This window comes from Salvelinus sp. IW2-2015, linkage group LG16 (assembly GCF_002910315.2).
Source record: "Salvelinus sp. IW2-2015 linkage group LG16, ASM291031v2, whole genome shotgun sequence".
Taxonomy (NCBI): domain Eukaryota; kingdom Metazoa; phylum Chordata; class Actinopteri; order Salmoniformes; family Salmonidae; genus Salvelinus; species Salvelinus sp. IW2-2015.
Window position 1 is genome coordinate 16,068,708 of NC_036856.1, and position 60,948 is coordinate 16,129,655.

The 60,948-nt window shown below is 43.0% G+C and overlaps 2 protein-coding genes and 1 long non-coding RNA gene across 3 annotated transcripts; all 3 read right to left on the reverse strand.

Moving 5' to 3' along the window:
* Window positions 1-7,857: 7,857 nt before the first annotated feature.
* LOC111975312 (C2 calcium-dependent domain-containing protein 4C-like) lies at window positions 7,858-13,247 on the reverse strand. The gene is made up of 2 exons (XM_024003522.2): window positions 13,088-13,247; window positions 7,858-9,215 (listed from the first exon to the last, which is right to left on the reverse strand). Exon 2 carries the CDS (start codon window positions 9,167-9,169, stop codon window positions 7,943-7,945), a length of 1,227 nt encoding a protein of 408 aa, XP_023859290.1. The 5' UTR covers window positions 9,170-9,215; window positions 13,088-13,247; the 3' UTR covers window positions 7,858-7,942.
* A 27,980-nt stretch (window positions 13,248-41,227) lies between these two features.
* On the reverse strand, window positions 41,228-41,945 carry LOC111975680 (uncharacterized). The gene is made up of 3 exons (XR_002878863.2): window positions 41,870-41,945; window positions 41,590-41,624; window positions 41,228-41,314 (listed from the first exon to the last, which is right to left on the reverse strand). It is a non-coding gene; the product is annotated as an uncharacterized lncRNA (long non-coding RNA).
* Window positions 41,946-44,498: 2,553 nt separating this feature from the next.
* Window positions 44,499-60,393, reverse strand: LOC111975679 (ubiquitin-conjugating enzyme E2 R2). The gene is made up of 5 exons (XM_024004181.2): window positions 59,780-60,393; window positions 49,456-49,542; window positions 49,111-49,208; window positions 44,980-45,114; window positions 44,499-44,757 (listed from the first exon to the last, which is right to left on the reverse strand). Exons 1-5 carry the CDS (start codon window positions 59,963-59,965, stop codon window positions 44,535-44,537), a joined length of 729 nt encoding a protein of 242 aa, XP_023859949.1. The 5' UTR covers window positions 59,966-60,393; the 3' UTR covers window positions 44,499-44,534.
* Window positions 60,394-60,948: the final 555 nt, after the last annotated feature.

The following is a 60,948-nucleotide window of genomic DNA, read 5'->3' on the forward strand; positions in this document are numbered from 1 at the left end:
GGTTAAGTGGGCATTGTGTCAAGAAGCAGGTTGGGCTGTGTTTCGGAGGACGCACACCTCTCCCAAGTCTGTACGGGAGTTGCAGCGATGAGACAAACTGTAACTACCAATTGGACACCATGAAAATGGGGGGTAAAAAAATATATAAAAAGTCATGACATGCCAAATCTACAATAAATGTACATTTAATCAAGGCATTTCATACTCATACATACACTATATATTCAAAAGTGGACACCCCAAATGAGTGAATGTGGCTATTTCAGCCACACCCGTTGCTGACAGGTATATAAAATATACCACATAGCCATGCAATCTCCATAGACAAACATTGGCAGTAGAATAGCCTTACACCTTTACTGAAGAGCTCAGTGACTTTCAACTTCGCACCGTCATAGGATGCCACCTTTCCAACAAGTCAGTTCATCAAATTTCTGCCCGGCTAGAGCTGCCCTACTCAGCTGTAAGTGCTGTTATTGTGAAGTGGAAACATCTAGGAGAAACAATGGCTCAGCCACAAAGTAGGCGGCCACACAAGCTTACAGATTGGGACCGCCGAGTGCTGAAGCGCATGGCGCGTAAAAAAACGTTTTGTCCTCAGTTGCAACTAACTACAGAGTTCCAAACTGCCTCTGGAAACAAAGTCAGCACAAGAACTGTTCGTCGGGAGCTTCATGAAATGGGTTTTCATGGCCGAGCAGCCGCACACAAGCCTAAGATCACCATGCGCAATGCCAAGCGTCAGATGGAGTGGTGTAAAGTTCACCGCCATTGAACTCTGTAGCAGTGGAAACACGTTCTCTGGAGTGATGAATCACGCTTCATCATCTGGCAGTCTGACGGACAAATCTGGGTTTGGCGGATGCCAGGAGAACGCTACCTGCCCGAATGCATAGTGCCAACTGTAAGGTTTGGTGAAGGAGGAATAATGGTTTGCGGCTGTTCTTCATGGTTCCGGCTAGGCCCCTTAGTTCCAGTGAAGGGAAATCTTAACGCTGCAGCATACAATTACATTCTAGACAATTCTGTGCTTCCAACTTTGTGGCAACAGGGGGAAGGCCCCTATCTGTTTCAGCCTGACAATGCCCCCGTGGACAACGCAATGGTTTGTCGAGATCGATGTGGAAGAACTTGATTGGCCTGTACAGAGCCCTGACCTCAACCCCATCGAACACCTTTGGGATGAATTGGAACGCCGACTGCGAGCCAAGCCTAATCGCCCAACATCAGTGCCCGACCTCACTAATGATCTTGTGGCTGAATGGAAGCAAGTCCACGCGGCAATGTTCCAACATCTAGTGGAAATCCTTCCCAGAAGAGTGGAGGCTTTTATAGCAGCAAAGGGGGTACCAAATCCATATTAAAATGGAAATGAGATGTTCGACGAGCAGGCATCCACATACTTTTGGCAATGTAGTCCATATAAACACAGTTTGAGGAACAGTCAGGAAAACCCACAGGTGTCCCTTACGTCTTTTATACTGTGATGTCAATACTAAGCACCCACATCAACAATAACAACACTGTAGATAGAAACAAACCAGCATCCATCCTTTATCTAACACCGTGACAACAAAATTAAAGAATTTGGCATCAAGTATGAAGGATTTGCACTTGTTTCATTGTCTGAAAACCTGTCAAGACAGGAAGACTTGAGAAACAGAATAAGTAAAAAAAATCTCCTTTCCTCTACAGATATGTGATCACTGAAATAAATATTGATTCCCTTAATTATTTAATATTTCGCATAAGCATCGTCTTCTGAGTATAACTTACTTTAAAATGTTGATAGTCAAACCTTTTTTTTGAGTGTGTGTGTGTGTGTGTGTGTGTGTGTGTGTGTGTCAGTCATTCGATCTCAACCCAATTGAACACTTATGGGAGATTGAGACAGCATTTTTCACCATCAAAAAACCACCAAGTTATGGAATTTATTGTGGAAGAATGCCTTCGCATACCTCCAATAGAGTTCCAGGCACATTGAGCTTTTCTGGTGGCCCGTAGTGGCCCAATGCCCTGTTAAAACACTTTATCAAATCAAGTTTATTTTATATAGCCCTTCGTACATCAGCTAATATCTCGAAGTGCTGTACAGAAACCCAGCCTAAAACCCCAAACAGTAAGCAATGCAGGTGTAGAAGCACGGTGGCTAGGAAAAACTCCCTAGAAAGGCCGAAACCTAGAGAGGAACCAGGCTATGAGGGGTGGCCAGTCCTCTTCTGGCTGTGCCGGGTGGAGATTATAACAGAACATGGCCAAGATGTTCAAATGTTATAAATGACCAGCATGGTAAATAATAATCAGGAGTAAATGTAGTTGGCTTTTCTAGCCGATCATTATAGTATCTCTACCCGCTCCTGCGGTCTCTAGAGAGTTGAAAACAGCAGGTCTGGGACAGGTAGCACGTCCGGTGGACAGGTCAGGGTTCATAGCCGCAGGCAGAACAGTTGAAACTGGAAACAGCAGCAAGGCCAGGTGGACTGGGGACAGCAAGGAGTCATCATGCCCGGTAGTCCTGACGCATGGTCTAGGGCTCAGGTCCTCAGAGAGAGAAAGAAGGAGAGAATTAGAGAGAGCATACTTAAATTCACACAGGAACCGGATAAGACAGGAGAAGTACTCCAGATATAACCAACTGACCCTAGCCCCCCGACACATAAACTACTGCAGCATAATACTGGAGGCTGAGACAGGAGGGGTCAGGAGACACTGTGGCCCCATCCGATGATACCCCCGGACAGGGCCAAACAGGAAGGATATAACCCCCCCACTTTGGCCAAAGCAAGCCCCCGCACCACTAGAGGGATATCTTCAACCACAACTTACAATCCTGAGACAAGGCAGTACAGCCCACAAAGATCTCCGCCACAACACAACCCAAGGGGGGGGCCAACCCAGACAGGAAGATCACGTCAGTAACTCAACCCAGTCGAGTGACGCACCCCTCCTAGGGACAGCATGAAGAGCACCAGTAAGCCAGTGACTCAGCCTTGTAATAGGGTTAGAGGCAGAGAATCCCAGTGGAGAGAGGGGACGGCCAGGCAGAGGCAGCAAGGGCGGTTCGTGCTCCAGAGCCTTTCCGTTCACCTTCACACTCCTGGGCCAGACTACACTCAATCATAGATAGTAAAGACTTAAAGGTTGAGACCGAGTCTGCGTCTCTCACATGGGTAGGCAGACCATTCCATAAAAATGGGAGATCTATAGGAGAAAGCCCTGCCTCCAGCTGTTTGCTTAGAAATTCTAGGGACAATTAGCAGCCCTGCGTCTTGTGACCGTAGCGTACGTGTAGGTATGTACGGCAGGACCAACTCAGAAAGATAGGTAGGAGCAAGCCCATGTAACGCTTTATAGGTTAACAGTAAACACTTGAAATCAGCCCTTGCCTTAACAGGAGCCAGTGTAGGGAAGCTAGCATGGAGCAATATGATCAAATTTCTTGGTTCTAGTCAGGATTCTAGCAGCGCGTATTTAGCACTAACTGAAGTTTATTTAGTGCTTTATCCGGGTAGCCGGAAAGTAGAGCATTGCAGTAGTCTAACTAGAAGGAACAAAAGCATGGATACATTTTTCTGCATCATTTTTGGACAGAAAATTTCTGATTTTTGCAATGTTACGTAGATGGAAAAAAAGCTGTCCTTGAAACAGTCTTGATATTGTTCGTCAAAAGAGAGATCAGGGTCCAGAGTAACGTCGGGTCCTTCACAGTTTTATTTGAGACGACTTTACAACCATCAAGATAAATTGTCAGATTTAACAGAAGATCTCTTTGTTTCTTGGGACCTAGACACGCATCTCTGTTTTGTCCGAGTTTAAAAGTAGAAGGTTTTCAGCCATCCACTTCCTTATGTGCTGAACAGGCTTCTAGCGAGGGCAATTTTGGGGCTTCACCATGTTTCATTGAAATGTACAGCTGTGTGTCATCCGCATAGCAGTGAAAGTTAACATTATGTTTTCAAATGACATCCCCAAGAGGTTTATGATTGGTGTTTCCTTAGTTTTGGCAATTGCCTGTACATTATACATTTGCAGGTTTTCTGCACTCATAATAGGCATTAAGCTTCGCTTAATCAGAAGGGGAAACCCCACACATCATAGACTAAAGCACGTGTCAAACTCATTCTATGGAGGGCCCAGTGTCTGCGGGTTTTCGCTCCTCCATTGTACATTATTGATGAGTTAAGGTCACAAATTGTAAATAACGCCCCTCACCTGGATGTCTAGGTCTTAATTGAAAGGAAAAACCAAAAACACAGTCACTAGGTCCTCCGTGGAATGAGTTAGACACCTCTGGACTAGAGGACAGTGGGTATTGTTCCACTTTTAGAAATCAGATTAATTTGGACAAGGTGCTCAGATCTAAAAGTGCTGTATTCATTTCATACTATGTGACTGTGTGACATTGCCAATCAGAATCACCTGCACTTTTCTGGTGCATATATGTATTCATTATTTAGCTGACAGTAAGCCCCCTCACTGGCATCCCATTCCACGACACACATGGTCACCATTAGCCAGCCTCATTAGTAAGAGTGATATATGTTTTCAGTGTATTCAACCAGGATAATTAACCCTGTGGTTGGTATATAAGACAATCAGGAAGGAATTCTGGCCAAAGCTGTATGCTAAAGCATTTAAATCACTTGAAAGCATAGCCTAACTGGAAATAGCTAAATCATAACTGACGCCCAATGCCTGAAAACACAGTCATGATGATAAAGCTAATTGAATATGGTTGAATATCTTTTTTTCATTGCATATCTAGCCTGTTCAGTGAAATAGCTAGCAGCACAGATTTCATTTGTCTGGAGAATTGTTCCTAGTTCAAATGTACATTGGGCTGGTTTTATATATAGTACCAGTCAAACGTTTGGATACACCTACTCATTCAAGGGTTTTTCTTTATTTGTACTACTTTCTAAATTGTAGAATAATAAACTATGAAATAACACATATGGAATCATGTAGTAATCAAAAAAGTGTTAAATCAAAAAATATTTTATATTTGAGATTCTTCAAAGTAGCCACCCTTTGCCTTGATGACAGCTTTGCACATTCTTGGCATTCTCTCAACCAGCTTCATGAGGTAGTCATCTGGAATGCATTTCAATTAACAGGTGTGCCTTGTTAAAAGTTCTTTTTTTTCTTTCCTTCTTAATGCGTTTGAGCCAATCAGTTGTGTTGTGATAAGGTAGGGGTGGTATACAGAAGATAGCCCTATTTGTTAAAGACCAAGTCCATATTATGGCAAGAACAGCTAGAATAAGCAAAGAGAAACGCCAGTCCATCATTACTTTAAAACATGAAGGTCAGTCAATATGGAAAATTTCAAGAATATTAAAAGTTTCTTCAGGTGCAGTCGCAAAAACCATCAAGCAATATGATGAAACTGGCTCTCATGAGAAAGGAAGACCCAGAGTTACCTCTTCTGCAGAGCATAAGTTCATTAGAGTTACCAGCCTCAGAAATTGCAGCCCAAATAAATGCTTCACAGAGTTCAAGTAACAGACACATCTCAACATCAACTGTTCAGAGAAGACTGCGTGAATCAGGCCTTTATGGTCGAATTGCTGCAAAGAAACCACTACTAAAGGACACCAATAAGAAGTAGAGACTTGCTTGGGCCAAGAAACACGAGCAATGGACATTAGACCGGTGGAAATCTGTCCTTTGGTCTGATGAGTCCAAATTTTAGATTTTTGCTTCCAACCGCCTTGTCTTTGTGAGATACAGAGTAGGTGAACGGATGACCTCCGCATGTGTGGTTCCCACTGTGAAGCATGGAGGAAGATGTATTTATTTATTTTTATTTTTCTGTTATTTTACCAGGTAAGTTGACTGAGAACACATTCTCATTAACAGCAACGACCTGGGGAATAGTTACAGGGGAGAGGAGGGGGATGAATGAGCCAATAGTAAGCTAGGGATGATTAGGTGACCATGATGGTATGAGGGACAGCTTAGGAATTTAGCCAGGACACCGGGGTTAACACCCCTACTCTTATGATAAGTGCCATGGGATCTTTAATGACCACAGAGTCAAGACACCTGTTTAACGTCCCATCCGAAAGACGGTATGATGGTGTGGGGTTGCTTTGCTGGTGACACTGTCCGTGATTTATTTAGAATTCAAGGCACACTTAACCAGCATGGCTACCACAGCATTCTGCAGTGATATGCCATCATTTTTCTTTTTCCATAGGACAATGACCCAACACACCTCCAGGCTGTGTAAGGGCTATTTGACCAAGAAGGAGAGTGATGGAGTGCTGCATCAGAGGACCTGGCCTCCAAAATCTCCCGACCTCATGTGTTATTTCATAGTTTTGATGTCTTCACTATTATTTTACAATGTAGAAAATAGTAAAAATAAATAAAAACCCTTGAATGAGTAGGTGTCCAAATTTTGGACTGGTACTGTATATGAGAAACTAGAAAAGACAATCAATTTCAAAAATAGGCCTTGTTCAGCAGTCCCAAAAGTATACTACCCACTTTTTGACTTAATTGAATTTTCATCATAAATGCACTTACATTTTGACCCGGTCTACTAAAATGAAGTTTTATCAAATCTACTGACAATATTGATGTTTCTTAGTCATGCTGATGTAAGCCAAAAAAGGGGATTGGTTACAACTCAGTGAGCACACTCCCATGTACAGCAGGTATAGATAGCATAAACACCCACAAATAGATTATTTTATAGTATCATACAGATTTTTCACAATAACAAAATGATCACACATACAGCAACAAGAGTTATATAAAGTATAAGCTTGGAGAAAAGCAATGGTTTTGTGGAGAGCTCTTTTGTATAGTCGAGGTTTGAACATAACAGGAATGTAACCCACAAAAACACTGGCTACATACTGTAATCAGTCATGTCTGACATGGTTAGATGACTACATATCTCAACGACTGATCGGTGTGTTGACCCTTCAACCATCTTCAGAAACAACCTCTGTCTCCTACTTGAAATTGCAATCAGACCACATTTATTCTAATTCATTTTAAAGGACAGCAGAGCACATGCAGAGAATAGAAGACTATCCTTCATGTCAAATATTGTTGTGTTATTGTAAAAAAAAATTGCCTTTCTCAGTCTACTCACCTGGTGGCTTGTCTACACAGGGGGGCTGCCAATCATTCACTCTCCAGCAGAGAGCAGTTAACAAACAAACAATTAACAAACAAGTCATAATATTGTATCTTGATAACAAATTCACACATACACCATACTGAGTCAGATGTCTCACACAAATATCACATTTATGTATAAAATCAAGTTCAACCACTTGGTAAACGCTCTTTAAAATGACATGCATTCTCTCTCTCTCTCTCTCTCTATGGTTTGTGAGTGTTATGAAACTGAAGTACAAACTGCTAATGTATAACTGCATTTACATATTCATGCCAAGCGGATGAGAATGCATACGGGAATGTCTGATCTCTATCCTCCAGGTTTGGGACATTGTGGTCACATCACAGATTGGCCCTCCCTCCAGGTGGTACTGTAGATGGCAACAACAATCAGGATATAGTAGACCCACTGATACATAAAGGTGTTGTAGTGCTGAACTGAATAAACACTGAATCGTCTGAGGATGAGTCACATTAAGTTACAACTATGCAACATAAAACGTTGAGATCAAGAGAGTACAAAAAGTGAGTCAATCAAATGTGCGGGTGTCTTTTGACCTGTGCCATATTTGATTGTCCACCACATGATCTGGAGGTTGGGCTGTGCAGGGCTGCAGGCTCAGGGAACAGAAGGTTGAGGAGGTGACCATCTAAGAGACGAGCTGCTAGACCTTTCAGACAGTTCTCTGTGGGGCACCAAGGAAACATCAATCCCAATTATATCTCTTCCATGCATGCACTTTATCATTCATAGTCTCATTCAGTGTCAGTCAAAGTTCTGTTCTGTATCTCCAGAACAAATCTAGAGGTCATGGATCAGCTTCTCCAGAGGGATCTCTCTCTCCCCGAGCAGAAAGTCTCTCTTCAGGCTGGTGCCCTTATTCACCACCTTGATCTTCACTGCCAGGTTCTTCACCTGCACTGAGGTCACAGAGTCAAAGAAGAAGTCCTCATTGAACACAGGATTCCGGCTGTTCTTGATGATAGTGCTCCTCTGTTTCTGCAGCTTGCCAGGGTTCAGGTACAGCGACACGCAGCAGTTGATGCTCTTGATGTCGTACACCTTGTCATATAGCTCTTCGGCAGCCAGAACACGGATGCGCAGGCGGGCTGTGCCGGCATCGTAGTCGGCGCTTAGCCTCACCCTGCCGCCATTCTGCAGGTTAATGGTGTGCTCACGGTCCGACGGCCCACTGCCGTGGAGGGAAGGGGAGTGGAGACGCCGCGGCACGTTGGGACTGGGCTCGGCCGAGCTGCACTCGTCTGTGGATAAGGAGCTGTGGCGGGCAAACTTGCTCTTGGCCTTCACCACCTTGGCCTGCGTCTCATGTGTGAAGATCTTGAGCAGCGAGGCAGAGCGGGAGAGCAGCGGGGAGCTGAAGGGAGAGGACTCAGCCGAGGAACAGGTGTCACTCTCCCCTCCACTAAAGTAGCGGTACGGGTTGTGAGAGGCGGGGTTGAGGTGGTTGCCCTCGCTGACGCTGCTCTTCCCCTTCCGCTGGCAGTTGGGGGAGGTCAGAGGGCTGGTCTGGTCACAGTGGAACAGCGACTCCTTGCGGCGGGTGTGGGGGCTCTCCATCAGAGTGGCAAAACCATAGGAGGTCTGGGTCTTGGGGACGTAGGGCAGTGACATAGCAGTCTGAGACTGAGGGTCAGCATTGGTGTCCCCTGCCACCACATCATCAGCGGTCTCTATCTGGATGATGTGACGGTTTGCTGCCCTCAGCAGGTTCTTGGTGTCCCCAGCCAGCTTGACGACCAGACGAGGACTTTGAGGACTGCTGATTTTCTTACTGCCAATGGTCTGCTCAGAGGCCGAGAGCCAAAGGCCTTCCTTGGGCTTGACGACGTCCAGGGTCTCAGGCTCTGGGGGACAGGAGACCAGCTTGGGGGGAATAAAGAAGTCAGGGATCTTATCAGGGGTGAGAACATTGCTGTAGGCTGGAGTATTGCCCTCCTTGTCCCCATTCTCCCCCCTCCGGAGTACAGTGGTTTCTACCGACCCACGGATCTTGTCCAGAACCCACATGGTCCCACTGGGCTTCAGCAAGTGAGATACGGGGGTGTTTCTCTGTCTGCAGGCAAAAGCACAAACAAGGCAGCAGTTATTGGTGTGAAATATATTTATTAATACACTGAGAAAATCACATTGTAGCTGTTACTATATCTGTGCCAGAAATGGTTAACTGAATCTAAAAACTAGAAAAACAAATAAATGGACCCCAATGTGTCAAGTTTATATTTAATCAATAGGGACCGATGGGGTGTGATATATGGCCAGTAAACACCTGAGGTGCCTTATTGCTATTATAAAATGGTTAGCAACATAATTGGAGTAGTAAAAATAATTGTTTTGTAATACCTGTGGTATACCACGGCTTTCAACCAAATCAGCATTCAGGGTTCGAACCACCCAGTTTATAATTATTTAGGATAGAGATGTTGAATAAATAAATAATTTGTGCAGCCTAAATAAGAGGTACATAGGACATGACTGATTTACAAAGGCTAAGAAAACACTATTATTGTACATTTACTCATACAGTACATTCTATGTTGCAGTAAGTAACCTATACTATGCCAACATGTTGCACAGCAAATTACTCCTGTGGAATAATAAAGTCTACATTAGTCAAAATAACAAATGAAGCCTAGATTACGTTTATTTATCTTTTTTGTTAAGGTTTCATTTGGTTCTTTTAAAAATATGACGCCAAAATAAACACTTTAGCACATCACTGAGATCCACTTCAACAGCCATAGGAAATTCTATTATATTTCTTCTGTTAAATTCCTTAGTCAAAAAATCCTTAAGGATTAGTAATTTTCCCAATAAAATCCTATTTTGTGTCACCTCTATCAGAATCCTATTGCACTACTTTTTCCTATTGGGAATCAAAATCATTCCTATTGGATTTTGTGTCACCTCTATCTATCATTATCATATTGGAATCCTATTGGACAATTTTTTTCCTATTGGAAATCAAAAGTAATCCTATAGGTTTTTGATAAATCTTTTAGGATTTTGTCATCATAATCATAATCCTATTATAATTTTTTCTTAATTGAACCCATTAAATGATATAGTTTGTTGTAATTTGTTCCAGTACAATATAACATTAATTACAACAATTTCGTTGTTTGGAAACAACAATTCTATATTCATTTCGGTTTCATTCATCACCACAATATAGGAGCGATCCAAGGCTGCAAGTTCATTTTCAGTATGACCACCAGTACAGTTCACCTTTTTCAACAAAGTTCTACTGTGTTACAGTTCATATAAGAAAATCAGTCAATTGAAATAAATAAATTAGACCCTAATTCACATGATTGGGCAGGGGCGCAGCTATGGGTGGGCCTGGGAGGGCATAGGCCCACCCACTTGGGAGCCAGGCCCAGCATATCAGAATGAGTTTTCACCCACAAAAGGGCTTTATTACAGACAGAAATACACCTCAGTTTCATCAGCTGTCCGGGTGGCTGGTCTCAGACAATCCCGCAGGTGAAGAAGCCGGATGTGGAGGTCCTGGGCTGGCATGGTTACATGTGGTCTGCGATTGTGAGGTTGGTTGGACGTACTGCCAAATTCTCTAAAACGACGTTGGAGGTGGCTTATGGTAGAGAAATAAACAAATTCTCTGGCAGCCGCTCTGGTGCACATTCCTGCAGTCAGCATGCCAATTGGGAAAGGGAGATACCTAGTCAGTTGTCCAACAATGTATTCAACTGAAATGTGTCTACCGTATTTAACCCAACCCCTCTGAATCAGAGAGGTGCGGGGGCTGCCTTAATCGACATCCACGTCTTCGGTGCCCGAGGAACAGTGGGTTAACTGCCTTGCTCAGGGGCAGAACGAATGATTTTTACCTTGTTAGCTCGGGGATTCGATCCAGTGCTCTTGGCCCAACGCTCTAACCACTAGGCTACCTGCCGCCCCAATTGCACGTTCCCTCATCTGTGGCATTGTGTTGTGTGACAAAACTGCACATTTTAGAGTGGCCTTTTATTGTCCCCCAGCATAAGGTGCACCTGTGTAATGATCATGATATGCTCACTAACAGGTATCAAAACAAATTTGTGCCCAAAATTTGAGAGAAATAAGCTTTCTGTGTGTATGGAACATTTCTGGGATCTCTTATTTCAGCCCATGAAACATGGGACCAACACTTAACATGTTGCGCTTATATTTTTGTTCAGTATATATTTTCCTCTTAGAATGTACACCATCTTTACATAGCTAAATAAAACAATTAGTACAGTAACACAAAGATACGAGCATTTCTTTCATTTAATATATAATAGTCAGGGTTTCACTTGGGGAGCTCCCGAGTGGTGCAGCGGGACTCCCTCCCTCCCAGGGTTGTACCTTGCCTTCCCCACCTGCCCCTCCATCCCCCCAAGAGCCGCAACCCCCCGCTCCCTCCCCATCCTCCCTATTGCCCTCCTGGATGTATCTACCAGTGCGCAGCTAGTGAACTCTTGGCACACCTGAAATAGGTCATATTTTTTTAAACCAATACCTATGTCACATTATATCAAATTGTTAATCTAGCTCTATGCTGTTTGGCTGTAATGTCAAATAGCACACCTTTTTGACACAAATGTAAACAACCTTGCAAACAATCACAGTAGGTTTCATATCTATTGTTGTTGCAGTTAATGTGTGACGCAGATGCTTACTCCCTTGGAACTTGGGGAAACAAGTGCACGAGATAGCGGTTCCCCAATATAGGATCATCATCTCAAGTGGCAATATTGGCTGTTTATGAAGTTATTATAGTTCACGTGTCCACCTTCATAGGTAATTACATTTAAGTAATTTAGCAGAGCGACTAGGGCACATAAACAGATTTTTCACCTAGTCGGCTCGGGGATTCAAACCAGCGAGCCTTCGGTTACTGGCCCAACGATCTAACCACTAGGCTCCCGTCTTAATTGTCTAATACATTTGGAGGGTGGGTGCGCCATATGTTAAGCAGCCAAGTTAACAATAGTGTATAGCCAAGTTGAGGATAATTCCTGTAGAATGTAATGAAAATATCTATACAATTCCCATCAACAAAATGAATAGGATTCCAATACAAGGGTCCAATTAGAATCCAATAGAAAAATCCTATCAGATTTCGGAACCAGTGTTATTCGACTTCTATATGATTCTATCCTATATGATGTTATATACACGAATCTAATAGAAAATTCCTATCAATGTCCTGGAGTCTGGTGTAGCGGTCTAAACTCCGGACGACATTTCCCCCCTCAGCGACAGAGGTTTGAGCCCCGCATCGGCCGACTGTCTGTGCCCTTAATAACCACTTCGATATCAGTCTGCCTATCTGTCCTGTCAAAAAATATTACATTTAAATAACTCAGCTCTCCTTTAAAATATATATATTTTTTAAATATATCAGATTTTGAAACCAGTCCTATAGGATTATATCCTACACAATCATATAAAATCATATAGGGTAGGTTCCAAAATCTGTTTTTCCTTTTGGATTATAATATACATATATTTTTTAGGATAGGATCTTTTGACTAGGGTTGTTGAATTGTGTGGTCAGTTCATATTGATAAGAGATGGACGATACAGACAAAATGCTAGCCGGTCTAGTTTGTGATGAATTTGCACAATCTTGAATTGATAATAACTTTGCCTTTAAAGAGAATGAAGACGGATCTCCGTTGATTTTAGAAAAACTTGGTGTAGCCTACCATCGTAAGAACGTCAATTTATTATATAAGGAATCAATAATGTAGAAGTGTATATTAGCCTAGTATTAGCCTATCATAAAATAAAGTGCAACAAGTGCAAATAAGAAGTTCGCAGACTATACCGTTGGCGTAGCCTATGCTCTCCCGTGCCAGAATATATTTAATTACTCACCCTTGAGTGAGACAAATATACCATTTTAGATACCTGTTGAATTCAGTTTAATACACTTACTGAAGACGTGGAGGCTGCTTTTGTCGACTTGATTCTTCCGCAACAGGTGTTTTCTCCCGCCTCCTCTGGATCTCACACTGTTTGCAGAACTAGGCTGGCTGGCTGGCTGGCTGGCTGGCTGTGGCTGGCTGCTCTGCACCCCAGAGACCAGAGATGGACTTGCGCTTCTTGAGCGACTATGATGCATTTTATACACTCTCCCGGCGGCGATGTTGGGAGCCGACCAATAAGAGAAAACTATTATATCCTAGTCTAGAGAGCCAGTGACAACATTCTATTAGGCTGAACCGCGGCGCACTGGTCTATGGCCAGTGACGTGAACGGGCAAGTGCTGAGGAGTAGTTTTGTATGTAATAAAGCCCTTTTGTGGGGGTAAAACTAATTCTGATTGGCTGGGTCTACACCCTCCAAGGCCCACCAATGACTGCACCCCTGCCCAGTCATATGAAATCCATAGGTTAGGGCCTAATGCATTTATTTCAGTTGACTTATGTCCTTATATAAACTGTAACTCAGTAAAATAGTTGAAATTGTTGCATGTTGCATTTATATTTTTGTTCAATAGCTTGTACTAATTTCCAGCATCAGTCAAAACTACAGGCTTTGAAATAAAAAATATGACATACTGGTAAAAAATATATAGATTATAAGAGAGAATAAAGCAGAATAACATAAAATAGTTCACATGTGGTTACAATCCTACAATCCATTCTGCCACCTCTGGTCTCTTTGCCCTCCGATCCCTGTGGGAGGGCAGCTCCTGCTCTGCCCTGCTCAAAGCTCTTCTCTGTCCTGACACCCCAATTGTGGAACCACCTTCATCCTGAAACCAAGACAGTTCCTGCTCAACTTCCAAAAACCCTACATCTTCAAAGAGTATCTTAAATAATTCTAACCCTAACCCACCCACAGTGTTAAATGTAACTTTCTTAGTAATTATATGTGACCCACTGAAATAGTGTTAAACTAACACTTTTCAAAGTGTTGTTAAACTAACACCCCAAAAATGTTGGGTCCTTAACTCTGTGGGTGTTACATATTCTGATTTAAATTAAAACGTTATTACAGCTGATGTAAGTGTTAGGGAATTTACACCTGTAGTAACTCGTTTGGGGTGTTGTTTTAACACTGTAGGGTGTAAAGCCTTATTTCCATATTTATTTCCCAGGGTGCCTGTCAAGTTAATTTTGGAGGTACCACCCATGACTGTGTTTGCTAGTGACAGAGAGATGGTTGTTGCATTCAATAGTTTTCACTCATGTAGCCTATTATAAAAAGGTAATTATTTATTTTAACAATACATCACTTTTTTACAATATAATACTTTGACATCCTAGTTTTACCGTAACATGGTAAGTAGTCTGATACTTTTGCAATTTTTATTAGGATCCCCATTAGCTAATGCCGTAACACTAGCTAATCTTCCTGGGGTCCAGATCCTCCTGGTTTGTAGGCCACGTCAGCAAGTCATATTACACTGGCTTGCAAAGTGTTATATAGTACCTATTGGATTCGAGCCAGAGTTAGGATATCCACAAACTGGAACCTTTAATCACCTGCAATCCGCAGTTAGAATAACTGCCAAGGTTAGGAAGATTAATGAATGTGACTACCTAAACCATCTCAATAACGGGTGAAATATGTCCAACCACTTACAGATTGGATTAGTTCAGAAAAAATGTATGTTATTTATCTTTGTGTAGCACAAGATCAATGAATCAATCAATGTGCATGCAGAAACAGATATTAAAACAAACCATTCTAAAAAGCAACCTGCAACAAAGCATATTGGGAAATATGATAATGAGGCCCCTCCCAAATTAACTCAACACAGTGGAGTAACAACACCACCACCGAGGTTAACACTTAATTTATTCAACTGGTGGTGTCAATTTCAAGCCTACTGGTGTTAACCACATGAGAATCAACACTCAGATATAACACTCACAACACTTTTTACCTCAACACCGAGATTTGAGCACCCATTCCGCAGGTTTTTTTCCGACTGTTCGTGTAAACATTTTTTCTTGAGGCAAGTCGAATTTCGGTAGCTGAATTCTACACCTTTTCGTTGATTATTACTCAACAGTCCTACTCTTTGTAGTACGCCTAGTAGTCATTCAATGAGAGACTAGTTTTCATGCACATTTTTTTCTCTTGAGAAATACTGTACTGAACATCTTAGTTAGACGTAAAATGATGCAATCAAGACCTACTTGAAAAAAACGTGAAAATTAATTCCAGATTTCTTGATCTTAGATTGCTTCGGGCGATTTTGAGGAAGTGTATACTGGCTGTTGTTGTTGTTACGGTGTCTCAGAAGAGACAAACAGTCAAATTGTCACTTTTTTCTTGTTTTTCAAGCAAAGGTCTTTTAAAGGAGTTATCAAGGCACATACATTTGCGTCGCCTAGCCAAGTTCTGCTAGGAGCAAACCAAACCTAGTATACAGGTGCCTTTACTTGAATGTCCAGCAACCCAAAGGTTGCGTGTTCAAATCTCATCACTGACAACTTTAGCTATTTCGCAACTTTGCAACTAAATATTACGTTTTAGCTCATTTGCAACTACTTACCATGTTAGCTAACCCTTCCCTAACCTTAACCCCTAATCCTAGCCCAGCTAATGTTAGCCACAAAAACTGGAATTCATAACCTATCATAAGTATTGCAAATTCGTAACATTTTATATGAATTCCATTTTGTAACATCATACAAATTGTAATTTGTAACATATCATACAAAATGGATGATAGACATCTACAAAGTAATAGATAACATACGAAATGTAACATATTATACTAAATGGAGGGAGACAGATTTACATTTACAATGTTATGTCTACCCCTGAGTCCAGGTTGTTCAGAAAATGTTTGGTTTTACCTTTTCTATTGCATTTTTCACTTTGGCCAATCACTATAGTTCTCAGTTCTTTTCTGAAAAAGCAGGCCTCACAACTTTCAGAAGTGCCACTGTAGTCCATGAACTGTGTTGTGAAAACACAATGAACATGTAAATCGGCATCTCATTGATTCCCCCAAAATATAATTGGTGCTTCTATTCTTCATTACACGTTTGTGAGAGGTATAGCCAGACACACAGACAACGATGGAAAACTGCAGGCACCTCATTGCTCCTGGGGCAGACAATGCCCTTTTCTGTCAGACACCTAATAGAATTGGGAGCTGACACACAAACAGGATGCCCAAGAGTAAAAGAACACTTGGATTAGACTTTAATTAGAATTGTCAGTCTCTTTAACCATAACACACTTGACACTTTAACAGAGACACTGAAGAGACAGACAGAACTTAAGAAGGCTGTAGGAAAGTAAACTGGCTTTATGACATTCTTCAGTGATTGGCAAATACTGTATCAACCGTGACACTTCATGACTCAACCTGTTCTGAAGAGGTAAACAAAGGAGAGCTCAAGTATCGCATGACAAACAGCTATTGACTTTGTCAAATGCTGTTGAAGTGATATGGCTACAGGTTCACCTGCCTCACCTAAACCCTATTATTGTGGGAAGTTGCTATAGACCACCAATTGCTAACAGTCAATATCTGGATAATACACTATATATACAAATGTATGTGGACACCCCTTCAAATTAGTGGATTTTGCTATTTCATCCACACCGTTGCTGAGATGTGTATAAAATCAAGCACACAGCCATGCAATCTCCATAGACAAACATTGGCAGTAGAATGGCCTTACCGAAGCTCGGTGACGTTCAATGTGGCACCGTCATAGGATGCCATCTTTCCAACAAGTTAGTTCGTCAAATTTCTGCCCTGCAAGAGTTTCCCCGGTCAACTGAAAGTGCTGGTATTGTGAAGTGGAAATGTCTAGGAGCAATAAGGGCTCAGCCACAAAGTGGTAGGCCACACAAGCTCACAGAACGGGAACGGCGAGTGCTGAAGCGCATAAAAATAGTCTGTCCTCGGTTGCAACACTCACTACCGAGTTCCAAACTGCCTCTGGAAGCAAGGTCAGCACAAGAACTGTTTGTCGGGAGCTTCATGAAATGGGTTTTCATGGCCAAGCAGCCACAAACAAGCCTAAGATCACCATGCGCAATGCCAAGCATTGGCTGGAGTGGTGTAAAGCTTGCCGCCATTGGACTCTGGAGTGAGGAATCACGCTTTACGATCTGCCAGTCCGACGGACGAATCTGGGTTTGACGGCCCGAATGCATAGTGAAAATGATAGTCTGGGGCTGTTTTTCAGTGAAGGGAAATCTTATCGCTACAGCGTACAATGACATTCTAGACGATTCTGTGCTTCCAACTTTGTGGAAATAGTTTGGGGATGGCCCTTTCTTGTTAACCGTGCAAAAAGTGAGGTTCATACAGAAATGGTATTTCGAGATTGGTGTGAAAGAACTTGACTGGCCTGCACAGAGCACTGACCTCAAAACCTATTGAACTTTAAGATGAGTTGAAACGCTGACTGAGAACCAGGCCTAATTGCCCAACCTCACCAATGCTTTTGTGGCTGAATGGAAGCAAGTCCCCTCAGCAATATTCCAACATCTAGTGGAAAGCCTTCCCATAAGAGTGGAGACTGTTATAGCAGCAAAGGTGGGACCAAATCCATATTAAATCCCATGCTTTTGGAATGAGATGCTCGACGAGCAGGTGTCCACATACTTTTGGTCATGTAGTGTACGTGTGTAATGCTTGATGGTGTACGTGATATTAACAGAGAGGTATATTTTCTCGGTGACCAAAATATTGACTGGTTTTTAATCAAGCTGTCCACTCAAAAAAAGCTTCAAACTGAAACCAGTGCCTGCAATCTGGTTCAGGTAATTAGTCAACCAGCACAGGAAAGAAATCCATGTGTATTAATCACATGTTTACTAATGCGGAAGAAATCTGCTCTAAAGCAGTATCCACACCAATCGGATGTAGTGATCATAATATGATAGCCATATCTAGAAAAACCAAAGTTCTTAAGGCTGGGGCTAAAATTGTGTATAAGAGATCATACAAGAGGTTCTGTAGTGATTCCTATGTTGAAGATGTAAAGAATATTTGCTGGTCTGTTGTGGAGCAAACGGATGCCGTACTTGACACATTTATAAAATTGCTTCTTCCAGTTACTAATAAGCACGTACCCATTAAGACACTGACTGTAAAAACTGCTAATGGTATGGTTGAGAGGGACGAGGAAAAAGGAATGGAAAATAAGTCTGACTTCACAGCCGATTGGCAAACATAACGTAAATTGATAAATCATGTGACTAAACTATACAAAAAGAAGAAGAAACTGTATTATGAGACAAAGATAAATGATATACAGTACCAGTCAAAAGTTTTCCAACAGGACAATGACCCAAAACACACCACCGCCATTCTGTGTAAGGGCTATTTGACCAAGGAGAGTGATGGAGTGCTGCATCAGATGACCTGGCCTCCACAATCACCCGACCTCAACCCAATTGAGATGGTTTGGGATGAGTTGGACCGCAGAGTGAAGGAAAAGCAGCCAACAAGTGCTCAGCATAACTCCTTCAAGACAGTTGGAAAAGCATTTCTCATGAAGCTGGTTGAGAGAATGCCAAGAGTGTGCAAAGCTGTCATCAAGGCAAAGGGTGGCTACTTTGAAGAATCTCAAATATAAAATATTTTGATTTGTTTAACACTTTTTTTGGTTACTACATGTGTTATTTCATAGTTTTGATGTCTTCAGTATTATTCTACAATGTAGAAAATAGTAAACATTAAGAAAAACCCTTGAATGAGTGTGTCCAAACTTTTGACTGGTTGTTAATGGGATTTATGTTTAAATTAATGATTAGAATACTCCACCCTGAAACCATATAATTGTATGAAATTGATTAGAATCATGAAGTTATAATTAATGATGTGTGTAGTTTTAGTCAGTAAAACAATATGTCTCTACAGTATCTTAAACACAGACTGTCTGAGCAAAATTCGGTGCCGACCTTGGCTAGGTGCCACTGAGAAATTTGGTCTCACGGCCTCCCCAATCTTGGAGGAGGACGGGGAGTGCTTCTCACGGTCTCTGTAATCTATGTCGGCTGGGTAGGGAGACAGTATGTGCGCAGGATACCTACTGTTTATGTGGAAGTATACCTACTGTTTGTGTGGAAGTATGTGCGCCACTATAAAATGGATGTCTTTGTATTGTGGACTTCAGAACGTTCTCGTGAATAAACATTTGACTATTGTAGGCTGGGCCTCTGTCTGTTTCATTCAACCAGTATCTTACAAATTCTGGGTTGCAGACCGAGTAGTAATTGAATTGGGTTATGAACATTGAGAACATAATTCTCTTAACAATTTGGTCCTTCGAGAGCCGGATTCCAATACCTGTCCCTGCCGTCCGAAGGTACCACGCCAAAAACCGTGCACGGGCTGGTCATTGACCCGTAAATGAAAGACCTGTCCCCTGACATTGGGGTTCTATAGCAGGCCGGTATATATCTAAGGTCGGCAGAGACGGTGACGGAATCTAACCCACATTGCTTTTCCCAGTCTATGAGACGAAGGTCAGTAAATCTTTATTCACGAATTTGGGGGAATTATTTAAGAGATCTTTGAGTTGATGTTCTAAATACTTAGAATATATCAATAATAGGAGCTTGGTTATTCTAAACAGATTCACTAGGAGGCTTTTACTTTGTGTTTTAACCAAAAATCGATTGAGGGAACAGGTCCTCATTGACCTGAGTTACATGTGCACTACCATAAATAAAAATAGCTTAATAATTGAGGTCTGTGGAATGGCAGAAAGGTTATTAGCAAGGGATGTAAATAGGTGCTGTGAGATAGGACGGTGATTTTGTGCAAATAGGATAACTTCAATGGTTAATTATCATGTGGTAAATTAACCATAGATCCAATTTAAAAAACATACCTAAATAAAGTCCTAACTTGAAGAGGCGAGGACATAAAATAGGTTTGGTGAGATAGGACGGTAATTCTATGCGAACAAGATAACTCAAATGGTCAATTAACAAAAGTGAATTAGCCATAGATCCGATTCCAAAGACAATAACAATACTTAAAATAAAGTCCAAAAAATGGAGAAAGAAGGGAAACCTAATACAGCGGAGTGAGATACGAGATATTAACGTCAAAAGAACAAGGAACAACAGAAAAATAGGCTGCTGACTAGGGATTTACGACCCCTGAAAAATAGCTTGTAAACGGTGAGACCTAATGTCTGATCGAAAGACACCTCTATAGATAAAGTTTCAAGAAAGGAAAAGCACACATAGGTTAAGAGATAGCAAAATACACATAGAGTGTATGCCCACACATAGGGAGTAGTGACATACACATCAATAGTGAGACACATAGAATAAATGTTGTAGATCTGAATGTTTTTCCTCATAATCCTGGACTATCAGACCACCATTTTATTACGTTTGCAATCGCAACAAATAATCTGCTCAGACCCCAACCAAGGAGCATCAAAAGTCGTGCTATAAATTCTCAGACAACACAAAGATTCCTTGATGCCCTTCCAGACTCCCTCTGCCTACCCAAGGACGTCAGAGGACCAAAATCAGTTAACCACCTAACTGAGGAACTCAATTTAACCTTGCGCAATACCTTAGATGCAGTTGCACCCCTAAAACTAAAAATTTGTCATAAGAAACTAGCTCCCTGGTATACAGAAAATACCCGAGCTCTGAAGCAAGCTTCCAGAAAATTGGAACGGAAATGGCGCCACACCAAACTGGAAGTCTTCCGACTAGCTTGGAAAGACAGTAGCGTGCAGTATCGAAGAGCTGCTCGATCATCCTATTTTTCCAACTTAATTGAGGAAAATAAGAATAATCCAAAATTTATTTTGATACTGTCGCAAAGCTAACTAAAAAGCAGCATTCCCAAGTGAGGATGGCTTTCACTTCAGCAGTAATAAATTCATGAACTTCTTTGAGGAAAGATCATGATCATTATCAAATTAAATTAAATTTTATTTGTCACATACACATGGTTAGCAGATGTTATTGCGAGTGTAGCGAAATGCTTGTGCTTCTAGTTCCGACAATGCAGTAATAACCAACAAGTAATCTAACCTAACAATTCCACAACTACTACCATATACACACAGTGTAAAGGGATAAAGAATATGTACATAAAGATATATGAATGAGTGATGGTACAGAACGGCATAGGCAAGATGCAGTAGATGGTATAGAGTACAGTATATACATATGAGATGAGTAATGTAGGGTATATAAACATAAAGTGGCATAGTTTAAAGTGGCTAGTGATACATGTATTACATAAAGATGGCAAGATGCAGTAGATGATATAGAGTACAGTATATACATATACATATGAGATGAGTAATGTAGGGTATGTAAACATTATATAAGTGGCATTGTTTAAAATGGCTAGTGATAAATTTTTACATAATTTCCATCAATTCCCATTATTAAAGTGGCTGGAGTTGAGTCAGTATGTTGACAGCGGCCACTAAATGTTAGTGGTGGCTGTTTAACAGTCTGATGGCCTTGGAGTAGAAGCTGTTTTCAGTCTCTCGGTCCCTGCTTTGATGCACCTGTACTGACCTCGCCTTCTGGATGATAGCGGGGTGAACAGGCAGTGGCTCGGGTGGTTGTCCTTGATGATCTTTATGGCCTTCCTGTGACATCGGGTGGTGTAGGTGTCCTGGAGGGCAGGTAGTTTTCCCCCGGTGATGCGTTGTGCAGACCTACTACCCTCTGGAGAGCCTTACGGTTGTGGGCGGAGCAGTTGCCGTACCAGGCGGTGATACAGCCCGACAGGATGCTCTGATTGTGCATCTGTAGAAGTTTGTGAGTGCTTTTGGTGACAAGCTGAATTTCTTCAGCCTCCTGAGGTTGAAGAGGCGCTGCTGCGCTTCTTCACAACGCTGTCTGTGTGGGTGGACCAATTCAGTTTGTCCGTGATGTGTACACCGAGGAACTTTCCACCTTCTCCACTACTGTCCCGTCGATGTGGATTGGGGGTGCTCCCTCTGCTGTTTCCTGAAGTCCACAATCATCTCCTTTGTTTTGTTGACGTTGAGTGTGAGGTTATTTTCCTGACACCACACTCCGAGGGCCCTCACCTCCTCCCTGTAGGCCGTCTCGTCGTTGTTGGTAATCAAGCATACCACTGTAGTGTCGTCCGCAACTTGATGATTGAGTTGGAGGCGTGCATGGCCACGCAGTCGTGGGTGAACAGTGAGTACAGGAGAGGGCTCAGAACGCACCCTTGTGGGGCCCAGTGTTGAGGATCAGCGGGGTGGAAATGTTGTTACCTACCCTCACCACCTGGGGGCGGCCGTCAGGAAGTCCAGGACCCAGTTGCACAGGGCGGGGTCGAGACCCAGGGTCTCGAGCTTGATGACGAGTTTGGAGGTACTATGGTGTTAAATGCTGAGCTGTAGTCGATGAACAGCATTCTCACATAGGTATTCCTCTTGTCCAGATGGGTTAGGGCAGTGTGCAGTGTGGTTGCGTCGTCTGTGGACCTATTGGGTCGGTAAGCAAATTGGAGTGGGTCTAGGGTGTCAGGTAGGGTGGAGGTGATATGGTCCTTGACTAGTCTCTCAAAGCATTTCATGATGACGGAAGTGAGTGCTACGGGGCGGTAGTCGTTTAGCTCAGTTACCTTAGCTTTCTTGGGAACAGGAACAATGGTGGCCCTCTTGAAGCATGTGGGAACAGCAGACTGGGATAAGGATTGGTTGAATATGTCCATAAACACACACAGCCAGCTGGTCTGCGCATGCTCTGAGGCCGCGGCTGGAATGCCGTCTGGGCCTGCAGCCTTGCGAGGGTTAACACGTTTAAATGTTTTACTCACCTCGGCTGCAGTGAAGGAGACCCGCAGGTTTTGGTAGCGGGCCGTGTCAGTGGCACTGTATTGTCCTCAAAGCGGGCAAAAAAGTTGTTTAGCCTGTCTGGGAGCAAGACATCCTGGTCCGCGACGGGGCTGGTTTTCTTTTTGTAATCCGTGATTGACTGTAGACCCTGCCACATACTCTTTGTGTCTGAGCTGTTGAATTGCGACTCTACTTTGTCTCTATACTGGCACTTAGCTAGTTTGATTGCCTTGCGGAGGGAATAGCTACACTGTTTGTATTCGGTCATGTTTCCGGTCACCTTGCCCTGGTTAAAAGCAGTGGTTCGCGCTTTCAGTTTCACGCGAATTGCTGCCATCAATCCACGGTTTCTGGTTTGGGAATGTTTTAATCGTTGCTGTGGGTACGACATCGTCAATGCACTTTCTAATGATCTCGCTCACCGAATCAGCGAATTCGTCAATGTTGTTGTTGGAGCAATGCGGAACATATCCCAATCCACGTGATCGAAGCAGTCTTGAAGCGTGGAATCAGATTGGTCGGACCAGCGTTGAACAGACCTTAGCGCGGTAGCTTGCTGATTTAGTTTCTGTTTGTAGGCTGGAAGCAACAAATGGAGTCGTGGTCAGCTTTTCCGAAAGGAGGGCGGGGGAGGGCCTTATATGCGTCGCGGAAGTTAGTATAACAATGATTCAAGGTTTACCAGCCCTGGTAGCACAATCGATATGCTGATAGAATTTAGGGAGTTTTGTTTTCAGATTAGCTGTTAAAATCCCCAGCTACGATGAATGCAGCCTCAGGGTGTGTGGTTTCCAGTTTACATAGAAGCAAATTACGGACTCCTCTTTAAATCTGCGTATTCCTCCAAAGCTCAGCTGTCCTGAGTCTGCACAACTCTGCCAGGACCCTTTAGTTTCCAACTAACTACTGAAAGAGCTGCTTCCTGTGCTTGGCCCTCCTATGTTGAACATAATAAACGGCTCTCTATCCACCAGATGTGTACCAAACTCACTAAAAGTGGCAGTAATAAAGCCTCTCTTGAAAAAGCCAAACCTTGACCAGAAAATATTTTAAAACTAATCGGCCTATATCGAATCTTCCATTCCTCTCAAAAAAATGTGAAAAGCTGTCACTGCCTTCCTGAAGACAAACAATGTATACGAAATGCTTCAGTCTGGTTTTAGAGCCCATCATAGCACTGAGATTGCACTTGTGAAGGTGGTAAATGCCTTTAATGGCGTCAGACCGAGGCTCTGCATCTGTCCTCGTGCTCCTAGACCTTAGTGCTGCTTTGATACATCGATCACCACATTCTTTTGGAGAGATTAAAGAAAGCCAAGAAGTGGAGGAGCATGACCATTCTAACGGACAAGTTCTGGCCTGGTTTAGATCTTATCTGTCGGAAAGAATCAGTTTGTCTCTGTGAGGTTTGTCCTCTGACAAATCAACTGTACATTTCGGTGTTCCTCAAGGTTCCGTTTTAGGAAACTATTGTTTTCACTATATATTTTACCTCTTGGGGATGTCATTCGAAAACATAATGTTAACTTTCACTGCTATGCGGATGACACACAGCTGTACATTTCAATGAATGGTGAAGCCCCAAAATTGCCCTAGGTCCCAAGAAACAAAGAGATCTTCTGTTGAATCTGACAATTAATCTTGATGGTTGTAAGTCGTCTCAAATAAAACTGTGAAGGACCTCGGCGTTACTCTGGACCCGGATCTCTCTTTTGACGAACATATCAAGACTGTTTCAAGGACTGTTTTTTTTCCATCTACGTAATCAGAAACTTTGTCCAAAAATGATGCAGAAAAATGTATCCATGCTTTTGTTCCTTCTAGGATAGACTACTGCAATGCTCTACTTTCCGGCTACCCAGATAAAGCACTAAATAAACTTCAGTTAGTGCTAAATACGGCTGCTAGAATCCTGACTAGAACCAAAAAAAATTGATCATATTACTCCAGTGCTAGCCCTCCTACACTGGCTTCTTGTTAAGGCAAGGGCTGATTTCAAGGTTTTACTGCTAAAACTACAAAGCATTACATGGGCTTGCTCCTACCCATCTTTCCGATTTGGTCCTGCCGTACATACCTACACGTACGTTACGGTCACAAGACGCAGGCCTCCTAATTGTCCCTAGAATTTCTAAGCAAACAGCTGGAGGCAGGGCTTTCTCCTATAGATCTCCATTTTTATGGAATGGTCTGCCTACCCATGTGAGAGACGCAGACTCAGTCTCAACTTTTAAGTCTTTACTGAAGGCATCTGCTTCAGTGGGTCATATGATTGAGTGTAGTCTGGCCCAGGAGTGTGAAGGTGAACGGAAAGGCTCTGGAGCAACGAACCGCCCTTGCTGTCTCTGCCTGGCCGGTTCCTCTCTCTCCACTGGGATTCTCTGCCTCTAACCCTATTACAGGGGCTGAGTCACTGGCTTACTGGTGCTCTTTCATGCCGTCCCTAGGAGGGGTGCGTCTCTTGAGTGGGTTGAGTCACTGATGTGATCTTCCTGTCTGGGTTGGCGCCCCCCCTATACACGGCCATGTCTCAGGATGGTAAGTTGGTGGTTGAAGTTATCCCTCTAGTGGTGTGGGGGCTGTGCTTTGGCAAAGTGGGTGGGGTTATATCCTTCCTGTTTGGCCTTGTCCGGGGGTATCATCGGATGGGGCCACAGTGTCTCCTGACCCCTCCTGTCTCAGCCTCCAGTATTTATGCTGCAGTAGTTAATGTGTCGGGGGGCTAGGGTCAGTTTGTTATATGTGGAGTACTTCTCCTGTCTTATCCGGTGTCCTGTGTGAATTTAAGTATGCTCTCTCTAATTCTCTCTCTCTCCCTTTCTTTCTCTCTCTCGGAGGACCTGAGCCCTAGGACCATGCCTCAGGACTACCTGGCATGATGACTCCTTGCTGTCCCCAGTCCACCTGGCCATGCTGCTGCTCCAGTTTCAACTGTTCTGCCTGCAGCTAAGGAACCCTGACCAGTTCACCGGACGTGCTACCTGTCCCAGATCTGCTGTTTTCAACTCTCTAGAGACCGCACGAGTGGTAGAGATACTCTTAATGATCAGCTATGAAAAGCCAACTGACATTTACTCCTGAGGTGCTGACTTGCTGCACCCTCGACAACTACTGTGATTATTATTATTTGACCATGCTGGTCATTTATGAACATTTGAACATCTTGGCCATGTTCTGTTATAATCTCCACCCGGCACAGCCAGAAGAAGACTGGCCACCCCTCATAGCCTGGTCCCTCTCTAGGTTTCTTCCTAGGTTTTGGCCTTTCTAGGGAGTTTTTCGTGCTTCTACACCTGCATTGCTTGGGGTTTTAGGCTGGGTGTCTGTACAGCACTTTGAGATATCAGCTGATGTAAGAAGGGCTATATAAATACATTTGATTTGATTTGACTTAGGAGTAATTTAATCAGAATTTTAAAAGCACACACATAGAATAAGGAGATAGATATATTTATCAGTCAAAAGTCAAAAGGAACAACTAAGAATAAGTAGAACTTATAGTCGTATAAAGTGTGAGATCTAAATAATATATCAGGATTCATACAAATAATTATTGTAAAATTCTAGGGAAGATTTACGGGAGGAATTTATCAACATAGGTTCAGGATAATAACGGTAAAAAGCACATACACCTAGATTGTAAGAAGAAGCATAATAACAATAACAATAATAGTAATTGAATAAACATGAGTAGTAAATCCCCTAAGGGAATCTCGGAATTAACGGGAGATGAGAAATATATGCAGGGAAAAGATAAGAGGAACATCTATTTTGGCCCGAAATGCAGGAAAAAGTACGAATTTGGCGGACTTTAAATATAGAAAAACTGGAATCAATGATTAAACAAATAAATAGGGTTTGTGGGGACAACGTAGAGAAGCAATGGACAGAAGGGCTCGACACCGCTCGTATTTGGCTGACTGAAGCTGTAAAGGATGATAGGGAAAAAAACATTGGAGCAATTAACTTTTTGCTGAAAGACAAACTCAGCTCCATCCTTCATTGAATCAGATGGCTCATTCATCACAAAACCCTCTGATATTGCCAACTACTTTAATTACTTTTTTATTGGCAAGATCAGCAAATGTAGGCATGACATGTCAAGAATAAACTCAACCTTCATATCCATGCATAACTCACCATTATTAAAGACAAGCATTGTCATTTCGAAATACCGTCAAGTGAGTGTGGAAGAGGTAAAAAAATTGTCTATCAATAATGACAAACCACCTCGTACTGACAATTTGGATGGAAAATTACTGAGGATGGTAGTGGACCATATTGCCACTCCTATTTTCCATCTCTTCAACAATTTGCTAGAAACAGATGACATTCATATTCTGACAATCTCTGAAACTCCCTTAGATTATACCTTTGATGATACAGTGGTAGCAACACATGGTTATACGATCTACAGAAAATACAGAAATGCCAACGGTGGAGGTGTGGCTGTTAATATTCAGAACGGCATTCCTGTAAAGCCTAGAGAGGATCTCACGTTAAATACTGTTGAAGTAATATTGCCACAGGTTCATCTACCTAAGCCTATTCTGGTGGGAAGCTGCTATAGACCACCAAGTGCTAACAGTCAGTATCTGGATAACATGTGTGAAATGCTTGATAATGTACACTACCGATCAATAGTTTTAAAACAACTACACATTCAAGGGTTTTTCTTTATTTTATTATTTTCCACATTGTAGAATAATAGTGAACTATGAAATAACACATATGGAATCATATAGTAACCAAAAAAGTGTTAAACAAACCAAATTCTTCAAATAGCCACCCTTTGGCTTGATGACAGATTTGCACACTCTTGACATTCTCTCAACCAGCTTCACCTGGAATGCTTTTCCAACAGTCTTGAAGGAGTTCCTACATGCTGAGCACTTGTTGGCTGCTTTTCCTTCACTCTGCGGTCCAACTCATCCCAAACCATCTCAATTTGGTTGAGGTCGGGGGATTCTGGAGGCTAGGTCATGTGATGCAGCACTCCATTACTCTACTTCTTGGTCAAATAGCCCTTACAGCCTGGAGGTGTGTTGGGTCATTGTCCTGTTGAAAAACAAATGATAGTGGGACTAAGCCCAAACCAGATGTGATGGCATATCGCTGCAGAATGCTGTGGTAGCCATGCTGGTTAAGTGTCACCAGCAAAACACCCCCACACCATAACTCCCTCCTCCTCCATGGTTTACGGTGGGAAAAACACATGCGGAGATCATCCGTTCACCCACACCACATCTCACAAAGACAAGGCGGTTGGAACCAAAAATCGCACATTTTGACTCGTCTAATTTCCATTGCTCGTGTTTCTTGGCCCAAGCAAGTCTCTTCTTCTCATTGGTGTCCTTTAGTAGTGGTTTATTTGCATCAATTCGACCATGGAGGCCTGATTCACACAGTCTCAGTCTCCTCTGAACAGTTGATGTTGAGATGTGTCTGTTACTTAAACTCTGTGAAGCATTTATTTGGACTGCAATTTCTGAGCCTGGTAACTCTAATGAACTATCCTCTGCAGCTGAGGTAACTATGGGTCTTCCATTCCTGTGGCAGTTCTCATGAGAGCCAGTTTCATCATAGCGCTCTATGGTTTTTGCAACTGCACCTGAAGAAACTTTCAAAGTTCTTGAAATGATCCGTATTGACTGACCTTCATGTCTTAAAGTAATGATGGACTGTCATTTATCTTTGCTTATTTGAGCTGTTCTTGCCATAATATGGACTTGGTCTTTTACCAAATAGGGCAATCTTCTGTATACCACCCCTACCTTGTCACAACACAACTGATTGGCTCAAACGCATTAAGGAAAGAAACTCCAAAAATTAACTTTTAACAAGGCACACCTGTTAATTTAAATGCATTCCAGGTGACTACCTCATGAAGCTGGTTGAGAGAATGCCAAGAGTGTGCAAAGCTGTCATCAAGGTAAATGGTGGCATTTGAAGAATCTAAAATCTAAAATATATTTTGATTTGTTTAACACTTTTTTGGTTACTACATGATTCCATGTGTGTTATTTCAGAGTTTAGATGTTGTCACAATTATTATACAATGTAGAAAATAGTACAAATAAAGAAAAACCCTTGAATGAGTAGGTGTTCTAAAACTTTTGACCGGTAGTGTATGTTATATCAAGAGGTATATTTTCTGGGCGATTTAAATATTGACTGCCTTTCGTCAGGCCGCCCACTCAAGAGAAAGCTTCAAACTGTAACTAGTGCCTGCAACCTGCTTCAGGTTATCAATCAACCTACCAGGGTAGTTACAAACAGCACAGGAATGAAATCATCAACATGTCTTGATCACGTATTTACTAACGGTGCAGAAATTTGTTAGAAAGCAGCATCCAAATCCATCGGATGTAGTGATCACAATATAGTAGCTATATCTAGGAAAACCAAAGGTCCAAAGGCTGGGCCTAATATACTGTATAACAGCTCATACAATACGTTTTGTAGCGATTCCTATGTTGTAAATAATATTTCTTGGTCCGTGGTGTGTAATGAGGAGCAACCAGATGCTGCACTTGACACATTTATGAAATTGCTTATCCTAGTTATTAACAAGTATGCACCCATTAAGAAAATGACTGTAAAAACAGTTAAATCCCTGTGGATTGATGAGAAATTGAAAAATGGTATAGTGGAGAGGGAGGATGCAAAATAAATGGCAAATAGGTCTGGCTTTACAACTGATTGGCAAACGTACTGCAAATTGAGAAATCATGTGGCTAAACTGAATAAAATAAACTACACTATTAAATAAAGATAAATTACAAATAATTATAGTAAAATGCTTTGGAGCACCTTAAATGAAATTTTGGGCAAAAAGGCAAACTCTGCTACATCATTCATTGAATCAGACGGCTCATCCATCACAAAACCCACTGATATTGCCAACTACTTTAATGATTTTTTTCATTGGCAAGATTAGCAAACTTTAGCATGACATGCCAGCAACAAACGTTGACACTACACATCCAAGTATATCTGATCAAATTATGAACGACAAGCATTGTAATTTTGAATTCCGTAAAGTAAGTGTGGAAGAGGTGAAAAAATGATTGTTGTCTATCAACAATGACAAGCCACCGGGGTCTGACAACTTGTAGGGAAGCAAAAGTTATTCCCCTACCTAAGGATAGTAAAGTCCCCTTTACTGGCTCAAATAGCCGACCAATCAGCCTATTTCCAACCCTTTGTAAACTTTTGGACCAAATACAATGCTTTTTTTTACAGTAAACAAATTGACAACAGACTTTCAGCACGCTAATATGGAAGGGCACTTAACTTGGACAGCACTAAGACAACTTACTGATGATTGTCTGAAAGAAATTGATAAGAAGATTGCGGGAGCTGTTGTTAGACTTCAGTGCATCTTCTGACATCATCGATCATAGTCTGCTGCTGAAAACACATGTGTTTTATGGCTTTATATCCTCTGCCAGACTGTGGCCGAGAGTTAAATACCTTCAAAAAGTATTAATTCCCCTTGACTTATTCCACATTTTGTTTTGTTACATCCTGAATTCAAAATGGATTAAATACTTAATTTTCTCACTCATGTACACACAATGCCCCATAATGACAAAGTGAAAACATGTTTTTAGAAATGTTTGAACATTTCTTGAAGAAATACAGAAATATCTCATTTACATAAGCATTCACACCCGAGACAATACTTTGTAGAATAACCTTTGGCAGTGATTACAGTTTTGATTCTTCATGGGAGATTTTCTCAAGCTCTGTTCAATTAGATTGGTAGCGGCGGTGAACAGCAACGTTTTTCAATAGGATTCAAGTCTGAGCTGGGCCACTAAAGGACTTTCACATTCTTGTTCTAAAGCCTTTCCAGCGTTGCTTTGGCTGTATGCTTGGGTTCATTGTCCTGTTGGAACGTAAATCTTCACCCCCAGTCTAAGGTCATTTGCAGTTTTTCATCAAGTATTTTCCTCTAGTCGGCTCCATTCATTGTTCCCTCTATCCTTACCAGTATCCCAATACCTGCCACTGGCAACACCATGCTTCACAGTAGGGATGCTGTTAGAAGGGCGATGAACTGTGCCTGGTTTTCTCCAGACATTGCGCTTTGCATTCAGGCCAAAAGTTTAATTTCTGTCTCATCAGACCACAAAATATTTTTCCTTATGCTCTCAGAGTTTCACGTGCCTTTTGGTAAACTCCAGGCGTGCTGTCAAAGCCCAGATTGGTGAAGTGCTGTAGAGACTGTTGTCTTTCTAGCAGGTTCTCCCATCTCAGCCAAGGTACTCTGTAGTTCTGTCAAAGTGTTCATTGGGTATTTGGTCACCTCCCTGACCAAGGTCCTTCTTGACCAGACTGGTCGGAAGGCCAGCTCTAGGCAGAGTCTGGGTATTTTTGAGACTTCCCAATGATGGAGACTTCTGTGCTCTTGGAAATTTCAACACTCTCAAAATTGTTCTATACCCTCCTAAGATACACAGTGCATTCGGAAAGAATTCAGACCCCCTTGACTTTTTCCACATTTTGTTACAGCCTTATTCTAAAATTTAATAAATAGTCCCCCCCCCCCATCAATCAACACACAATACCTCATAATAAAAAACTGAAATATAACATTTACATTAGAATTCAGACCCGTTACTCAGTACTTTGTTGAAGCACCTTTGGCAGTGATTACAGCCTGGAGTCTTTTTGGGTAGACGCTACAAGTGTGACAAACCTGTATTTGGGGAGTTTCTCCCATTGTTCTCTGCAGATCCTCTCAAGCTGTCAAGTTGTATGGGGAGTGTCGCTGCACAGCTATGTTCAGGTCTCTCCAGAGATGTTCGATCGGGTTCAAGTCCAGGCTCTGGCTGGGCCACTCAAGGACATTCAGAGAAGCCACTCCTGCGTTGTCTTGGCTGTGTGATTAGGTCATTGTCCTGTTGGAAGGTGAATCTTCACCCCAGTCTGAGGTCCTGAGCGCTCTGGAGCAGGTTTTCATCAATGATCGCTCTGTACTTTATTCCGTTCATCTTTCCCTCAATCCTGACTCCCCTGAAAAACATCCCCACAGCAGGATGCTGCCACCATGCCGAGTGACAGAGTGACCATCGGGTTCTTGGTCACCTCCCTGAACAAAGCCCTTCTCCCCCGATTGCGCAGTATGGCCGGGTGGCCAGCTCTAGGAAGAGTCTTGGTTCTTCCAAACTTCTTCCATTTAAGAATGATGATGGAGGCCACTGTGTTCTTGGGGACCTTCAATGCTGCAGAAATGTGTTGGTACCCTTCCCCAGAGCTGTGCCTCGACACAACTCTGTATCGGGGCTCTACGGACAATTCCTTTGACCTCATGGCTTGGTTTTTGCTCTGACATGCAGTCAACTATGGGACCTTTTATAGACAGGTGTGTGCCTTTCCAAATCATGTACAATCAATTGAATTTACCACAGGTGGACTCCAAGTTGTAGAAACATCTCAAGGATGATCAATGGAAACAGGATGCACCTGATCTCAATTGAGTTTCATAGCACAGGGTCTGAATACTTATGTAAATAAGGTGTGTGATGGAAAATGTAACGTTTGTGCTTCTCTAATAACCAATTTCAGTGTATATGCAAGTGACTGATTGAACGTGCCTGGGAGGAATCCTCACTATCAGCATCTGCAATTTGGCAGTACGCCCAGACCCTTGTTTTAAGAACGAAAGGGATATCTCAATTTCAAGGTCTCAGCTTGGAGAAGATGCCTCTTGAAGTATTGGTTGGTCACATGTAGGGCTGTGGTGGTCATGAAATTGCCAGCCAGTGATTGTCAAGCAAATAACTGTCGATCTCACGGTAATTGACTGTCAATTAACAAACACATTTAACATCTCTTGGCTTCCTACAAGCCATTGATACAGACCTTTGGAACATCTACATTTAAAAAAGTCAAATCCATGTAATATAGTCTTAACCTTCACAATAAATCCAATATTTATTTTAGACAGGTCTAAAGAAGCATGATATGAAGAAAATGTAGTCTATTTCATTAGAACAGAATAGCATACTCTGAGTTGTTCGTATGTTAGGTCCTGATCTGACTATGCCAAATGGTTATGGGCTACACTAGTCCATTTAGCAAACAAGATTTGCTTAGAATTCCATAGCATTGTTTTATAGTATGAAGAACACAAGGGGTCTCTTCACAGTCATCAATTTCAGGACACACTCTGGGAAATGCACAGTACTACATGGAACTCTTCCACATCAAGTAACTCAAGCGAGCAGTAAAATCTGAAAAAACAACACCTCCTGACACAACGCGGACATGACATGCGCATATGCACACACACATTGTAATGTTTTGGCATTGTGGAATTTATATTTTATAAGTGTAATAATATCTTGTACGATATTTCGTTTTATTTATGATGTAGACCATTGTTGTTTTTTGATGTAACTGTTTTAACCCTGTTTAGACCCCAGGAAGAGCTAAATGAGGATCCTAATAATTATTCAATTGTACACTTTGCTGCAACCAGGTCAACCCGTTACAGTCCACTGCCAGTGTCATTTTCTCAAGACATAACCAATACCATTTATTATAGATTGCAGATGCCTGTTTGACCTCTTACCCAGTCACTGTTGGTAAAACCCCCTGATTAAGGTAATTGAGAGGGTTACAGTTGTCTACAGCAGTCTGAGACAGCAGTGTAGCTCCACCAGAGCAGGGCTGTAATATTAGCTACACTCCCTGAGTCTATTTAGTACAGTGGTGTACACACACACACACCATATTCTTTATATTATTAGGTAAGCCAAGTCAATACCAAATTAAGGCCATAGATAGCCTATATCCAAAGAACCCTTGTAGGCTGAGACAGGGACCTAGAGACAGATACAGAGGGGAAAGGTTAATGTGGCTGTTCTGTGCACATTAATGGCCACAGCCAGCATCTCTCTATCCGTTTGAGAATTTAAAGAACACTGAAGTCTTCCAATTAAACGAGAGGAAACAAGCTCTTGCCCTCGGTCATACCTGTGAATCACACAAATGATTTAATGGTACACCTTACTTGTTCTTCCCAAGGAGGACATGAAAATCAGAGCACAGGAAAGTGTCCAATTATCCTTGATAGACCATAGGGAGTCATAACCATGACTGTGTCCTGAGACCCACTCCTTTAATTCTCTGTGCCTCAGCCACAAATAACTCTGTTGGACCCCTGGAAGAACAGGAAGTGAGACGGGAGCACAGCGGTGGAGAGTAGAAATAACAGATAAAAACCCTCTGACCCAAAGCTCAGTGGGAGAGCTAACATGCCAGGAGGCCGCAGCACAGCATTTGTTGTTCCAGCAGTTTGTGTGTTGCATGGCGGACGGCTCCATTCACCCTCACAGACGGACACGGCGGCTGGTGAGTCAGAGGCATTACACGTCCACAGCACATAAAAATAAAAAAAATCCATTGTTGTTACCATCGGTTTATCTTCCCCCAATTCTCCTTAGTTGCCTTGGAGACCAATCCTCACATACAGTAAGGCAATAAGTTTCACAATACACAGGCACACCATAGACTTAATATAATTGACAGGTACACCTACATTTGTGCAGCATATCCTATGCTACAGTAACATAAAGACCAAATTCGTGTCTAATTTATCTATCTCCATCTGGCTTTCCGGGGTCACCTTGATTTATTTATTATTATTTATTATTATTGCAGCCTATCACTCGAATACTGTTGCTTTAAATCAGTGCACCAAAGCACACTCTCTCCAACTCCATTCAAATTGCATCCAAAATAGATAATCCTGTTCTATTGTGGGGCAAAAAAGTATTTAGTCAGCCACCAATTGTGCAGGTTCTCCCACTTAAAAAGATGAGAGAGGCCTGTAATTTATCATCATAGGTACACTTCAACTATGACAGACAAAATGAGGGGGAAAAATCCAGAAAATCACATTGTAGGATTTTTATGAATTTATTTGCAAATTATGGTGGAAAATAAGTATTTGGTCACCTACAAACAAGCAAGATTTCTGGCTCTCACAGACCTGTAACTTCTTCTTTAAGAGGCTCCTCTTGTCCCCACTCGTTACCTGTATTAATGGAACCTGTTTGAACTTGTTATCAGTATAAAAGACACCTGTCCACAACCTCAGTCACAGTCCAAACTCCACTATGGCCAAGACCAGAGCTGTTTTTGCCCCACTGTATATAGTATATCACAAAAGTGAGTAACACCCTCACATTTTTTACAAATATTTGAGTATATCTTTTCATGTGACAACACTGAAGAAATGACACTTTGCTACAATGTAAAGTAGTGAGAGTACAGCTTGTATAACAGTGTACATTTGCTGTCCCCTCAAAATAACTCAACACACAGCCATTAATGTCTAAACCGCTGGCAACAAAAGTGAGTACACCCCTAAGTGAAAATATATAAATACACACTGTCAAAAAAATAAAGGGAACACTAAAATAACACATCCTAGATCTGAATGAATGAAATATTCTTATTAAATACTTTTTTCTTTACATAGTTAATGTGCTGACAACAAAATCACACAAAAATGATCAATGGAAATCAAATTTATCAACCCATGGAGGTCTGGATTGGGAGTCACACTCAAAATTAAAGTGGAAAACACACTACAGGCTGATCCAACTTTGATGTATGTCCTTAAAACAAGTCAAAATGAGGCTCAGTAGTGCGTGTGGCCTTCACGTGCCTGTATGACCTCCCTACAACGCCTGGACATGCTCCTGATGAGGTGGCGGATGGTCTCCTGAGGGATCTCCTCCCAGACCTGGACTAAAGCATCCACCAACTCCTGGACAGTCTGTGGTGCAACGTGGCGTTGGTGATGGAGCGAGACATGATGTCCCAGATGTGCTCAATTGGATTCAGGTCTGGGAACGGGCGGTCCATAAGCATCAATGCCTTCCTCTTGCAGGAACTGCTGACACACTCCAGCCACATGAGGTCTAGCATTGTCTTGCATTAGGAGGAACCCAGGGCCAACCGCACCAGCATATGGTCTCACAAGGGGTCTGAGGATCTCATCTCAGTACCTAATGGCAGTCAGGCTACCTCTGGCGAGCACATGGAGGTGCGGCATGGCTGTGCGGCCCCCCAAAGAAATGCCACCCCACACCATGACTGTCCCACCGCCAAACCGGTCATGCTGGAGGATGTTGCAGACAGCAGAACGTTCTCCACGGCGTCTCCAGACTCTGTCACATGTGCTCAGTGTGAACTTGCTTTCATCTGTGAAGAGCATAGGGCGCCAGTAATTTGCCAATCTTGGTGTTCTCTGGCAAATGCCAAACGTCCTGCACGGTGTTGGGCTGTAAGCACAACCCCCACCTGTGGACGTCGGGCCCTCATACCACCCTCATYGAGTCTGTTTCTGACCGTTTGAGCAGACACATGCACATTTGTGGCCTGCTGGAGGTCATTTTGCAGGGCTCTGGCAGTGCTCCTCCTGCTCCTCCTTGCACAAAGGCGGAGGTAGCGGTCCTGCTGCTGGGTTGTTGCCCTCCTACGGCCTAATTTCCACCTGTTGTCTATTCCATTTTCACAACAGCATGTGAAATTTATTGTCAATCAGTGTTGCTTCCTAAGTGGACAGTTTGATTTCACAGAAGTGTGATTGACTTGGAGTTACATTGTGTTGTTTAAGTGTTCCCTTTATATATATATATAACAGTACAGTCATTTGGGCTTTTTTGAGCTTGGGCTCATTAAAATGTTGTTAATGTAGTGCTCATTAAATGTATTTATTATATGGTTCATCAGGTTCAGGTTTGAATGTTCATTCTGATCAAAGCTCTAATCAAATCCAGACATATTTATATGCTTTATAATGCTTTTGAATGACACTTCCTGTTTTGGTGGGAAATAACAGCTTACCTGGGGAAAAAGTGATTGATTCTCGGGATGGAACATTTTTAATATACCAGGAAAATGTTCTCATCAGGTGTAGGTGGGTGAGTGGGGGACAATGCCGAGTGTAGTGTGTCACTGAGGAATAGGGGTGACCTGAAAATAATGTGACACGGTCATCATAAGCTTGGTTTATTTGATCATTTAAAACAAGGTACACATACAAAGTTATGGACTTGATTACGAATCATTGGGGATAAACCAAAAAAAGGGTTATTTCCATTGTAGTCTACTTTCATGATAGCCTTTAGCAAGTTTGGAATATGTGGAAGGATTAAAAAAAACTGAAGCTAAAATGGAAGTCAATTCAGTTATTTAGTCATATAAAAAACAACAAATGAACAAGGAACACCTGTTAATTGAAATGCATTCCAGGTGACTACCTCGTGAAGCTGGTTTAGAGAATGCCAAGAGTGTGCAAAGTTGTCAGAGGCAAAGGGTGGCTATAGCTTTTGATTTGTTTAACACTTTTTGGTTACTACATGATTCCATATGTGTTATTTCATAGTTTTGATGTCTTCACTATTATTCTACAATGTAGAAAATAGTCAAAATAAAGAAAAACCCTTGAATGAGTAAGTGTTCTAAAACTTTGGACCGGTAGTGTATACATGCTATACACAAAGGAATTATATTTGGTCATCATCCATGGGCTAGGAGAGATTGCACACAGAAGCACACTATCCATTAACCAGGATTTCACCTTCCTTTAAAAGCTACTCAGAGTGGGACTAGTTTTAACAGACAGAGGCAGACTATTCCACTCAGAGGCTCCTGAATATAAAAAGGTACCTTTCCCTGTCAGGCTTCTGAAACCACACACACACATGTTAGATATCCTAGCTCTACTGTTGTGTGAATCTCTAACATGGGGAAAGTAGGACAGACAAATACCTAGGAGCTTGATCCTATGTACCAGACTAAGCTTGGTCTGTGTGATTCTTGACTCAACGGGCAGCCAGTTGAGCTCCTGAAATTGGCTACTACCAATATGAGTATGTGAGCTCAATCAACTTGTTCTGGGCTACCTGAAGCTTGCTTTTTAGTAGATTAGTTGAGCATCCGAACCAGGAGGTGCTAGCATTGTCAAAATGCAATTAGATGAGAACATTTGCTAGCACTTTCTTTGAATATTTTTTTCAACAGCTTCGACTTCCTACGTGTTTGTGGCAGAGCCCTTACCTAGTAACTTAATAGCCATACATACTCCCCCCTCCCAGGTTGTCATCTAGTGTACATCCTAATGAATTAACTGCTGTTTTGGCTGTGAGTACCTCTCCTGCTAGCTGTACCCTGATGTATGAGGACTTGCTTAGTTTCATTTTGGACCCGAACAGAATTGCTTCTGTTTTGCAGAGGTGCAGAGATAGCTTGTTGTCTTTGTTGTTAGTGAGCTCTGCACTCCGTATACTTTCCAGTGTGGTTTGGTCATCTGCATAAAGAAACAGGTGACATGACATGAGCAAGCATCCTTTAAATCATGTATGTACAGCAGGAATAGCAGAGGCCCTAGCACACTCCCCTGTGGCATGCTACAGCTTATGGTTTTAGCCTCGGGGGAAAACCATTTACCTCAACCACTTGTTCCCTCCCCGACAAGTAGGACTTACCCCATTCAAGAGTAGTACTGCCCAACCCCAGAGCCTCTAGCTTGGCAAGTAGGAAGCTATGATTAACTGCATCAAAATCCTTCTGAAGATCAAGCAGCACCATTCCACATTTTGAAAGTTGTATAAACACATAAGCTTATAAAATAAAAAACATTTACTTACTTTTCATGGGAGACGCTAGATAAATGTAAAAAAGTTTCTGCTCCTCATCGCAAAGCATTATGATATCAAAGTTGCACATGCTGAATCGAAAGCAGTAGTCAAAAGAGTTAGTCTATACTGCTTTGGTGGAGGGGGAAATCCTTGCGGAGAGGGAGGATGATGATAAGGGTTCTACGGGTGGTAGAGTGCATCCCAAAGACATGCAACTGGGAGAGGTAGTACTAAAGGCAAAATGGGAACAACAGAAATTAGAGCTTGAGCACAAGGAAAGGGAATGAGAACATGCAGCCAGACTAGAACAAGAAGAATGTGCGCATGCCATTCCATTCCATTGAAAGAGAGATGGAGCTGGAAGTACTCCGAATAAAGTCAGGCCATCCTGCACCCTCAACAGAGTTTGATCAGGGTAAGAACAGCCTGCTTGTACCGCCTTTCAACGAAAAGGAGGTAGATATATATTTTACTCTGAGTGACTTGCTAAATCCCAAAACATGGCTGCGAGACACTACATGGTCAAAAGTATGTGGACATCCCTTCAAATTAATGGATCGGCTATTTCAGCCACACCCGTTGCTGACAGGTATATAAAAATCGAGCACACAGCCATGCAATAACACCTTTCCAACAAGTCAGTTCGTCAAATTTCTGCCCTAGTCAACTGTAAGTGCTGTTATTGTGAAGTGGAAATGTCTAGGAGCAACAACGACTCAGCCGTGAAGTAGTAGGCTACACAAGCTCACAGAACGGGACCCCCGAGTGCTGAAGCGAGTAGCGAGTAAAAATCATCTGTCCTCGGTTGCAACACTCACTACAGAGCTCCAAATTGCCTCTGGAAGCAAGGTTAGCACAATAACTGTTCGTCGGGAGCTTCATGAAATGGGTTTCCATGGCCGAGCAGCTGCACACAAGCCTAAGATCACCATGCTCAATGCCAAGTGTCGGCTGGTGTAAAGCTCGCCGCCATTGGACTCTGGAGCAGTGAAAACGTGTTCTCTAGAGTGATAAATTACACTTCACCATCTAGCAATTCAACAGACGAATCTGGGTTTGGCGGATGCCAGGAGAACGCTACCTGCCCGAATGCATAGCGCCAGCTGTAAAGTTTGGTGGAGGAGGAATAATGGTCTGGGGCTGTTTTTCATGGTTCAGGCTAGGCCACTTAGTTCCAGTGAAGGGAAATCTTAACGCTACAGCATACAATTACATTCTAGAAAATTCTGTGCTTCCAACTTTTGTGGCAACAGTTTTGGGAAGGCCCTTTCCTGTTTCAGCATGACAATCCCCCCGTGCACAAAGCGAGGTCCATACAGAAATGGTTTGTCGAGATCAGTGTGCAACAACTTGGCCTGCACAGAGCCCTGAGCTCAACCCCATCGAACACCTTTGGGATTAATTGGAACACCGACTGTGAGCCAGGCTTAAACTTAAGGCCATGTAGTATATTTGGTCACTGCTCCTCCAAAGTGTTTTTGTGGGAAAAGCTCAGAAAGTGTACGCCGCTTTCTCTTTCGACCAGAGTTCAAATTAGGACACTGTTAAAACTGCTATCCTTCGGGCTTACGAATTGGTCCCAGAGGCTTACAGACAACAGTTCCGTAAATTATCTATCTGTTATATAATTATAAATATGCCATCAAAATGTTGAAAATCTGATTTCCCCCTTGCTGATCAGTGTCGGCTGTGCCTCGACTGTGCTACAGTAGCGAATTAGATATCCGTTTATAAACACAGGGTCGCTACAGTTATTTGTGGTCATAAACATTTTTTTGTTAACTCTATGAGGGGGGAGGGTGTTGAATTTATTTTACAGTACAAGGGGAGGGTCATGTGAAAAACAAATTTAGTTGGGGAGGGGAGTGCATTTCTTTTTTAATGACACCCCCCCAGTAAATTTCAATCTGTCACTAAGTCCTCAAAATGCTAGAAGTGTTTTTGGGAGTCATGCGACTCCCTCTCTCTTTCTGGGTGTGTTCTGAAGATATAAAATGGACCAGTAGGCCCATGTTCTCTCTAATCAGACAAGGATGAGGTCTTCTTCCTCAATGCCCAACAGGTGAGGCAGCCTGGGCATTGACATAGAACACCATCAGATAATCAAAACTGAAACTGTCTGATGTTTCACTTTACAGTGTGCTATTTGTTAACGGTGATGTACGCATTATTTTGATGTTGTTGCTCACACTACTGCAAGAGGAGCCATTTTGTAAGTGAATGAGGACCACCTGCCAACAGATATGACGGTGGAAAGTTCAGTTGTCCGTCTGTGTGATGTTTACTGTTGAATCTAATGTGGTTTCAGTTGGTCAGCAGATTGAAACCATGTGCAAACCGACACTATAGCTGACAACAGCCCCACTTATTTACTCTAGATTCTAGTGAAAGGTAATGTTGCCCCCTAGAGGTAAAAAATACATAATAGCCCTTTACAGGCCTATATAAATCTCTTCACACAAGGCTATTACTTGAATAACCATGTTAGGGTTGTGGCGATAAACTATCTTTCAGGGTGACTGCAGGTTACAGATCTCATCAACAACTTTCCTTGTCACCTGACATCACAAGGGTGCAAGAACCAGTAGGGCCAAAAGGGCAACAACCTGAGTGTTGAGGTTAATCTAAAGTTAAGTGGCTTCTTTTGACACTCGAGATGAGAATAGCACACACAACAGTCTTACCTCAGAGTTCTCCCTGAGTGATACATTCCCAAGTGTCTATAAGAGAACACATAACAGAATAAATAAAGAAGCTATAGTAGTACAGTATGTGTTTTTGTTAAGGATTTAGTTGAGGAACACATCAGGAAATCATTTAGGTCGCCACCACCCCAGCTCTTAGGATGACTGCAGGGTACAAATCTCATCAACTGACCTCTGTCCTCAAAAAATGGCTAAAACCATTTGGATCAAGACCCTTAACTCTAGATTAACATCACAGTCTAAGTGTATTCATTCAACACTCAGGATAAGAAGAGTAAGTAGAGTCTTACCTCAGAGTTATCCCAGAGTCATAGACTCCCATTGTCTAGAAAAGAACACAAATAGAGAATGGAATAAATAAAGATGCCATAACAGTACTATTCAGTATGTGTTCCTTTAAGTCAAGGAAAGCATCAGGAAATCCTTTAGGTCTCCACCACCCCAACTGGGTGTCAGGGTGACTGCAGAGTACAGCTCTCATCATCAACTTTCCTTGTTACATTAACAGTGAGTTCACTTATCTTAATTTACATTCAACACCCTGGATAAAAAAAAAAGTGTGAGTCTTACCTCAGGTAATACGTTCCCACAGTATCTATAAAGAGAACACAAAACAAATGTATTTAATGAATAATTGCGAGCTAAGAATCGTATTCAATGATCATTATTCAATGAAAATATATTACACCATAAACAGTTATAAAATCTATTAGAATATATCCATTCACTCCTGCTATAAGAAACAGCTCAAACCTCTAAGAAAGATCTTTATTTTGGTTTTAAATAGATTTACAAACCAAAAATAAAATTAAAAATACAAACAAGAAAAAAATACAACAAGTGAGCATCAAAATATTCAGATTGTATACAGTCTTTGAAGCAGAGGTGATAGGTTGCAGGGGACAGTTGTCCACACACAGTGAGAGGCTGTGGTGAGATTCACTTCGATGTGAAAAAGTTTGTGGTTTTGTTTTCCTTACTAACATCGGGGGTCCCTCGGTGATGCCACCACCAAAAAGAAAGTCTGCATGGATGGGAAGGAAGGTAGCACATTGGGAGGAAACACAGTAGATGATGAAAGTGGCAACTTCACAAAATGAAATCCTTCCTTAAAACAAAATGGGGGTTGTTCACAAAACGCAACAGCCATATGTAGAATGTAAAAGCAGTTAAGAATTCCTGATTAGATTGATGTATACATGCTTTATACTCTAGATGTTAACACAAAGAGTACATTTTCCCCCAGTAAATCACCTATTTTCCTCTATTGGAAAAATACAGTAGAATACCCATGTTTCTGAATTGAAAAAATATAAAATGGTGGTAAATGTACTACTAAGTCTAATGAATAACCCCCATGATTTGGTGTTTAAAACAAAAGGTCAAGAATCAGAGCACTAAGTACATGTAAGGGGAAAAAAACAGTTGCTCTCAGTATATGGGAATCAAGTGTTTTCCTACAGCCCTATACCGAGCCGGACACTGGCATGCTAGTGGGATGGCTGTATGACCTAAAACTCAACATCCCTAGCATTCTTACGATGGGAAATGCCCTTCTCTCAAACTTCCCATCAAATAGTCAAGGCGTAACGATGAATGAGCATTTACACACTACTGAAGCAACACAAACGTGGGGTTGTGTTAAATACGGTTAAATAGTTTGTATTTAATGTGTCAAATCCTGTGTGATGGACCACTTCCGTTGCGAGCACTTCTACAGACATATGTTTCGTAAAGTGACTGAGGAGTTTAAGCAAATCAGCTAATTCAAAATCGCTTATGTGCAAGACATCAGTTACAGACTTGCCATAGGGACTGATGTTGAGTTAATGCAAACATTTTCCCGTAGCAAAGCATTCCTGCACTACATTTGAATAAAATAATGACCCACCACCCAAACATGCATATACACACATTGAGACAATTATTCCTCAACTCCCATCTTTAAGTGATCAGTGGTGAGGAATTCCAGGAGGTAGTGATCAGAGTTAGGAGCTGTGTATTTAACCCAGTTGTTCAGGCCATAGGTAAAAAAAAAACTAACAGCTCAGATCACTGCCTTTCTGTACTTGCCTACGGAGCAGCAAGAGGAAGTACCCCTCCCTACCTTCAGGCTATACTCAAACCCTACACCTCTGTTTTTTTGGCCCTCCCACCCCTATAGGAGGGCAAGTCAAAGCTCTTCTCTGTCCTGGCACCCCAATGGTGGAACCAGCTTCCCTTTGAAGCTATGACAGCAGAGTCCCTGCCCATACTCCTCACCACAACAATATATATATATATATATATATATATAAACAAAATGTGTGTCTAGCACTGACTTGGCTACCTTATTGAGGAAAATGTACTTACTATGACTCAGATGTGGTGCCACCTAGCTATCTTAAGATGAATGCACTAACTAAGTCACAGGTAGCCTAGTGGTTAGAGCGTTGGACTAGTAACCGAAAGGTTGCAAGATCAAATCCCCGAGCTGACAAGGTAAAAATCTGTTGTTCTGCCCCTGAACAAGGCCTGTTCCTAGGCCGTCATTGAAAATAATAATTTGTTCTTAACTGACTTGCCTAGTTAAATGAAGGTAAAATAAAACAGTGGATAAGAGTGTCTGCTAAATGACTAAAATGTATGAGGTCTCCAAAAGAGTGCATCAGAACATCAACTGTCTGCAATATGCCCTTATCATTACAAACCACCAAGTCATACAGTAAAACTTGGCTCTGGAGCTAGGTAGACAGTGGCAGACAGTTGTGAGCAACCCCAGACCCAATAGTGAAATGTCAGGGGTCCCCTTAACCTCAGAAAGATTCATGTGACAGGCAGGCCAGCATCACAAGGCTGTCAACCAGGTGAGAGGTCACCAAGTTCAGATGAACACTACTATCTCAGGGCTCTCTCTCCACACTGCCTCGGTGTCTGGATACACACTCTACAGGAGACAGAGCCCTTACCCAAAACTTTAGAAAGCAAGCGGTCATTGAGAGCAAACCATGGGAATCATTTGTAGAGCTAGCATTAGCTCTAACACTCCACAAACAGACAGGAAAATAAAAACACCAGAAGCAAAATGGACAAACTAAATCTGTAGCTTTCTTTCAAAATGCATCTGGGTTTAGCGTGCAGGTGTGGCTGCACTGCCTGTGGGGGGGGGGGGGGGGGGGGGGGGGGGGGGGGGTTGGAGTATGAGTTCAGTTTAAGGGGGGGGGGGGGGGGGGGGTAGTGAGGCGATGGTGGGTCGTCAGGACTCCTCGGTTCCCGAGTCATCTTCGTCGTAGCAGCAGTCCTCGTCATCATCCTCGTCTTCGTCCTCCAGGTCCTCGTCATCATAGTAATCGTCGTAGAAGAGGTTGGAGCCCTCATCGGGGGGCGGGGCGCGGGTGCGGACGCAATACTCTGCCAGGGTTGTGGGCACCTTCACACCGTCACGCTCAGCGTCTGCTTTGGTGGCGTGGACCTGCTTCCTGTTAGAGACAGAAGAGACATGGTGAGGGCTGGATAACAGGGACATCCGTCAACTGTGGAGGTGGTAAAGGGTGTACCTGATGGTTTGCGTATACTCTCTGTTCTCACACTTAATGTGTCTGCGCATGTGTGTGCCTACATAATGATCGTGTCGCTCTCTCTGTGCCTGGCCTTGCTCTTTGTGTGCCATATGATACATCTGTGTGTGTGCGCGCGCCCACCTGATGATCTCCGCGTACTCTCTGTCCTTGCCCTTGCTGTCTCTCCACTTGCGGTACATGACGGAGGCGTCCACGTTGGCTGGAGAGAAGGTGTTGGGCTCGTTGAGCAGAGAGATCACACTCAGCAGGATCGTCCTAAGAGGGAGAGTGAAGGAGAGAGGGAGGGAAAGACCGTGAAGGAACAGAAAGAGAGAGATGGAAATGAGTCAACACCAGGGTTATTAGAGGCAAAGCAGCCAATCAGCTAAGTCAATTTGCTCCTGCGTGGCTGATTGACATCAGACTGTTCTGACAGCAGCTAATCTGACACACTGTGATGGATGGACACAACAGACACTATTGTTTATTGTAGGGATGTGAATATTGAAACAACATTTAGAACAAAATCCTTAACCGAAAAAACGTTTTCACACAGGGCGGTTATCACATAACTACTAACAGGTTCTGATCATCATCATAAAGTGACATTGAAATGTAACAAATACATAATGCAACAACGCTGTAACGTTAGTAGGAGGAGATAAGTATCTTAAATGATTTGCAAAGTGCTCAGCACATCAACGTCGTTGGATAAATGGCAGAGCGAGACAGGGAATCGACAGCAGCAAAGTATTGTATGACAATACTGAGAAGTTAAATGAAAAGGAGGTGAGGTGAGCTACAGTGGCAGTACATGTGCAATGCTTAACCATCTGAACCATATGAAAGGGAGGCACCGTGCCCCAACCCGTTGCTGGCAGCCTAGCGATAAAGGACAGAGAGACAATATCACACCGCTGATTACAGTTGATATGCAGCCATTGTCAATGGTAGAGGACGTCGGCGTCACTGCATATCTAGAACAAGACGCCATGTCAAATAACGGCGAAGGCCTGGACGGAGAAATGATTGCTCTGCAAGTACAAATCGCGAGCTCTCAAACACCATGCGTGGCATTAACAACAGATTGTTGGACATCTATGAACACACGGTCATACATCACTGCAACAAGCCATAACATTGATGAAAAGTGGGACATGAAGTCCCATGTACTGACAACTGAGGTCAAGGAGGAGGGACAGCAGAGAACCTAAAACAGCATTGTTGAGTGGGAGACAACAGTGAGGTGAGCGCCGTCTGGTAAGTAACCAGGTCATGCCAGGATGAGCCTGCAGGAAGGGTAACACATGAGGGAGGAGGATGTCTTCCCTATAACGCACAGCGTTGAGATTGCCTGCAATGACAACAAGCTCAGTCCGATGATGCTGTGACACACCGCCCCAGACCATGACGGACCCTCCACCTCCAAATCGATCCCGCTCCAGAGTATAGGCCTCGGTGTAACCCCTGGTGAGACAAAACCGCGACTCGTCAGTGAAGAGCACTTTTTGCCAGTCCTGTCTGGTCCAGCGAGAGTGGGTTTGTGCCCATAGGTGACGTTATTGCCGGAGATGTCTGGTGAGGACCTGCCTTACAACAGGCCCCCACCCCTCAGTCCAGCCTCTCTCAGCCAATTGCGGACAGTCTGAGCACTGATGGAGGAATTGTGCGTTCCTGGTGTAACTCGGGTAGATGTTGTTGCCATCCTGTACCTGTCCCACAGGTGTGATGTTCGGATGTACTGATCCTGTGCAGGTGCTGTTAGACGTGGTCTGCCACTGTGGACGATCAGCTGTCCGTCCTGTCTCCCTGTAGCGCTGTCTTAAGCGTCTCGTTAAGGATATTGCAATTTATTGCCCTGGCCACATCTGCAGTCCTAATGCCTACTTGCAGCATGCCTAAGGCAAATTCACGCAGATGAGCAGGGACGGACCCTGGGCATCTTTCTTTTGGTGTTTTTCCAGAGTCAGTAGAAAGGCCTCTTTAGTGTCCTAAGTTTTCATAACTGTGACCTTAAATGAGGACAGGGGGTGCTGTTTTCACTTTTGGGGAAAAACGTGCCCAATTTAAACGGCCTCGTACTCAATTCTTGCTCGTACAATATGCATATTATTATTACTATTGGATAGAAAACACTCTCTAGTTTCTAAAACCGTTTGAATTTTGTCTGTGGGTAAAACAGAACTCATTTGGCAGCACACTTTGTGACCAGGAAGTGGAAAGTCTGAAATCTATGTTCTGTTCAAGTGACTGCCTATAAATGGGCATGATACGTATGACTATACGTGCACGTCATACACCTTCACCCGGAGGTCAAGAGGAAGTGAGAGGAAAAATGAGTCGATTATCTCTGTTTGACGTTGAATAAGCCCTCTTGGAACAACGTGTCCCCCATTTTCTGTTTTCTGCAAGGCGCGTGTTGGGACCTGTTATTGCCTACTGGAAAGCTGTCGTTATGGGCGAATATGATCTCCGGCTTTGATTTTATTTGATACATGTTACAATATCATCCTAAAGTATGTTTTTTCAATATAGTTTCATTAGATTATTGAAATTTATTCGGGACGTTAGGCGTGTTGCGTTGTTTGACTTTGTTGACGTTGGAGAGCTTAGCGCCGCATGGCCAGTGTGCTTGCTAATTCAAGAGGGAAAAAGAACGTTCTGAATCCAAACAAAGACGGTTCTGGACAAAGGGCCCCTTGTACAACATTCTGATAGAAGATCAGCAAAAGTAGGAACCATTTTGTGATGCTATTTCATATATATCTGTCGAACTGTGTACTAGTAGCTTTGCGCTTATGTCGTAATGAAGATATTTTTAGAATTCTAACACTGCGATTGCATTAAGAACTAATGGATCTATCGTTTCCTATACAACATGTATTTTTTTGTAATGTTTATGAATAGCTATTTGGTCAGAATAGGTGAGAGTCTAATAGAAATATCCGCACATTCTGGGAAAAAGATGCTACGTTAGCACGTTATGCTACGTTATGCTACGTTGTATAACCACGGATTTCAGCTCTAAATATGCAAATTTTCGAACAAAACATAAGTGTATGTATAACCTGATGTTATAGGACTGTCATCTGAGGAAGGTTTATGAAGGTTAGTGAAATTTAATATCTTTTGCTGGTTTATTCGCTAACGCTAACGTGCCTATTGCTATCGCTAACGTGCCTTGATGAATGAATGCGGTAGTGTGGTAGGCTATTGTAGTAAGCTAATATAATGCTTTCGTTGTAATACACTTAAAAAATCGGAAATATTGGCTGGATTCACAAGATGTTTGTCTTTCATTTGCTATACACCATGTATTTTTCAGAAATGTTTTATGATGAGTATTTCGGTATGTCACGTTGGTGTCTGTAATTATTCTGGCTGCTTTCGGTGCAATTTCTGATTGTAGCCGCAATGTAAACTATGATTTATACCTGAAATATGCACATTTTTCGAACAAAACATAGATTTATTGTATAACATGTTATAAGACTGTCATCTGATGAAGTTGTTTCTTGGTTTCTTTGGTTTGTTCTAGGTTAGTTTGGTTGATTTTGTGCATGCTACCTGTGCTGTGAAAAATGTCTGTGCTTTTTTCTATTTGTTGGTGAGCTAACATAAATATATATTGTGTTTTCCCTGTAAAACATTTTAAAAATCGGACATGTTGGCTGGATTCACAAGATGTGTATCTTTCATTAGCTGTATTGGACTTGTTAATGTGTGAAAGTTAAATATTTCTAAAAAATATTTTTTGAATTTCGCACTCTGCCTTTTCAGTGGAATGTGGGAGGAGTTCCGCTAGCGGAACGCTGGGGCAGGAAAGGTTAATTGCCTACCGTCTGTAAGCTGTTAGTGTCGTAACGACCCTTCCACAGGTGCATGTTCATGAATTGTTTATGGTTCATTGAACAAGCATGTTTAAACCCTTAACAACAAAGATCTGTGAAGTTATTTGAAATGTTCCGAATAATTCTTTAAATACAGGGTCCTGAAAAAGGGCGTTTCTTTTTTTGCTGAGTTTGTGTGTGTGACAGTGTGTCTGTGTGTAGTAGTATGTGTGTGACCGTGTGTAGTAGTAGTCGTATGTGTGAGTGAGTGAGTGAGTGATAAAAAAACATGGAAACAAGTAAACGGAATGAAATCAATGTGTAAAAAATAAGTGTTTGATAAATTCCACATTGTTACTAACAGTCAACCACATTTCAAAGATGAGGAAAAGCAGTGAAGTGAGAGAATGATCAGTGTGAGGGAGAGAGAACTGCTGTGTACCTGACGTTCTGCGTGGGGTTCCATCTCTCAGAAGCCAGTTCTCCACTCTGGGGGTCGTCCACAGGGGGGTGCAGGATGGAGATACACACGTCCCCATTCTACAGAAACACTTGCACACGTCAGTTACCAGTAATACATTAACCATCTATAAAACGCACTACCTAGGCCATAGCCAAATTATATGACAGCAGCAAAGAATTAAAACGTTCTAATAGAAGATAACAAATCAAAGCAATCAAGAGAAAAGGGACATTGGACTATTATGTAGGGGAACCCCCCCAGCCCCCCCCCCCACAAAAAAAAGAGGTGATTGTGTAACAATGAGAGTGTTGTGCTATCTCTTACCTCATAGATGTTGGGGTGCCACATCTTGGTGAGGAAGCGGAAGGCCGGAGGAGAGTAGGGATAGTCGATGGGGAACTTGATCCGAGCCTGAGAGAAGAGGGGGAAGTGCACACCAATTAGTGATGCAAGAGGTAGAGGCCAGTTGAATAAGGTGTAAGAAAATACCTCTGGTCAAATGCCTTGTCATGGCTACTTTATTTAGGCCCGTCTTAGCTCGGTACCAGATCAGTATGCACTTTAGCCAACTCCCCTATGGTGTCATGCCATAGACATTGGAGTGGCAACTAGGGCTACCTTTCTACTTACAGTACCAGTCAAAAGTTTGGACACACCTACTTATTCAAGGGTTTGTCTTTCTTTTTACTAATTTCTACATTGTAGAATAATAGCGAAGACATCAAAACTATGAAATAACACAAATGGAATCATGTCGTACCCAAAAAAGCGTTTAAATCAAAATATATTTGATATTCTTCAAAGTAACCACCCTTTGTCTTGGCTACCACAGCATTCTGCAGCGATATGCCATCACATCTGGTTTGGGCTTAGTGGGACTATCATTTGTTTTTCAACAGAACAATGACCCAACACACCTCCAGGCTGTGTAAGGGCTATTTGACCAAGAAAGAGGGTGATGGAGTGGTGCATCAGATGACCACAATCCCCCTGACCTCAACCAAATTGAGATGGTTTGGGATGAGTTGGCCTGCAGAGTGAAGGAAAAGCAGCCAACAAGTGCTCAGCATATGTGGGAACTCCTTCAAGACTGTTGAAAAGGCATTCCAGGTGAAGCTGGTTGAATGCCAAGAGTGTGCACAGCTGTCATCAAGCCAAAGGGTGGCTACTTGAAGAATGTCAAATATATTTTGATTCGTTTAACACTTTTTTGGTTACAACATGATTCCATATGTGCTATTTCATAGTTTTGACATCTTCACTATTATTCTACAATGTTGAAAATAGTACAAATAAAGAAAAACCCTGGAATGAGTAAGTGTCCAAACTTTTGACTGGTACTGTATGTCATTGAGAACGGATCTCTCACAATGATACCCAGCGTAATACAAATGGGTGAATAGGCCTAGTTAGAGTTCTATTTTATTATTTTTTTCTACAGCGGACCGACTGACAGATATGGAATCCCCTGGTTAATTGACTCCAGAGCTTGGTGCTTTAACAGCAAACAGACAGGCTGAAAAGCTGAGGATATTTTATCCTCTTTTCAAAATGTAATCCAAAACTGATATGTGGCAATACTGTGTCCACGCTGTATTAAGTAGCAAGGATCATCTAGCCAACACAACATTAAATACAGATAGTGGTTTTGAAGTCTGGTTTTGACCAGACTGCTGTGTAAAATTCAATCATAGATGGTGAACAGCACAGGCCTAACTAATGAGTGTGTAACTGGATTCACCAGGCCTTCTGTGGTAGTGTTCTGTATAGTGTGTACAGGCGGAGTGAAAAGACCATAGTGATTGTGTGTTTGGTAGACATTGTTGGGGTTGGGGTTGTCCCCCAGCTCTCATCACCAGACAAGCCACTACTCAACATCCCCCCAGTAGACCCCCTCTAGTCTCCCCCTACTCAGCTGACACACACACACACCATGAATCCCAGTGGAGAGTAGAGCATGGTACCCCTCCCATTCCTCCGAGGCTCACGGTTCACCAGTGGGGGGGGGGGGGGGGGGTCGTTCTTTACCTCTCACACATAAACTAATGACAAAGGCAGGCACATACACCCCACAGTCTGCTGATCCTCCCCCACTGCCACCCCCTGCCCACACTCGCTGATTCGGCACGGTCAGCTGGTGCTCCCCATGCTGAGCCAACTGCCACGAAGGGGAGTGGGTGGGGGCTGGGTGTGTGGGTGTTGGGGAGGGTGGGAACATGTACTGGGGGGGGGGGGGGGGGGGTGTTGTCCACAAACTCCACACAAGCCTACGGCTTTCCTAACATTACACTGTTACTTAGGCCTAATGCTGATTGCATTGTACGAGCCAGTAGTGACTAGTAAATTGAACAGGAAGACATTGCCATATCTACCAGGTCCATACAACAACAAGTCCAGAGTGGAAACCCTGACAGGCCGAATAGAATCCTGTTTGCTTTTAAAGTCTGGCGCCATGCCTCTGAACTGGCTCGGGTCCAGAATGACTGGGGTTCACGCCAACACTCCACATACAGACAGCGAGAGAGACAGGCAACAACAGCCTTGTAGCTTACATACCAGCCTAGCTCCAACAGTTCAGTAAGGACCAGTGTTTATGCAGAGCTCCGTAAGGTGAGCTCTGAGCGCAATATTCAAGTAATCGGCTTATTAAAAGGGGGTACTGCATTTCACCACGTGCCTTATTGGAGGGCCTTTAACACTTTCTCTGCCCACAGAGCCACAACATAGATCTCAATAATAATTTAAATAAAAAAACTCATACCACAGAGCTTCTAAACCGAGGCACAACATCACAAGACTTCCGGGAACACTTGCGAAACAGACCAAGCAGGCCAGGCCAGGGTCTGAGAAGTGAAAAAGCATTCTGTAGTTGTTAATTTTCTTAAAATCTAAAAGCCACAACCTAGATTCGAGCCAATGTCTAAAGTAGTCGAACATGTTATTACACCAACCTCGTGACAAATTGACAACTTTGAATTAGTCCAAAACAACTTTGGTAGTGCCTTTGATTTGACGGCCTGCACATGCGCAGCTCGGCGCGAGACAACCATTAGACCCGATGACATGTTTCTGCACATGAGCTTAGCTAGCCAACGGCGCCATGACCATCACATAGAAGTGTGATCGGGGATTTCTATTGGAGAAGCAGTTTTACCCGATCTTCATACTGTACCGTCTGTCTTTGATCATACTCTGCCCAAAATAGACTACTTGATCATATGAATGGAACAAAAAGACACACCCAACCAACATAACTCAGGCCTTTATTTATTTGCATGAGTTAAATAAAACATAGAAAATGGCTGATCCAGGCTTGGTTAGAAAGAGAGAAAGATAAGGGAAATAGGAAAAGGAGAGAGGAAGGGTGTGTCCTCCACAGAAAGCACTGACTTGGCACTGTCGCCCTGCATGCCACTCACACAGCCCATGGCAGGCAGGCTGCACTCACAGGCAGGGAGGGAGGGAACTTTCCATGGCAGCAGAGAGAGCTGAATCCCCTGAATTGCCTGCAAAACTGACACCAAGCCTAGCGAGAGAGCAACACACACACAAAGAGAGAAATAGAGAGAGGGAGGGCAGTGGAGTGACTGGGCTTAAAAAGTTGGCCTTGCTCATTCCCTCTGCTGCACCATGCCTACCTCATCAAGAGCATCCCAAGGAGGAGCCAAACAAAGAGAGACTCAGAATAGGGACATTTGCTCCATTTCTCTCCCTAATTCTGAACGCTACACACACTCCCTCTCTTCCTCTATAAATATCCCCTCCATGCCTGCGAGGCTCGACTGTCTCTCAGATCACATAGCCATGCCACAGTGACACACCCTAGCCCGTAGCCCCAGAACGGAGCTCCTCAGCGCACACCCAGCCTCTCCTCTCCTGGCTGCTCAGCTCCATGTCTCTTTGAAGTGAGGCTCTCCTGAGAGCCCTGTGGAAACAAGCAGCAGCTGCTTTTAAGTATCACCCAGTAACAGGTACAGAACTGGGAGGACGTGTCGCTGCTTCAGTCAGCCAGGCAGGAGGAGGAGGAGCGGCTGGCACAGGGAAAGCAAGAATATTTAGAGCAGAACTGCTAGGCTCAGCATCTACCTAGTAACCTACCAAGCCCATGTTTGTTTGAACATGCTCCTCCCTGCTCTCTTGCCACACTCTCCTTCTCATAGGATTTGAACGGAGTTAAAGTGATGCTCCACAGCTTTGGTATAATTTCAGCCAGTAGTTTTGAAAGTAGTGCTCACGAGGCAAAATGGTTCCCGAAAATTGTGTAATACATCATCCATTTCGTATGACACATACGCTTTTTATTTTTTGGGTTGCAATTGGTATGATATGTTTCGAATTCCATTTGTAAATGCTTAGGATCCTGGACTGCATCTTGAAGAGCTTCCGTGGTTAAAACAGTTAACCTCGACACTGGAGCAGGGCAGTGGATTACATTTGCCCCCGCAGGTGGAGATGTAAATGAAGAATAAAACGGATACATTTTCTACTCTTTTAAAAGCTCTGTCTTGGATGGTGACCTAAACACCTGGGTGGCAAAGCCAGTCAGGAAGAACAAACACACCTTGTTGAGGGAGGTTGGAATCAGGGCAAAGTAAACCAGGTCAGCTAAAGCAACCTAAACCCTAACAGAACTAATCATTATGTTCTTCCCAACGCACCACCTTCCCCTGTCTGCAGACCCCCCCTTCTACCAGTCCCCAGGTGCTCTCTTTCTCTCTCCTATTCTCCCTCGGATTCCCTCTCGCTCAATCCCTCTCTCCAGGCTGCTCAGTGTGAATGAAAAGGAACGTGTCCTTGAGAACAGCAGTGCACCGCGCACACACATACATTCTAGCCCACAACACGTGTATGAAACGAGGTGCTGTAGATTATCCTGCCCAGACCCAACAGGGTCCTGCCTCATTAACAAAACCTTTTCAGTGCGGGGGAGAGGAGGAGGAGAAAGAGGAGGAGGAGTAAGAGGAGGAAAAGTACTGGCACAGGCAGAGTACACTACACCAGAACCACTGTCAAGACTGAACAGCAGTCCACTTCACTAACACAATTTGCCTAATCAGAGGCTGCCAACAAACTTGACACGGAGAGGAGGGCATGCCAAAACCCAGACCTTTAGTATTAGAAGAAGACAAGAATGCAGCAACACTGCACAAATCTTCTACTATTAGGCTCACTGAGAAACGAGTGAACGAAATGTGCTGTGGAACAAGGCACCAAGAATTATTCACCTTTTCTGATACAAAGCATTACTGGTAGGTCTAATTCCCATGGAAGTAGGCTAAATTAGGGATTTATCCATGTAGGAGAGACATTGGATTTGCAAGTCCCTTTCTTTCCACCTGATTCAGTCTAGCAATATCTGGAAATATACTAAACTAGTCCAATGTTGGCCTATTTCTGAAAAAAGCAAAAGCTGAAACAGGCTGCCTATCAAATGGGGCCCAGTTCTCTTATCCCAGGCTAGAAACATGTAAGCACATGATCATGATGAGGCTGACCATTGGAAGGTGTACTGTCTGACTCGACCTCTACATGGGCCCCCATTCACTTCATGGCATGCTTGCTTTTCACAAGGCCCCCAGGGGACCAGCCCGAGCGGGGCCAGGAATGGCACTGCCTCGCTCTCCCTTTATCTCTCTCACTCCTACTCCCAGCTCTTATTTCTGTGTGACAGAGCCAGGCAGCCAGAGGAGGAAACATGACTCCAGCAGCCCAGACAGGACAGCCCAGCCCCGTGCAGGCCTCCTCCTCCTCCTCCGATCACCAGCCTGAGGCCAGGAGACTGCCACCACAGTCACAGCAAGGTTCAGAATATTGTGTGTCTCAATTGACTGTCAATGTTACATTACATCACGTCATGTTCCGTTGAACAAAACTAGTGTGCTCTCCACTTTGCGAGTGACTGACATGACCAAGTGGTTTTTAAATTGTATTGTGCAACATTCATTTTGAAATACACCATTAAAACACTGGATGGAAATCTAAAAATAAAATGGCTTTCTCGAAGGGTCGGGGTTTGCATTTCTCAACCACACCAAGTGTGGTTCCCGTCACCCTCATCAGTGCTGACATTCCACTAACCCTAGGCTCTTAACACTGTCGTGGCATAGGCTTAAGCTTAGCTTACATCTAAGATATTTTCTAGCTAGTGTAATTCGTGGCAGAATTCTCACGCTTCAACATGTAGATGACCTCATGGTTGAGGAAGTGTATGGATGATGCCACTCAAAAGGAAGTAGCAGAGCTAGAGCAATTCCTCTTGTCATGACAGCCTTTGAACTCCAAGCAAAACATCATGCACTTCTCAAAGCTGAAAGGCTCTGCTGTTAAAAGAAAAAAAGGGGGCAGTCTTTGGCCTACTCTGCTTGAGGGATGTGTTGTTGACTATGAGAGTGAAGGGTTGGCTGGCTGGCTGTTGCAGTGGAAGGTTGCCAGGGACAGCTAAGCTAATGGGATTGCTGGTGTGTTAATGAAGGGTTGGAGAAGACAATGTAGTCCCCAAGAAGAAGAGCGAATATGAAGATGGAGGTGACAAAGTGATTATGTAGAAAAGACTGCGTCTTGATGGGCAGTGCAGATCTCCCCTGAGCTTCCAGCCCAGGCAGTGGTCATTCTGCCCTCTGTCCCTGCCAGGACAAATTCTCTGGCCAGGTGACTTGTCTCCTCTTGTCCCTGTCACAGGGTCACCCCAGGACCAGGCTGCAGTGCTGCTGCCACCCTGTCACTCTACATCAGGCTGCAGGCCCTACCATGGCTGAGAACAAATCAAATTTTAGTTGTCACATGCGCCGAATACAACAGGTGTAAATGCTTACTTACAATCCCTTAACTCTTAACTGCATTGTAGGTTAAAGTATTTAGTAAATAAGGTTTAGAAAAATATAAAAAGTGAACAATAACGAGGCTATATGCAGGGGGTACCGAGTCAATGTACGGGGGTACAGGTTAGTCGAGGTAAAATATAGGTAGGGGTAAAGTGACTACGCATAGATAATAAATGGGGGGGGTTCAATGCAAATAGCCCGGGTAGCTATTTGATTAACTGTTCAGCAGTCTGATGGCTTGGGGGTAGAAGCTGTTAAGGAGCCTTTGACCTAGACTTAGCGCTCCGATACCGCTTGCTGTACGGTTGTTTTCTCTACTGTCTATGACTAGGGTGGCTGGAGTCTTTGACACTGCCTGGTAGAGGTCCTGGATGGCAGAAAGCTTGGCACCAGTGATGTACGGGGACGTAAGCACTACCCTCTGTAGCACCTTGCGGTCGGATACCGAGCAGTTGCCATTCCAGGTGGTGATGCAACTAGTCAGGATGCTCTTGATTGTGCAGCTGTAGAACTTTTATAGGATCTGAGAACCCATGCCAAATCTTTTCAGTCTACTGAGGAGGAATAGGCATTGTAGTGCGCTCTTCACAACTGTCTTGGTGTGTTTGGACCATGATAGTTTGTTGGTGATGTGGACACCAAGGAACTTGAAGCTCTAGACGAGCTCTACTAAAGACCCGTTGATGAGAATGGGGCCGTGCTCGTTCCTCCTTTTCCTGAGTCCACGATCATCTCCTTTGTCATGATCACTTTGAGGGAGAGGTTGTTGTCCTGGCACCACACTATCAGGTCTCTGACCTCCTCCCTATAGGCGGTCTCATTGTTGTCGGTGATCAGGCCTACCACCGTTGTCGTCGGCAAACTTAATGACGGTGTTGGAGTCGTGCTTGGCCACACAGTTGTGGGGGAACAAGGAGTACAGGAGGGGACTAAGCACGCACCCCTGATGGGCCCCCCATGTTGAGGATTAGCGTGGCAGATATGTCGTTGCCTACCCTTACCACCTGGGGGCGGCCCGTCAGGAATTCCAGGATCCAGTTGCAGAGGGAGGTGTTTAGTACCAGGGTCCTTAGCTTCGTGATGAGCGCCTTAAAAGCGGCAGCTATACCCTTTAGCTCAGTGCAGATGTTGCCTGTAATCCATGGCTTCTGGTTGGGGTATGTACGTACGGTCAATGTGGGGATGACGTCATCGATGCAGTTATTGATGAAGCCGGTGACTGATATGGTATAGTCCTCAATGCCATCGGATGAATCCTGGAACATATTCCAGTCTGTGCTAGAATCAGCCCTGTAGTTTAGCATCTGCGTAATCTGACCACTTTCATATTGAGTGAGTCACTGGTTCTTCCTACTTTAGTTTTTGCTTGTAAGCAGGAATTAGGAGGATAGATATTATGGTCAGATTTGCCAAATGGAGGGTGAGAGAGAGCTTTGTGCAGGTCTCTGTGTGGAGTAAAGGTGGTCTAGAGTTCTTTCCACAAGGTAGTTGTGTGATCCAGCAAAGAGTGTTTGGCCATGGCAAATATATAAATGAAGACAGAACTTGGCTGAATATCTACACATTGGCAATGAATGAGAGGAATTCCGACCCTAACAATGTCAAGTGTGTTGAGTAGCCCATTTGGAAAAGTGGTATAGGTTATTTACACTTTTATTACTGTATTTTAGTTCCAGTTTGCCAATCTAGCATTAATATTTTGTTTGGTGACACATGTACTGCACCGTGATGCAAACGTGCTGCTCTGGGTTTGAATAGGCCTACGTCCAGTGGTGGAAAAAGTACCCAATTGTCATACGTAAAAGGAAAAAATACATAAATAGAAAATGACTCAAGTTAAAGTGTAAGTCACCCAATAAAATCCTACTTGGGTAAAAGCATTTGGTTTTAAATATACTTCAGCATCAAAAGTAAAGCATACATCATTTTAAATTCCTTATATTAAGCAAACCAGACAGCACCATTTTCATTTACAGATAGCCAGGGGCACACTCCAACACTCAGACATAATTTACAAACAAAGCATGTGTTTAGTGAGTGCGCCACTTAAGTACTTTACACCACTGCCTACGTCACTGTTCGACTCACTATTTTCAACAAACCAATGAGTCACAGGTCTGCTGTGTATTTCTCAGTCAAGCATTGCATTGCATTCCTGGCCCAACAATTCAATCTCGTACACAGCACCCACAATACACATGTTCCTAGCTAGCACAGCTCAAGCTTAGCCTACTGTGCTGCCCATAAAAGACTGGAAGCAGATATCTGAATATAAAGAGTTTGATTAGTGTTTCCATTGACATAACCCAATTAGTAGGCCACCCGATTCCGACATTGGTAGTTTCATTGATAAACAGAAAGGAAAACACTGCACTGACGCTCATGCTCCCATGGATGCCTGATGAAGACCTAAGGGACAAAATGTTGTTGTAAATAAATATCACCTGGGAGCATGAGCAGCAGTGTGCAGCGGTTTCTTTTCTCTTTTCAATGAGTTGGCCAACAACTCCAGCACCTGCTGAAAGAACCTGGATGTGCGGCTGTTCTTCAGCTTTAGTTTCATTGATACTCTTGCATCAACCTTGGATTTGATTAATAATGAAGATAAAATGTGTGTTCTATTGGGTGATTACAACAATCAAATATCAACGACAAACAGATACTAACACTAGGCTATAATACTGTGTGCTTAGAGTCGATTTGGAACAAGTTGGACAATGCTATCCGCTGCTATTGCTTCGCTATGAAAACAAAAGGAACTGGGTTTAGTTTGACGTATTATAGGAACCAGTGGAGGCTGCTGAGGGGAGGACGGCTCATATTAATGGCTGGAACGGAGTGGAAACCATGTGTTTGATGCACTTGATACCATTATACTAATTCCACTCCAGCATTACCACGAGCCCATCCTGCCCAATTAAGGTGCCACCAACCTGTCATAGGAACCTACAATACATTATAAATTAGGTCTACTTAATTGGTCTTTATCATTATCAGCAGCTGTATATCAATAACATGTGTTACATTTCAAACAACCACAGAAAGTAAATGTGGCTTTGAATGTGATACATTGTCATAGTGTAACATGCGTTTGGCAATGATTGACAACATTTAAATTCCAATAAGAAAGAAGTCCTATTACGTTATTGGGAGGTTTTTAGGGTTAAAATATGGACATACATTGACAAACAGGACCAATCTATGAACAATAAAGCAATGGCAACATACAGACTTAACAAAACAAACAGCGCTGTAAATTCTGCCTGACTGGCTACAGTGATATAATTTGGCAATGTTTATTTCTTCAAGTAATCTGTTAACATCATAACATGTTTTGTTGGTTGTCAGATGTAGATCAGCTGCACAGGAGGCGGCTGAGGGTAGGACGGCTCATAACTGTCTGGAATGGTATGAACTCATGGAAACCATGTGTTTGATATCATTCCATTCCAGCCATTACTATGAGCCCATCCTCCCCAGTTAAGGTCCCACCAGCCACCTGTGTTCAACTGGTCAACTCAGCAAACTAGGCCAGGTTCGAGGTTGTCAGACAGTTTTCAATAGTTAGGTACTTCAAACAAAGGTGACAAAATATAACACAATAGCTAACTCCGTAACATTTACAGAAGTAATACTGTTACAGTATCTACAGTGGACATTAACTTCTAATTTGGGACAAGAGTGAACACTGACCAGGCACATAAATAATCAGTCTGATGACCCAAGCACATTCGTGCCATGAGGAGCGACAAAACACTGCGACAGTGAGTGATTTGATAGCTAGCTAGTTAGCGATCTTGTTAAATATTCAGCAATTGAATACTCACCTTAAAATAACCTCCCTCATAGTGAGTATTTGGGGGTCCAAATATAGCAACTTCCCAGTTGTACAAGTCCGATTCGTCCACTAAAGTTATCCTGAACCCTTCAACTGGCTCCTCTTGAAGACTTTTCATTTCTAACATGAGTGCTTTTTGGGAACTGGCTACATGATGATGTCCATGCTGAGCCATATTCCGCGACGATCTGTTTAAAATACCTATCTAGAGCTTTTTATATAAAATGTAGCTAACTAGCTACTTAAACCACCCTCCCGGAAACCTTTTGATTGTTCACTCGTTTCCCCTCACAAAATCTCAACAATTCTCCGCAGTTATTACGTTCGGTTCTCTTCCACTGTGATCGAACAAACCCGTAAATCTCTCGCTTACAACCAACCCAAAGCTAGCTTGCTAGCATTTCTCGCGAATCTGTTGTTGATCTACCCCTGGAGGGCAACGGGACGCTTCCTCATTGACTCAAAGCCAGATTTGAGCAACGGAAATGTTTATTGTCAAAGCAAACTAGGAATCACAAACAAATGAACGACTGTCCGACAGAGTAGGGAAAGATCTCCCCTCCTCAGTCTTACTTCACTACAGCAGCTGCTTCACCGTGTCGCAACTGAAGTCGCTTAAGCTGGTCCCACAAAGCTTGATGCCATGAGCAGTGAAATGCTAGCAATGCTTTCTGGGAATCGAAGTTAAACAGGACACATAGCCTCCAAAAATAAAAACGCAACATATAGTGTTTGTCCCATGTTCATGAGCTGAACCAAAAGATCCCAGAAATGTCCCATATGCTCAAAAAGCGTATTTCTCTAAAATGTTACGCACAAATTAGTTTACATCCCTGTTAGTGAGCATTTCTCCTTTGCCAAGATAATCAATCCACCTGACAGGTGTGGCATATCAAAAAACAGATTAAACAGCATGATCGTTACACAGGTGCACATTGTACTGGGGACACTCTAAAATGTGCAGTTTTGTCACACAACACAATGTCACAAATGTCTCAAGTTGAGGGCGTGTGCAATTGGAATACCGACTGCAGGAATGTCCACCAGAGAATTGAATGTTCATTTCTCTACCATAAGCCACCTCCACATCCGGCTTCTTCACCCGCGGGATCGTCTGAGGAGAGGGAGTGAGGTGCTGAGGAGTATTTCTGTCTGCAA

What these genes read in the sequence shown, in the direction of transcription:
- LOC111975679 (XM_024004181.2), bottom strand. Translation starts at nt 59,965, where the DNA reads ATGGCTCAGCATGGACATCATCATGTAGCCAGTTCCCAAAAAGCACTC. An exon ending in ATGAGGGAGGTTATTTTAAG is followed by an intron (nt 49,543 to 59,779) that starts GTGAGTATTCAA and finishes CTCTTCTCTCAG; the next exon opens with GCTCGGATCAAGTTCCCCAT. An exon ending in GAGTACGCGGAGATCATCAG is followed by an intron (nt 44,758 to 44,979) that starts GTGGGCGCGCGC and finishes TGTCTCTAACAG; the next exon opens with GAAGCAGGTCCACGCCACCA.
- LOC111975312 (XM_024003522.2), bottom strand. Translation starts at nt 9,169, where the DNA reads ATGTGGGTTCTGGACAAGATCCGTGGGTCGGTAGAAACCACTGTACTC.